This window comes from Corythoichthys intestinalis, chromosome 6, assembly GCF_030265065.1.
Source record: "Corythoichthys intestinalis isolate RoL2023-P3 chromosome 6, ASM3026506v1, whole genome shotgun sequence".
Classification (NCBI taxonomy): Eukaryota; Metazoa; Chordata; class Actinopteri; order Syngnathiformes; family Syngnathidae; genus Corythoichthys; species Corythoichthys intestinalis.
In genome coordinates, this window is record NC_080400.1 from 42,123,891 (window position 1) to 42,184,838 (window position 60,948).

A 60,948-nucleotide genomic window follows, 5' to 3' on the forward strand; every position below is an offset into this window, starting at 1 on the left:
AATTCATGAAGCATTGCAACTACACAGGACCATCCAATAATAATGATTTGAATAATGTATGATAATAAAAAAAGAAATTGAATATTTTTTTACATAAACGGAGTTGTCATTTTAATGAATTAATAACAACTTTCATAACAAATGTTTGCATTTAAATCCATGGCATTTTTAGTAAGCTTAAGAACGATAAACCGATACGACCGGATATCTGGTTTTATAGGTGAGAGATACAGCTGTATCGATAGTAAAGTTACCATTCGACAGTAATTAGCCATTAAATATTCAATGAACCGATAGTAGAGATAGAATTCGGCTATCGCGAGCACAAGAATCGGCTTTTAATGCCTCGTACAATGCATTGCTTAATATGATAATAATATAGCTTTTACTCCACATGCTGCGCTTGTGTCATTCACCATACAGCGCACTTAGATTGAGACCGCACGCATGATATAATATGGACAAGCACAACTCAACTTCCCATGCATTTCGGCAGAACCGCTACTAGTCGCCGTCATTATCCGATCGTCACGGGCGTCATAACAACGCGAGAGCTAACAAAACCACTGTAACGCACGCTCCGTAGCGTTTTCTTCACAGCCCAAAACGAAACTAGTAGTGGCAATGAAGCAACATGCTAAAACAATGGACAGTTTGAGCACCGACGCCAGCGACGTCCAGCGATTGATTTTCAATGCACCCAGGAAAACAAAAGCCGGACTTTGAAGTGAGGAAGGCAGCCAAGACAGAGCTAGTGTGAAAGGTGGAGCGGTACAGAGATCGTGAGAAACACAGGCATAAGTGAAAGACTTTGCTGTGTATAAGGTTAAAGTAATGATTATTGACCTGTCTGTCTAAAATGCCATATTTGTATTCCCCAATTATACCAGTGGTAAAGCATAATTTATTTATAATAACATTGCAGGTTTAGTAATTCTTTTTTTATAGAGCTGCTGCATATAATTAATATTTTTTGTTTGTAAGATGTTTACGTTGAAAGTTTGCACTTAAATTACTTACATCTTGTGTTCAAAACGCCAGGAAATACAGTAATTGCATTACTGCATTTTATTGTTGTCTGTCACTGGAGCTTTATTATCGATTCCATCCAACAAAATGACGGCCATATAGTAAGCCTTAATGTTTTTTTTCCTAAAAAAATAAAACATAACATTGGTATGAAATTTGTTGTTTAATTTTGCTATTAGAAATGTTCTTTTTTTATACAGTGCCTTGCAAAAGTATTCGGCCCCCTTGAACCTTGCAACCTTTCGCCACATTTCAGGCTTCAAACATAAAGATATAAAATTTTAATTTTTTGTCAAGAATCAACAACAAGTGGGACACAATCGTGAAGTGGAACAACATTTATTGGATAATTTAAACTTTTTTAACAAATAAAAAACTGAAAAGTGGGGCGTGCAATATTATTCGGCCCCCTTGCGTTAATACTTTGTAGCACCACCTTTTGCTCCAATTACAGCTGCAAGTCGCTTGGGGTATGTTTCTATCAGTTTTGCACATCGAGAGACTGACATTCTTGCCCATTCTTCCTTGCAAAACAGCTCGAGCTCAGTGAGGTTGGATGGAGAGTGTTTGTGAACAGCAGTCTTCAGCTCTTTCCACAGATTCTCGATTGGATTCAGGTCTGGACTTTGACTTGGCCATTCTAACACCTGGATACGTTTATTTTTGAACCATTCCATTGTAGATTTGGCTTTATGTTTTGGATCATTGTCCTGTTGGAAGACAAATCTCCGTCCCAGTCTCAGGTCTTGTGCAGATACCAACAGGTTTTCTTCCAGAATGTTTCTGTATTTGGCTGCATCCATCTTCCCGTCAATTTTAACCATCTTCCCTGTCCCTGCTGAAGAAAAGCAGGCCCAAACCATGATGCTGCCACCACCATGTTTGACAGTGGAGATGGTGTGTTCAGGGTGATGAGCTGTGTTGCTTTTACGCCAAACATATCGTTTTGCATTGTGGCCAAAAAGTTCAATTTTGGTTTCATCTGACCAGAGCACCTTCTTCCACATGTTTGGTGTGTCTCCCAGGTGGCTTGTGACAAACTTTAAACGAGACTTTTTATGGATATCTTTGAGAAATGGCTTTCTTCTTGCCACTCTTCCATAAAGGCCAGATTTGTGCAGTGTACGACTGATTGTTGTCCTATGGACAGACTCTCCCACCTCAGCTGTAGATCTCTGCAGTTCATCCAGAGTGATCATGGGCCTCTTGGCTGCATCTCTGATCAGTTTTCTCCTTGTTTGAGAAGAAAGTTTGGAAGGACGGCCGGGTCTTGGTAGATTTGCAGTGATCTGATGCTCCTTCCATTTCAATATGATGGCTTGCACAGTGCTCCTTGAGATGTTTAAAGCTTGGGAAATCTTTTTGTATCCAAATCCGGCTTTAAACTTCTCCACAACAGTGTCTCGGACCTGCCTGGTGTGTTCCTTGGTTTTCATAATGCTCTCTGCACTTTAAACAGAACCCTGAGACTATCACAGAGCAGGTGCATTTATACGGAGACTTGATTATACACAGGTGGATTCTATTTATCATCATCGGTCATTTAGGACAACATTGGATCATTCAGAGATCCTCACTGAACTTCTGGAGTGAGTTTGCTGCACTGAAAGTAAAGGGGCCGAATAATATTGCACGCCCAACTTTTCAGTTTTTTATTTGTTAAAAAAGTTTAAATTATCCAATAAATGTTGTTCCACTTTACGATTGTGTCCCACTTGTTGTTGATTCTTGACAAAAAAATTAAATTTCATATCTTTATGTTTGAAGCCTGAAATGTGGCGAAAGGTTGCAAGATTCAAGGGGGCCGAATACTTTTGCAAGGCACTGTATGTTTAAAATACTGTGCGAACACACAGAGCAAATGTTTACTATCGTATCGTTTTCACTCAGTATCGAACCGTATCGTTCTTAAACTGTATCGAATCGTACTGAATTGCTCGGCCATAAAAATGTATCGTTTTTGAATCGAATCGTAACCTGTGTATCTAGATACATATCGAATCGACTTCATGCCAGAGATTCCCAATCCTAATTTTTAGTCCCCCATACCATAGGACTATAAAATTATTAATTGCATATTTAATAGTGTATTTATTTACCATAGGACTATAAAATTATTAATTGCATATTTAATTGTGTATTTATTTAATTAACCTTGGCACTTTTTCCACTTTAACACAATGTAAAAGTGCTTCACATCACATGAAAATCAGCAAGACACAATTTTAGTGCCCCTTACACTTTGTCCAACTTTCTCTAAAATGGGAGAGGGACTAAATTTTACTAACACTAATCCACAACTGGCTGAATAAATGAAAATATTTTGATAACAGGCCTGACTAATAATACAGTATAATTTATCTTTAGCAGTATGTCATATAAGCTCTTTGTAAATAACCTCTGGCTTGCAATAGTGTACCGCATGTAACACGTCACCTTTGCTCATTAATATTCATGACGTTAGCAACTGTTGCTAAGGGGTCAAACTTGCGTTTGTCCCTCATGCTAGATCATGTAAATAGTGTATGAGCCAAACGTACCAATTCTGTCCGAAAATTATGTCCCTGGTGCCAAATTCACTGGTAAAGATTTGGAAAAACATACAAATGTTCAGTAAAAGAGATGACTTGAATGTCGAGGGCTAAAAAAGACGGGAAAAAGAGCCGACCCGATCCGGAGGTATCTTTTTAACCGACACCTTTTTCTTGTGTGCATTGCTTTACGCCACTGAAAATGACATTCTCCTGTTTCGACAATGCTTGGCCACCGTATGCCCTGTCTTTCTTAAACAGTATGTTATATCTTCTGGTTGTCTTACGTATCTTGTATTGCTATTTTTGTGTAGCAATCGCAAATGCTACTCAGTGACAGCCAACAAACCCTTTTAATTTTTTCATTAATAACAAATCTTAAATCTAATAATTTATTTACACTTCCCCCTTACTAAAGTTGTTTACACCAGAAAAGGTAACAACAGTGGCAGTCAGATACCATTTTAATTTTTTTCAGGTCATTCATTGCCAGACAGATGCAGCACGGCAAAATGCCACTCTAAAAAATAAGTAACACTATCAAAATGGCTTACCTCATTGGGGCAGGTTGTGGCAGGCAATAGATCAGCATGTCATCTGTCGGACCATGCCCCCAACAAAATGTTTACTGCATATGAAGGTGAATGGCTTCACCTTGCTGGCATTAAACTGGTCTTTTGGATGTCTGCACAAGTTAATCCATCGTCCACATTTTTTCCTCTTGAGTTTTTGGCTTCGGGAAATGTATGTACGTATGTAGTAATGTATAGAGTCGTTTCTGCAAGTTCCATAGCAGCAGTGTTTACTCTGCATGTTCTTTTTTTGAAAGATTATTGTCAGAAAACAAGCAGTACTTGCATGCGTTGTATGCGAGCGTGCTTTCTATGTTTACGATGGTTACGTCACGCAGCCTTGCAGTTTAAAAATAGCATTCGTGTGGTACGCAATTGCGGAGGCTAAAAATAACACCTTCAGGTAGCTCGCTGGTCTGCTGGGGGTTGAGTGAGATTAGAGACTGTGGTGAAATGACCGCATCACAGGAAACAGTGAAAGGCGCATTAGAAAAATGATTTCATTATTATTTAAAGATGTATTACTATATGTATTGTTTTTCTTTTGTTTTATTGTCTTATATATTTTTTTAACTACTGCTATCATCAAATTTTATTTGACCCTTTTTATTGTTGCCTTTTTGGACGCTTCAACGTTCCTAGCATTTGCCTACCTCGCCTTATGGAAATCTCCCATCTCACCCTCTCACACGCGTTGGATAAAGTCAATTCTAAACTGTGTTCACCTGGAGAAGATCCGGTGTACGCTTGGGGGCTGCAGAAACAAATTTTATGCAAAGTGGACCCCTTTCTTGACTTATGCTAGGGCCTTGAACTTTTCTCAGACTCCAGAATAACAAGTTTTTGTTTGATTGTTCTTTTCATACGGTATGTGGCCGCTCCTCCCACCGGACCGAAAAGCTCATATATACATTTTTGGGGAGCGCTGTGCTGGGCTATTTGGTGCTGCTTAACTGTGGAGACATTATAAAGTATTCTTTATGATGACGAGGTGCTGTTTGTGTGTGTATGTTTTATATTTTGTTCTCTTTTTTGTGGTTTTGCATATATGTTTAGCCATCAAGGTCACATCGTGTACAAGATGGACTCCATTGATGAGAAATGTATGTTAAAATTAACTTGTGACTAGTAAACAATAAAAATAATACATTAAAAAAAAAAAAATAATAATAATAATTACATTTAACATGGTTGCAAATCTTTTGCCAACTAATGTTACCCCCCCCCCCCCCCCCCCCATCAGAAATTGAAGCTAAATGTTTCTCTAGCTGTTACTGTTGACCAAGAGGACAAACTTGCAGCTGCACTACCTGCTGTGCAAATGTTTAGTGATGCGAGAATATGCCCAAAACAACTGAGCAAAAATGGACTTGAATTGTTAAGAGTCTTGAATTTCAATTTACTGTATCACTTACTGCTGGTAAATTTAAAAGTTTTTCCTTGATCTCTTTGACAGGATTGTGTTAGCAAGGCTTTTGTATTTCGGTACCTAATTCAGTTGAAAAAGTCATGCGTTCTTCTAAAAATTGGGATTCTTTTATTGTTCATTTTTTGAGATCTTATATCATATCAATCGCACTAGTGTTTAAAAAAATGTTAGCAGAACTTCACATTCTAAGTCAACCTATTACACCTGCATTTATTTTGATGGAAAAGTTGCGAGTTATGCTGAAAACCCAAAATTTTCAGTCTTCAGAACTTTTGATGAGCACAAGTTAACATTTCCAGTTAGCACAATTTACATTTTGGACTAAGCAGAATTTGAAATGTTGTTTTTTCCCCCAAAAACTAGATAAATTAGCACTTAAAAAAAAAAAAAAAAATCACATAAGTGTTGTTAAATTGATAAGTTATGAATACTGGTAGTCCCTGGGTTACGAATGAGTTACGTTCCTATGCTGGGGAGGTAACCCGAATTTCAGCGTAAATCGGAATTAACCTTTAAATTACCCCTAAAAAAACCCTAAATCTCAAAATAACTATCCAAAAACATGTATTATCCGTTATTTTTATAAAATTAAAACCATTCTCTGCTTACCATCAATGCTGTTGGGTGGTGAAAAAGGTACACTGAGTATGCCGGCTTGTTCATATTTGGAGACACGAGTTCTTGCTTCACGGATGTTTACTGTAGTTTTTCTTTTAAACCACAGACACACCGTAGAACACTGGCCTGCTAGTGATCAAACAGGTAAGTTGATGCGACTTATGAAGTTTATTTAGCGCTTGATTTCAGCAACTTAGACGAGGTCGACCTATATAGTCCTAAGAATTGTTCAATTACAACAAGAAAACAAAAACAAGGCATGCAAAAATAAAGTAAGTTGCACATCATGTAAATTTTCAATTCACCTTAGTGGGAGAACAGCTCTTCTTATTGGCAAAACAAATATTTTCAGGGAAACCTGACAGTTGTTGTAAAATACGGCACTCAAAGACACACTCTCCACTGTTACGCGACAAAAAACAAAACCCCTTGTAAAGTCCTAATTATGTACCGTATTTTTCGGACTATAAGTCGCACCTGAGTATAAGTCGCACCAGCCATAAAATGCCCAACGAAGATGAAAAAAACATATATAACTCGCACTGGAGTATAAGTCGCATTTTTGGGGGAAATTTACTTGATAAAATCAGACACATAGAACAGATATGTCATCTTGAAAGGCAATAAAAAATAAAAATGCAATAGATAACAACATGCTGAATAAGTGTACAGTACGATAATGTTACATATTGCATTGACAACCAAATGCGAATGTGGCCAGTATGTTAACGGAACATAGCTATTAAGAGTTATTCAGATAACTTTAGCATAAAGAACATGCTAACAAGTTTACCAAACCTTTGTGTCACTCCAAAACACCAAAATAACGTCAAATGATATAATAATGTGTCAATCATTTCACACATAAGTCGCTCCTGAATATAAGTCGCACCCCCAGCCAAACTATGAAAAAAACTGCAACTTATAGTCCGACATAATAAGTTACTGAGAAAAAGTTGAAAAGTCAAGTTGTGCTTAATTAAAATCTTTAATTAGCACAACTTTTTGCTTGTGATTGACATTCATGTGGCAGCCAGTTTGAGCCTTTTAAGAAAATAGAAGCCTTATCCAAAATGACAGCTGGATACTGCTGAACCTGATAGCAGTTGTTGCTCATAGAATATGTCCATAAAGGGGTACAAAAAAATTCTTTAATGCATTGTAAAAGTGAACTTAATTGTTTTAAATTTGTATAATACTGCTATAAGGTGAGGTCAGGGGTGCAAGTGGGCCAGAACAGTCAGGAACGCAATTCCAGTATAAGATTCAGAGCCAGAACGCAGTTCCGGTACAAGATTCAGGGCCAGAATGCTGTTCTGGTATAAGATTCAGGGCCGTAATGCTGTTCCGGTACACGGTGCTTTGATTCCGAAAATATGACTGCAAATGTCAAAACGCTATGTAAAAAAAAAAATGCTTAGCTGCCACACATACATTTCATCTCCAAAAAGAAATCAATCTACCAACATCAGATTTACATACACAAGTGTTAACAACAAGCATGATAAAGTGCTTATGTAGCGTAATCCGTTTCCACCAATATTTATTATTTATTTTATTCCACGGACGGCATGGACATTTTCCCAGCTGCTGCAGTTATCTGAGTCTGACGATGATGAGTCACGTCAATGTGCGAATGCATGCAGCAAAGCAAAACGCCTGGACTCATTGATCCGTTCAATTGGCTGACATACTGACATGTGATCAGCAAAGATAGTTAGCTCTGATTGGTTCAAATGTGCATGTTTTCTGGAACAGCAAAAAAAAAAAAAAAAAAAAATTGTTGAATTGATGCGACAACAAAAGGGCAATACAACATAAAAAGTGATCAAATCTTTAAGAGCAACGAAAGAGTCGAGGTGGCTTATTTATCATATTTAGTTTTATTTGCTCTGATGGGGAGTTTCAGAACATAGCTTTCAATGTGCACTTTGGACTTATATTTGTTCATTTATGTTAGGCTACTTATTCATTTCCTTATGATTTAAAAAAGTCAATGTTTGCGCGAACTTCAAACTATATTCCATTTCACTCTGCGTAATATAAGTCATTTGTACTTATTTTTCTGAATGTATGTTACTTATGTCTTTATTTAGAAAAAACAAAAACAAAAAGTAAATGTTTACATTAACTTAAATTTTAATATACATCGTACGTTCTTAAGTAGTTAAAATTGAGATTTGGCATTTAGTATGTGAGGTAATGATGGAAAATAAAATTTAGGAGACGGAGGTTGGGGTTATTGCTGTTTTTGTTAACTTTTATTTACAATTTTGAATGAAAATCAGTTTTAATATGTGTTATAAAAATAACTGTGCTAAAACTGTTTTCTTTGCATTTCAGTAGTTTCAGAAATGAAATGGAAAAAAAAAAAAAAAAAAAATCGGACTCCGTGGCGACCTTCACGTCGGGGAGTTCCGGCAAGTAATTCTAGCCACTTTCACCCCTGGGTGAGGTTTCATTAAATCAGAATTTATGACACAGTCATTTTTAACTAAATAGAGGTTCTCTGAATATTCCTAAGATTTACAACCATGCCAAATGGCATCATGATATGTTGAAACAAAAATAAAACAAAAAAAATGAACAAATTAGACCTTGCCTTTCAAGTAATTGCTACCACCTTGCCAACTGGCTCTCCTATAGTAGATATGCATAGCTCATTCAGCATTTGAGTATTAACATTCACTTTAACTTATTTCTTTGTGTGTGTGGAGGGGATGTCTTATGAAAATAAGCCACTGTTATCTTGCCCTGTTCCACAAGGCCAATGGGTTTTTGTTATCATGACAACCAGGGTGGAGCTAGGCCGTTGTGAAAATACGAGTGCCACTTGTTCTATGGTGAAAGTTATGTCACAGCGGGGCTTCCGAATGGCTCACTCACAGATGTATTTTGGAAACAGGCTGATAAAAGATTTTCATGGTTGGTTTTTCCACACTTCATGGGTGGTTCAGGCACTCCGGAGACCCAACTATTTGATTACATGCAATTAAAAACTCAAGGTTTCATCAAATGTTCTCTTTAATGAAACTTGGCAAACAAAGATGTGTTGATCAAGTGTGGGATAATTATTCGAACTTATTTTTGAACAACTAAGCTTACTTTGGTTTTAGAAAACGTGTCAGTCTGTAGAGTTAATGAAAAATCTTAGTTTTTATTAAGAAACAATGTATTGTGTTTGCTTAAGGGTCCCATGCCACATTTTTCTTGACTTCTTTTTTAAATCATATATTAGAAGGCATTTTATTAAGTTTCCAATAAGCCATTTTTAACGCTTAGATGTATGACAGAGTGGAACACATACTCTTCCAACTGGGTCAAAAATGAACTGCATGCATTTTCTATGGAATCCAATGGGAAACTTTGATCTTTATCATCTGTGACTGTCAGGAATAAATTACCTGGGGACCACACAGACTATACCATAAGTGTCTGCTAACGCGAGTGTAAAAAAGACTTAACATGCATTTCTAATTAACATTCGATATGTAAAGAGGATTTGTTTAAAGTTGATCGTTTTCCCTACAAATTTGATATGGAAAATATTTTCCTTCAAGTCATAGATAGGCGGTATTCCAGAATCTTTGTCAGCCATGGAAGTGATGGTGACAGTACCATATATTAAGGTGATAGGGACTTTATTATTTTATTTCCATGTACAGTATTTTAGAAATTTTGAAATTCAAAATTTTGAAAACCTACATATTATACTTTTCCCATTCTATTTCCTTTAACACATGGGCTTATTCTGCCCAAATTTGCATGCCTTTGATGTTGCCTTTATATTTAAAAACAAAAAAAAAAGTTCACAATGGCCTGGTTGGGTCCCTTTTTTCAGGACACCATAACCTTCATGTCCAAACTGTTGTTTTCTGGACCAAGGAAGACAAAAAAATATATACCCAATCTTTTTTGTCAAAATTTGCAATATTGACGGCCCATTCCCACCAAACATGCTCAACGAAACATTTTGAAGCTTGATAATATTTATTCAACTTGTCAGGTTAAACATTCAATAGCAAAAAAAGAGACTGAATAGTTTTATATTTGAAAATTCAACAGAAACAGCATGTAGAAGCCATATTCACTGTAACAATTTGCTGCTTCAGTTTGTTTATTTTGAAACTGTGTTATTGTTTTTGCCACCAGGGGGCACAACCAATGTCGTTAGGTACTTTATTATAAAGCAGGTACGGTCATCAGCGTTTTTTGTTCTTTTTACAATACTTACTATGATCAAAACAGGTTATGTACAGTAGACCAACAGTGTATAATGTTGAATATATATACTGTATACTTTATATACAGTACGCAGTAGAAGTATTTGCACCCTTTGGGATTTTGCAAGTTCACCCACATAGAAAATAGGTAACGCTCTGAAATTTCAATCAAAGATGCATGTCCACTTATAGAGATTAAAATAAATGAATAAATGATTTTTTTAAAAAAATCTGGAACTCAAATTGTATGATTTTTCAACAATTGATTTGTAAATTACTTGGGTTCATAAGTATTTGTACACCTGAGAAAATCAGTGCTAATATTTAGTGCAGAAGCCTTTCTTTGCAATACAGAGGTCAGACGCTTTCTGTTGTTCTTCACTAGGTTTTCAAATATGGAAACAGAGATTTTGGCCCATTACTCCACACACATCTTCTCTAGAACTGTCAGGTTTCGGGGCTGTCATTGAGAAACACGTTTCAACTCCATCCAAAGATTTTCTTTTGGATTGAGTTCTGGAGACTGGCTAGGCCACTCCAGAACCTTGATATGCTCTTTACGCTGCCACTCCTTGGCCAGCTTTGCTGTGTGCTTCAGATCATTGTCATGTTGGAAGATCCAGCCATGACTCATCTTCAAGTCTGAGGGAATGAGGTTGTGGCTCAAAATCTGACATTTCACCATTCATCCTCTGCTTTATACAGTACAGTCGTCCTGTCCCCCTTTGCCGAAAAGCAGCCCCAAAGCATGAGGTTTCCACCCACTTACTTCACAGTTGGGATGGTGTTCTGGGGATTGTACTCATCCTTCTTTTCTCTTCACACAAAGTTTGTATCAAAAAGTTGTGCTTTGGTATTATCTGACCACATGACTCTCTTCCATGACGCCTCTGCATCATTTAGAAGGTCCCTGGCAAACTTCAGATGAGCCTTCACATGTACTGGCTTCATCAGGAGAACCTTCTGAGCAATGCATGATTTTAAACCATTGCACGTTGTGTTCTACTGACAGTAGCCTTTGAAACTGCGCAACCAGCTCTCTTCAAGTCATTGACCAGCTCCTGCCGCATAGTTCTAGGCTGAGCCCACACTTTTTTCATCATGAGTGATGCTTCATGTGGAGAGATTTTACATGGAGCCCCTGTCCAAGGTAGATTATCAGTCATATTTAGCCTTTTCCATTTTCTAACAATTGCTGCAACTGTTGATTTATTCTCACTAAGCTGCTTTCCAGTTGTCCCATAGCCTTTCCCAGCTTTGTGGAGCTCAACAATTTTTTTCTCTGGTGTCTTTTGAAAGATCTCTGGTACTGCCCATGGTAGCATTTGAATTATGACTGACTGTAGGGTGCACAGGTGACAATTATGAGCTCAAACAGGTGGTGGGTGGGTGGTTACTCATGAGTTAAAGGTGGACTTTTATTAAGGTAGACTGACAACTCTTTGAGTGTCATAAATATTGCTGATTCTCAGGGATACAAATACTTATGAACCCCAGAAAATTACAAATAAATTATTGAAAAATCATACAATGTGAGTGCTGGATTTTTTTTAAAGATTATGTCTCTATAAGTGGAAATGCATCTACGACTGAAATTTCAGACCTCGACCTATTTTCAAAGTGGGTGAACTTGCAAAATCACAATGGGTGCAAATACTTCTGCTCCTCACTGTATATGTAAAAGGGTTTGGATGATATCTCCTTGTGAGATTAAGTATTGAAATCATCACCTGATCAAAAGTATATGTATATAATGAAATTTCTGGAACACACACATCTACAGTGATCCCTTGTTCTTCGTGGTTAATGGCCACCAGAACCCGCCGCGATGAGTAAAAAACTGTGAAGTACAACTGTGAAGATCTATCATTGGAAAAAGATACATATAAGAAATGTTTATTTCCCCCTTTTTTCCCCAGAGTATATATAAAAAAAACAAACAAACTTATATATACATATATACATTTTAATAAATGGATTTTAAGCAAATGTAATAATTATGATAATTCTTAAGCATGTTACTGTCCCACAGAATTATTTTTAAACAAGAAAAAAAGTAGATGCCCAATCCATTTCAAAAAAGTAAAAAAAAAAAAAAAAAAAAATGCTTGTCTTTATTAAATGCTTCATTGAGTGCCCACTCAAATCCGCTCCAGCTGCTCACTTACACACAATGAGTTGCCACAGTAACTGTTTAACAAGTTAAACGATGATTGACGCATGAGGCTCTTTGAAGGTCGAGTCTCTGGCAAGATCCGTCTGTCAATCATCATTTACTTTAATAAGAAACTCCAGTTCACTCTCTGACTAACAAAGAGCAGGGAGAGGGTGGGCGGGAGGAAGGGAGCGAGCGTGAGACTGCTTGATCGACTCTGGACAGCTCATCTGTATTTCTTTTTTTTTAATGGAAATAAAATCCACAATTGACTGAGGGCGCGAAGTTTGAAGCGCAAAGAAGCAAGGGATTAGTGTATATACAGTGCCTTGCAAAAGTATTCGGCCCCCTTGAATCTTGCAACCTTTCGCCACATTTCAAGCTTCAAACATAAAGATATGAAATGTAATTTTTTTTGTCAAGAATCAACAACAAGTGGGACACAATCGTGAAGTGGAACAACATTTACTGGATAATTTAAACTTTTTTAACAAATAAAAAACTGAAAAGTGGGGCGTGCAATATTATTCGGCCCCTTTACTTTCAGTGCAGCAAACTCACTCCAGAAGTTCAGTGAGGATCTCTGAATGATCCAATGTTGTCCTAAATGACCGATGATGATAAATAGAATCCACCTGTGTGTAATCAAGTCTCCGTATAAATGCACCTGCTCTGTGATAGTCTCAGTGTTCTGTTTAAAGTGCAGAGAGCATTGTGAAAACCAAGGAACACACCAGGCAGGTCCGAGATACTGTTGTGGAGAAGTTTAAAGCCGGATTTGGATACAAAAAGATTTCCCAAGCTTTAAACATCTCAAGGAGCACTGTGCAAGCCATCATATTGAAATGGAAGGAGCATCAGACCACTGCAAATCTACCAAGACCCGGCCGTCCTTCCAAACTTTCTTCTCAAACAAGGAGAAAAATGATCAAAGATGCAGCCAAGAGGCCCATGATCACTCTGGATGAACTGCAGAGATCTACAGCTGAGGTGGGAGAGTCTGTCCATAGGACAACAATCAGTCGTACACTGCACAAATCTGGCCTTTATGGAAGAGTGGCAAGAAGAAAGCCATTTCTCAAAGATATCCATAAAAAGTCTCGTTTAAAGTTTGCCACAAGCCACCTGGGAGACACACCAAAAATGTGGAAGAAGGTGCTCTGGTCAGATGAAACCAAAATTGAACTTTTTGGCCACAATGCAAAACGATATGTTTGGCGTAAAAGCAACACAGCTCATCACCCTGAACACACCATCCCCACTGTCAAACATGGTGGTGGCAGCATCATGGTTTGGCCCTGCTTTTCTTCAGCAGGGACAGGGAAGATGGTTAAAATTGACGGGAAGATGGATGCAGCCAAATACAGGAACATTCTGGAAGAAAACCTGTTGGTATCTGCACAAGACCTGAGACTGGGACGGAGATTTATCTTCCAACAGGACAATGATCCAAAACATAAAGCCAAATCTACAATGGAATGGTTCAAAAATAAACGTATCCAGGTGTTAGAATGGCCAAGTCAAAGTCCAGACCTGAATCCAATCGAGAATCTGTGGAAAGAGCTGAAGACTGCTGTTCACAAACACTCTCCATCCAACCTCACTGAGCTCGAGCTGTTTTGCAAGGAAGAATGGGCAAGAATGTCAGTCTCTCGATGTGCAAAACTGATAGAAACATACCCCAAGCGACTTGCAGCTGTAATTGGAGCAAAAGGTGGCGCTACAAAGTATTAACGCAAGGGGGCCGAATAATATTGCACGCCCCACTTTTCAGTTTTTTTATTTGTTAAAAATGTTTAAATTATCCAATAAATTTTGTTCCACTTCACGATTGTGTCCCACTTGTTGTTGATTCTTGACAAAAAATTAAAATTTTATATCTTTATGTTTGAAGCCTGAAATGTGGCGAAAGGTTGCAAGGTTCAAGGGGGCCGAATACTTTTGCAAGGCACTGTACATATTGAAAAGATTGATAGTGACAAAATAAAATATTACATTGAAAAAAAGTATTTTAAAAAATTAAAAAACTTGAACTTTTTAGGCATGCCACTCAGTTTCCCCTTAAACACGACAGAGGGATAGGTCACAAAGCCCACTCTTCCGCCGTTTGCGCACTGCTGTCACTTCTCAATGCAATCAACTTTCAGGGGCATACCCCCATCTAGTGCACAGGAATATGCAGCGCCCATACATTCACCCTTATGATCTATACATAAAATTAATGTCTTTCAAGAATTTAAAGTGTAGTTTAAACAGTCTTTGTCTCCCCTCATCCTAGATAAACACTTCAGTGATCATTATCACAAAAAAAAAAGAAAGAAAAATGTATATTCATTATTTAATCTATAACGTACATACATCTAAATATACGAAAATGGCGTCAGCTCACGCATTGGCAGTGGCAATCCGTCACGATCCAGTAGCCTGTCATGATCGGGTAGTGACAACCCCTGCATAGACATGTTGAACTTCCACCAAAATCGCCCTCTTCTGATTGGTTGAATCTTTCTTCTTCCGGGGTCAATTGTTGTTGGAAAGCCAACCAAATAATTACAAAGCAAAGTGGCGCAGTGTATGACCAGGCCGGGGGAATCCGAGCAGACGTGCCTGTCGGCGCTAAGTCGTGCGGCTACCTAAAGCCATTAGGCATCAGCTTCAGTAGTGTGTCTCCAAAACTACTGCAGTGTGTTTCATCTATTACATGTAAAAACTGTGGCAGCGCCTATCCCTTAGAGATGGATTATTTTATTGACGAAGGCAATGTCCTGGAGCTACGGCAGGTTTTGCCAACAAACTCAAATTTGTGGCCGGAAGAAAACAAAAGTAAAATGTTGACTTTCTTTGATAAATTGGTTAACAACCAGGGGAAAGCACCGGGCCAAAGTTAATATGATTGCAGGCTGCTCTGGCAACGCCAAACAGGTTTGCTAGACTGAGGCATCAAACCTTCCCTTGTGAATTAAAATACTAATCACATGATTCGCTTAGCAGGATATCAATCATTCTATCAGGAGGTATCATCAAAACACGACCCATAGCAAAGCAAAAATGAAGATGAGATCTTATTTATGTCTCATTTACATGTCTGACCAGTGAATCAGCAATAATCGAGACAGAGTGGTTTTCTCAGTTTTCTCAAATTTGTTTGTGAGAAGTAAGTCTCACAGTGAGCATTACTTGAGAAGGTCTTGGGAATACTTCTCCTAGCACGATTTCTCGAATAAGTCTCAAAGCTCTCTCCCTTCAAGATTTCACCAAGAGAAAACTATGAGATCTTGTGCTGACCTTAAATGCGTCTCAATTTGATCTCCTTACTTGGACTCACAATCTCAGTCATGTCTCAGTGAAGATATGGATAAGAAAAGTATGTTATTTCTTGGCTCACAGCTGCTTCATTCCTGATGTCGCCAAACAACCATATACAGTATTGTGCCAATCACAAATATTTCTCAGTTTGATCTCCTTCCAGTCTGCAGTTGCTCATTTGGGGTTCTCAAGATTCTTTTATTGTAAGAAAGAGTAATGTCTGCTCTGACATGTCCGATTACATCTTAATTCATCTTTGTGCCAAAATCTGAAAAAAATAGTATAATCGGTCAGATGAGGATCAGCGGCTGGGAAAATGAATGAATGAAATCATTAAAAAACATCTGGTTCATCTGATTCAACGTAAAAATTACAGATGTGATCAAAAATTTGGTGCCGTAAACTATTGGCCGCTACAAATGCATTATGGGTTTTTGGTTTTGAAGACTGAAGGTTTACCACCAAATAGTGTGCAGAACCTTTGTCCTCTTGTTTGATGCCGAGAAGCAACACGCTGGCTGACACTGTCTCGCTAAAACTACTAGCTCACAGGCAACGTTCGCGATTAGGAAGTTTTTTTGAACTCTCAAAGAAATATATCAATTATTAAATGAAGAGAAATAAAACAATTTTGCTTTATCGCTGCTATATGCTCATTCTGAACTTGCTTTTCATTGATATGTTGCGTCACATCGAGTACAGTGCATCTGAGCCCGTGCGTGGTTCAGTGGTAGAGTATTTGTTCCATAACCCAGAGGTTGTGAGTTTGAGTCTCTGTCCTGATGAACTCATTTAATATCCTTGAGCGAGACAATAAACTCCACGTTGCTGAGTCACCTGTAGGTAGATGAGGATATAGTGTCAAATTGCTTTGAGTGCCTGAAAGTTGCTATACAAGTGTAACTCTATTTTCAATTATGAGAATTCCTCTGCTCAAATTAATCTCCATTGTCTCAATTATGTCTTTGCTCATTTTGACTCATCACTCAGCACAAACTTAGAAACAAATAAGCAAAGAATAAGATAAAGTTGAGACGATCAAATTTGTCTCACTTGACAAGATTAAGCAACAGATGAGTAGCAAATTTTTACTATGGGGAGTTGTTTTGCAAAGGGCTCCGACTACACAGCAAAGCCTTGAGGTTTTGGCAACATACTCATTTGCACATTGTGACTTATAGATGATAATAAAACGTTTTTAACTTGGGTTAAAAAGATATAATGTGGGCTTTAAGTATTGTTGTAATACCCGCAGGCTTACAAGGACTTCTTTCCTTGCAGATACCTCCACTTTTGAAGATAACTATGGCAGGATTGGGCTTCCATAGATGATAACAGGAATCAAAATTAGGATGGTAAAAAAATTTTAGCCTAGGTTTTCACAGATAATTTTGCAAAATCTAAGGCTTCTGTCTTGCCACCCTACCTCACAGGCTCAAAGGATGGCAAATTGTTGTCAAATATAATACACAATAAGTACCTCTCAATTGTTAGAAGGCGCAAGCATTCCTGCTCAACCACATTACATGGCTTCATGATTTTCCCTGACCCCCTCTCAATGAATTCTATAAGATAAAGGTAACAAGTGGGTGTATACTTTTTTGTCCACTTTATGTGATTTCATTACTAGAAAGGAGAACGCTCAGTGGGTAAGTCTCTGCTGTCTAGACATAGCAGGAATAATAAAACCCAGAGCTGTTATCGCGTAGCAAGAGGAAGTCTTTTGGAAGAAACATTGCTTTTAAATATAAATAGCCTGTATAGGGCATGTGTACTGAGAGATTAAGCCATCTTTGAAGTCTGCCATACATCAGTTCAAAACTGCCTTGCCCTGTTCTTTAAGCTAATAAGCTTAAATCTTCCAGCTCAACTCTTTCAACAGCCAAGACCATGAAAAAAAGACAGAAGGGGAAAAAAAGTTTTAATCCCATCTTTGATGATATATTATGTGCTGCTGAAGAGAATGTTCAAAGTTGCCCCTAAAACTTTAACGACAAGGAGGCTATCAGGTTGTGTTTGATGGAGGAGCCGTCCGTATAACAATTGCACAGGCAACCGAATCGAGGCAATCCATATGGGATGCAAAGAGGGTACGAAGAAAATGTGCCTGTTGTCATATGATAATTGTATTTCAGCCAAGCCCTATTCCTCAGTTCTGACAGCAGCAAGCAATGTAAATACAAGCATAAACTCATAGTGACCCCGTGTTCTGCGTGTGCAGCACTCAGCAGCTCAGCAAGCACAGATTAAGCTATGAGACGCAAGGCGGCCAAGGGTGTAAGAAAAGGAAAAAATGAAAAAGAGTGTGTCAGAGGAAGAGGAAAAGAGGATCATAGATGGAGGCGACAAGAGCTGTAAGGATAGAAGAAATAAAGACAGGGTACAGAGTTCAGATATAACTGTCATTTTCCTGCAGGGGGGGAGTAAAACAGGGAAAACAGCAGTAGTAAGATCTGGTTACTATGGTTACTAGAGGATGTTATAGTTAAAACACTGTGCAAATTTAAGCAAGCAGAAAAAGGACAGCCACTCCAAGCCAGTCCAAACTCAAGTCGATCTAAAAGGACCAATGAAGTGAGGGCAACACATTAAAAAGTTACTGATTAATTTACATTGCAACACTGATCACTGATATTAAATTAATCTTACATCTTCTCCTTTACATGAATGATTATGAATTAAAATTCATAACTTATGGTTTCTCTCATTTCGGCTAATGTCCGGTGTGAAATGTTGCGAGGCAACCCATTCACTGTATAGATGGGGAGCAGTGTTGTTTTCGTCAACGATGACGATAATGAAAATATTTTGTCAACCAACAGTTTTTTCATGACGATGACGTCATGATGGTGCACCGAAAACATGTCTTGGGAGACTAAAACATAATGATATGGATTCCAGTTGTCGTCTGACGACACGAGAACGAGATGAAAATTTGCCATAGTTTCCATCATGAATTCACAATGTGTGATATTCTCTTAATGTATGTATAGTTACCACGCATTTAGCAGTGTTTTGTCGTGTCACTCATGTGATGTGAAGCCCCCCGCCCCACACACACGGTAAGCCTGTGCCCATTCCAGGCTTCTTTTGTGAAACATATGTATCAGGTGCTGCTTGGTAAGTTCTGCTTTCTTATCTTGGCTACACATTTAATGTTGCTTTATACTTTAAAGGTCTGTGCTGAGTGATCATCACACACTTTAGCATTAGCATTAGCTTTTAGCGTGGTGACTTGGTGTCTTCCTAAAGTCTTGGAAAACATTTTACATACAATTTGTGGCATCCAGGAGAGTTTAATTAATTGCAAATAATGTGCTGTTTTTCTGCTGAGTATGTATTATCATCATGAAAATGTTGTCCCATCACAGTACAGATTCAGAAAGGAAAATACTACACTTATGGCAGTACTTGACTTGACGGAAAAAGTCTACGATGCAATTGACAAAAGTGACTACGGAGTTGGCATTTTTTTGGACCTGTCCAAAGCATTTGACACCATTAAGACTGAAATACTCACCAATAAACTGCAGCATTATGGGATTAGAGGCCTAGCACTAGACTGGTTCCGTAGTTATCTGTCTGGAAGACATCAGTATGTCAACATGAATAATTGTGAATCATCATACAAACTCATCAACCAAGGAGTCCCCCAGGGCTCCATCTTAGGGCCACTCCTCTTCAACTTGTACATTAATGATTTTGTTAATTCCTCATCCGTTTTACATGAAGTAATATTTGCTGACGATACAAATGTGTTCTTTTCCCATAAAAATCCAACTGCACTAGAGCAAACTGTAAATAGTGAATTAGTGAAAATGGAATAAACTCTGTCTAAATATCAATGAAACAAATTACATTGTGTTTTGCTACCATAAAAAAAACAACAACAAGCCATTAAACAAGTCTGCCTAAACATAAACAGAGAAAACATTGATAGAGTCGGCTCTACAAAATTCCTGGTGGTCCATATTGATGAGTACCTTAATTTTAAAAAACATATTGATGATCTTACAAAAAAAAAAAAAAACTGTCTCAATATGCTGCTTTGTTTTTTAAACTAAGACATTATCTCCCACTCTCTGCACTTCTCATTCTGTATAAATCTTTAATTGAACCAAATCTACAATATTAGAAAATCATATGGTGCAACACATATCCAACTTACCTAAAAAAAATCTCAAAACTCATCACCTAGAAACGTGTGTATAATACTCTGATTCTTTGAATAACATTACTAAGGTGACTCATATCAAATCCAATGTATCCAGAATTTTGAATTTATCCATAGTTAATTGTATGTAGAATGGGGCAAATAAGTATTTAGTCAACCACCAATTGTGCAAGTTCTCCTACTTGAAAAGATGAGAGAGGCCTGTAATTGTCAACATGGGTAAACCTCAACTATGAGAGACAGAAAAAAAACCCTGAAAATCACATTGTTTGATTTTTAAAGAATTTATTTCCAAATTAGAGTGGAAAATAAGTATTTGGTCACCTACGAACAGGCAAGATTTCTGGCTGTCAAAGAGGTCTAACTTCTTCTAACGAGGTCTAACAAGGCTCCACTCGTTACCTGTATTAATGGCACCTGTTTTAACGCATTATCGGTATAAAAGACACTTGTCCACTATCTCAGTCAGTCACACTCCAAACTCCACTATGGCCAAGACCAAAGAGCTGTCGAAGGACACCAGAGACAAAATTGTAGACCTGCACCAGGCTGTGAAGACTGAATCTGCAATGAGTAAAATGCTTGGTGTAAAGAAATCAAATGTGGGAGCAATTATTAGAAAATGGAAGACATTCAAGACCACTAATAATTTCCCTCGATCTGGGGCTCCATGCAAGATCTCACCCCGTGGCGTCAAAATGATAACAAGAACAGTGAGCAAAAAATCCCAGAACCACACGGGGGACCTAGTGAATGACCTACAGAGAGCTGGGACCACAGTAACAAAGGTTACTATGAGTAACACAATGCGCCGCCAGGGACTCAAATCCTGCACTGCCAGACGTGTCCCCCTGCTGAAGAAAGTACACGTCCAGGCCTGTCTGCGGTTCGCTAGAGAGCATTTGGATAATCCAAAAGAGGACTGAGAGATTGTGTTATGGTCAGAAACCAAAATAGAACTTTTTGGTAGAAACACAGGTTCTCGTGTTTGGAGGAGAAAGAATACTGAATTGCATCCAAAGAACACCCTATCCACTATGAAGCATGGGGGTAGAAACATCATGTTTTGGGGCTGTTTTTCTGCAAAGCGACCAGGACGACTGATCTGTGTAAAGGAAAGAATGAATGGGGCCGTGTATCGAAAGAGTTTGAGTGAAAATCTTCTCTCAGCAAGGGCATTGTAGATGAGACGTGGCTGGGTCTTTCAGCATGACAATGATCCCAAACACACAGCCAGGGCAACAAAGGAGTGGCTTCGTCAGAAGCATTTCAAGGTCCTGGAGTGGCCTAGCCAGTCTCCAGATCTCAACCCCATAGAAAATCTCTGGAAGGAGTTGAAAGTCCGTGTTGCCCAACGACAGCCCCAAAACATCCCTGCTCTAGAGGAGGTCTGCATGGAGGAATGGGCCAAAATACCAGCAACACTGTGTGAAAAGCTTGTGAAGAGTTACAGAAAATGTTTCGCCTCCGTTATTGCCAACAAAGGGTACATAACAAAGTATCGAGATGAACTTTTGGTACTGACCAAATACTTATTTTCCACCATGATTTGCAAATAAATTCTTTAAAAATCAAACAATGTGATTTTCTGTTTGTCTTTTTTTCCACATTCTGTCTCTCATGGCTGAGGTTTACCCATGTTGATGATTACAGGCCTCTCTAATATTTTCAAGTGAGAGAACTTGCACAATTAGTGGATGACTAAATACTTATTTGCCCCACTGTATGTGTACGGGTGTGTTTGTATGTGTATGCTGTCCAACTGGGCAACTGCTAAAAGCTTTAAATACCTTCTTTGGAGGGTCTTTTTTGCACATTTTATCATATGAACTGCTTGAATATTGCCATGTACTGCACATTTTGATATGTGAATAAACTGAAACTGACTGACATAGTATGGATATGTAAACATTCCATTCAATGCTGCCTGATCACTAATCCTGGCACCGACAATCTCACTACTTGAGTGTGTCTAATTGCACCCAGTCACGCGTGAACCCACTCAGACGTGTGATAGTCCTGTAGAAAAGTGGAAATGCGGCGCAGGGGCCGCCGTTCTAAGATTCCCAAATATCCTTTTTAGGATATTTGAAAACTCTAAATTGTCCATGGATTTGAATGTAAGTGTGAACGATATTGGCAAGGTACCAGTCCAGGATTTGGCCCACTTCTTGCCCCAAGTCAGCCGGGAGTGAAGATATGGAGTAAAGATAATGTTATGGATGGACAACATTTTTTGTTAGTTTAAAAACAAACCAATGGCGAGATGAAAAGAACACAGAGGAACACATGAAGAAAGGAGGGAAAGAACAAAAATTTGCTGAGTGGGTCTAACCTGTGAAAAGATAGAACAAATAACTTTAGATCATTAGAGGTTATCATCGTCATCAAATAACAAAAAAAACGACAAAAAATCAGAATTAATATAATTTGAATAAATTCGTAATCTTTTAATAAAATGAATAACATTGTTTAATGTATTGCTATTTACTTATATTTCCCATTTGTTATTTCCAATTAATTAAGCAATTGACACATTTAATGATAAAATACCACCCTGTTTAACAAATTTTGGTGAACCTTATATCAGGGGGAAAATGTCTAAAGTGAGACAAATATTACAGGACTCCTGACAATGTAAATGCTCTATGGCCCGGGTTAAAGTAGGGAGCAGGCTTTATGTGGCCCATTGGCCATACTTTGCCTGCCTCTGATTTAATGACTCCAAACTCCATTTCTCTCCATTCCTCTAGGGACAGTTTAGGGGCTTGCAATTAGCAGTTGTCACATGTTCTTTCAGGTCCAACAAGCTCGATCAGCAGATTTTTGAGGTGGGCACCCGTAGAAAACTCAAATCAAAGGCTAATAAAAATTTTTAAGTCCTACTCAGAATTCGATTTCGGTTCTTTCAGCAACTTCACTGACCTTGAAAAGGTTAGGGTTAGTGACTTCAATACGTTTTATGTTTGTCTTCTACAAGATTAATTTCCAGTACAATATTTTTTTATGATAAAAAGTTAAACTATGAAATAAACAAACACATGGTTCCATTAGATCGACTGTATTTTTCAATTATGGACATTAATTTTATTTTCCGGAAGAAAGAGGAATTCGGGGCATATATTAGCAAAGCTACGGTACTTGTATATAAAAACACATTAGTTTAAAAAAAAAAGTTTTGGATCTTGTTTTTTTTTTTTTAAATTCACATCGTACAATAGAATAGACACATTTAACTGGAATACAGAACTAAAGATCCAACCTAATAGAGCATTAAAAAAATATGAACTCAGCTGTAAAACAAAATCTACTAATTTAAGTACCATAATTTTCGCACTATAAGGCGCACCTAACTATAGACCCTACTCACCAACGTCACAGAATGACGTGTCGCTGTATCCGGCCGCCATATTGTCCGTCAGTGTTTATCCGTATTCTCAGTGGTTTCAATTTGTCGTGCAATTTATAGGGCAATTCATGGAAGCCCCGGTGCTTTCAGATGCTGTAAACTCATTGGATGTGTTGCATAAAAGGCGTTATGTGGAAAAGCTTCAGTCTATCCATTCCATCCATATTTGATGCCTAAATCGATATTTTTCGACCCGCTATCTTCGCCCGCTCTGCCTGACATCTGCTACCCTGATATCTACAACTATCTTGTCCACACAAAATCAGCCTATTCTTACGAAAGTTTGAAAAACTTTAAGAGCAGCACTCTAAGCAACATTACCCCGTGTGACCTTTTACTTCCAATTTTCTAAAATGGCGACAATCAATAAAAAAAAAAGTTGACTGCGATGGCCGACGCTTCAAGGATAGGTGGATATTGGACTATTTCTTCAATAAAACACGCAACAACTGTGTCTGCCTCATTTGCAAAGAGACAGTCGCTGTTTTCAAAGAGTTCGATGTGGCGCGATATTAGCAAACAAGACACGCTGTTATGTACAACAACATTACAAGGAAGATACGCAGCGAGAAATTATAGCAACTTGAAGCTAGTTTAATTTCACAGCAGCAGTATTTCGCAAGAGCCCGAGTGTCGAAAGAGAACACCACAAAGACGAGATTGTTGAAATTATGAATTAAAAAAATTATAAAGCAAATGTGACACACAGAAGGGTTTGCTAAAATTTGTTTAAATATATTGTTCTATGTAAATCAGCCAAGGTAGCCCCCCGCATTTTTACCACACCAAATCTGGCCCCCTTTGCAGAAGGTTTGGACACACCTGTTTAAATTCTTTCACTTGGTACCAGCTAAATATTATTCAAAAAATAATGATGGTGGAAGAAATAAGCATCTTGAATTTGAAACTGTATGTTGTCGGCGATTAGCCTCGCAATGATCTTAATTGTGGTTGTCAGCCCAAAACCCTCTAAATATATATGAAATGCATCTTACCAGATATAAAATGACTACTACATAATATGTAGTGATCGTTTGGTGCCCAGTTTTCTCGTCGAACTGCAGCAGTCCATCTCGCTCTCCTCTCCGGGTCTCTCGGAATACGGTAGAACTTCAAGTCTCTCTGTCTATCTTCTCTGTTATTGCAACCAACTGCCACACACGCCTTCACCATTTTGATTATTAATGTCAACGAGCAGAAAAACACACCATAACAGGAGGAATTTACGTAGCGGTAATGCTTAAACCCGACGAGCTGACGGACAATATAGCGCGGAGGCGTGGTTGTGACGTCATGTGAGTAGGGTCTATAAGCTGCTACCCACCAAATTTGGCATGAAAAAGGCATTTGTTCATAGATAAGCCGCACTGGACTATAAACCACAGCTGTCCTCACTGTAATATGGGATATTTACACGAAAACATATTAACCGGTAAGACCTTATTTGACAGCGGCATCATATGACTGTCATAAGACCAAATGAACCAACGTGAAGCTTTGAACCAATTGGCTACAAAGCTTCATTGCTTCAAGAAGCTTAATTTGGCCATCACTGCTCCCTTGGAGGAGACCTCTGCTGCCACCTGCTGTCAAAACTGTTGTCGTCAAACATGCCTCTTAGCATGCATTGCAGCGCTACAGATGTAAATAACAATCAAAATTAATGTTCTGTGCTAATTATTTCTTCAGTTACTCATCCAGTTTTTTCATTATAGTTATGGTATTTGGTAACACTTTATTTGACAGTGGCGCCATATGACTGTCATTAGACAATCATAATTATGACATGACACTGTCATAAGATTTAATACATGCTTATAATAGATGTCATTTGGAGTCATCTGGCAAATTATCTCCCTTTTGAATGGATGTAAAAGATCCGAGCTGGACATAAATGGAGTTCATAACATAATTTGCTGGATGACACTTAATGACATAAGCATTCAGTAATGCCCATGATAGTGTCATGTAATAATTATGACGATCTTATGACAGTGTTATGACGCCGCTGTCAAATAAAGTATTACCTATCAACCCAAATAAATCAACAAATAAGGCGCACTGGACTATAAGCCACAGAATTCAAAATGAAGGAAAAAAAGTAGCAGCCTATAGTCCGAAAATTACGGTACACAAAAAAAATTTCCAGTTTTAATGCCACCCAACAGTTGCAAGTTGTCTGTTTTTTTTTTTTTTTTTTTTTTTTTTTTTTTTTTTTTTTTTTTAAATTACAGAGCATATTTACCACACAAGAGATCATATTAAGTAATTGGCGAGCAAATTATGCCTATAAATCCTTGCATTACTTCCGGAGGTAATACCAAGGGTGTGAGTAAAATGTGGCCGAGAGAAGTAGTCATTTCGAAGCATGCTTTTGGTATGCCTTGGCATAGAGATGGGAGTGTGATGTGCCGAAAATGTTGCCTAGAGAGAGAGGATTCTCCCTGGCATGGGGTCGCTAAACCCCGCTGGCGTGGAGTGAGGCGTGTCGAAAACGTAAGCAAGAGATGGTTCTTCAAGCACACGCGCTCAAAAAGCCTCGCTAGCATGGAAGAGTATGAAGAAGAAAAAAGTTGGTTTTCTCTTTTCAAAGGTTTTTTTATTCTCTTAATATATAGGTTTCCTGAGCAAAACATGGGCGGTGCCATCTTTGATCATTTCTGCTCCGAACTTTCGGTTCAGACAGAACAACATGAAGTGCGGTTGAAGTAAGCAGTGTGTTGACAAAGTTAAAACTGCAAAATCAAACCAGAGGAACCCAGGGAATCTCCAAAAAGGGATTCAGTACGGCGTAGATGAGACTCAGAGACTTTCTATGCTGTGCGTAAACTCCTGGAAGTGCCTATATACAGTGGGGAGAACAAGTATTTGATACAAATTCTTGTTCTCCCCACTGTATGTGGTTGGACGTGGAATGTTTTGAACAGAGTCCAGCTTCAAAGTGCCAGTATAGCTCTACATCACCATATGCCTTAAATCGAAAGCAACTGCAGACAATAAGTTAAGGATGTGCGTTAAACGGAAGGATCTCCTTATAAGATTGTATGTTTGTTCTTATCACTTCGTTGATCATTCGTGGACAAAATTATAACAACCTGTGCAGCCTGCGTCGATGTGAGGTGTAGATTGATCGATAGCCACTTTAGTGACCAAAATGAGGTTAAATTACAAATAACATTACAGTTGCCAAATGACACAGATTTTGTTATTACAAGGAAATGCTACAGGAATGTGCATCCATCCATCCATCCATCCATCCATCCATCCATCCATCCATCCATCCATCCATCCATCCATCCATCCATCCATCCATCCATCCATCCATCCATCCATCCATCCATCCATCCATCCATCCATCCATCCATCCATCCATCCATCCATCCATCCATCCATCCATCCATCCATCACCTGCTGCTTATTCCAGGGTCGGGTTGCCGGGGCAGCAGCTTTAGCAGGAAAGCTTAAACTTCCTTCCCCCCAGCCACTTCATCAGGCTCCTCTGCGTTCCCAGGCCAGCTGAGAGACATGGTCTCTCCAGTGTGTCCTGGATCAACCAACTGGCGACAATTCAGATCCCAAATGACGTTCGCTTACTTTACTAGCAAAGCCCTGTGTGAAAGGCGCTAGTTAGCCCCTCCGCAGTTAGAGCTACCTCGAGTAACTGCGTTCTACAAGGTGGTGAAATACCGAGGACTATCTGAAGTCAGTTATCAAGAAATTAAGCGAATACTTGTGTTATTGACACCATTACAAGCGCAGGAATTGATCGAACGACACGATTGAATGATTTATGAAGACTATTATAGGCCATCACTCAAACTTTTAGCTTTAAGAAGTTTAATTTTTTTTACATTAATCCCTTACCTTGCCACAATTTCCAACAGGTCCGCTGTTCGGCCATTTCTTACTGCGGCGAAACGTCCTACATAATGCTCAGTGCGCTTGCGCAACCATCCGCACGCATGCGCACATCAGTTAGAAGTGGCGAGTGCTCACTATTTTTGTTTTTATTTCTGTTTTTTTACATCCTTTTCATTGCCGCAAAGATACTTTTTGATTGTATTACCCTCTAATACTTTTAACCATTGTGTTTTTTGGTGTTAGCTTTGAAGCAGTTGACCACACTAGTGACGTACGTATTTAAACCGTCCTTATTTGATATAACTACATTTATGTATTTTCCTAAGGCATTTTTCTATCTGGATCTCTGGAGCAATGCTGACAGCACTTCTGTAACGAGTCACATGACATTTTGGAGGGAAAATGAAAGCAGTACTCAATTTGGACATTTGGGGATGTACGTAGTTTCTTAGGGGTGTACTCACTTTTGTTGCCAAGGGTTTATATATTAGTGGCTATATTTTGAGTTATTTATCCTCCTTTGAGAAAATAAATTAACTGTATTATATAAGCTGCACACGGACTACTTTTCATTGTGTCAAAGTGTCATTTTGTCAGTGTTGTCCCATGAAAAGATATTCTTAAATATCTGCAGAAATGCGAGGGGTGTACTCACTTTTGTGATACACTGTACGTTCCTTGTCGCCTGTCTTACTACCTCTTTCACTGAGCCCCATCCTCAGATGGCTTCTGGCCTACATTTGCCTGCATGCCGAGCTCTCGAGTGCATGTGTGTGCGTGTTTGTGGGTGCCAAAGCTCGACATGGATTTACAGCCAGAGCAGTCAGGCAATGGATGGATAGAGACAGCGAGAGACAGCAAAGGAGGATGAACAATGACAACAAGCCTATTTCATGCTGTATACTTTACAGATTTTTGTTCAAAATGGCAGGAGGCATAATTTGAGAGAGGACTGTATAATACATTTGTATACTGTACCAGTCAATTATGGTTTGCTCATATTTTGTACAGGATTTTCAATATTTTTAACAGATATGGCATCCAGTAAAAAATCTACTTCACAGACCTGATGTAAACTTTTTTTCAGATTCAACAAATGCAATGGTATGATTTTTTTGTTTTCAAAATGATTTTTTGGTAGTAAAAAGAGACATTAAATTTCGTAGATATCTATGAAATTAAATGAAACTTTATTTCACATTACTTCTAATTGTACTAATATTGTGTTAAAATTTAATGGAAAATAAATAATTCATGTTATAATTTATTAATTGTAATTAACACATCCCGCTCCCCATGTTTTTTTCCCCCTCAAAATCAATAAAGACCAAAGAACTTAACCATGCCAATTTGTGGATTATTGTCCCAGTGTTGACAATTAAGTGACTTTTTTGCTATATTTAGTGACTTTTCTGACCCCTCTTTTTTTTTTTTTAAAGTGACTCGTGACAATTATAGATCTTACAAACACCTACCCTGGCTATGAGCATACTTAAATAAAGCATTGAAATGAAATGAATGATTTTTTTAAGGAATCTTGTAAGCACGCCAAGACAATTCAAAGCACATATAAATAGACCTGAATAATATATAAATAACTCAAACAGCTCATCTCCGCAGGAAAAATATTTGAGCTACTATCAACATTAACAGGGGAACAAATGGAAGAATTTGAAGGGTGACTCTAGTGAAAGTCAACATTAATAAATTTGTTACTTTTAAAGAAAATATGGGTTTTGACAAGTCTTCCTAATTTGAATAAATAAAACATTTGATTACTGCAATAAATAAGGTTTCAAAATAAGCTGAGTCATCAGGTCTCAGACAGCTGGCCGGCGGCAAGCAGCATTCCAGGAGGCCCACAGGCAAGAGGAAGCTCATGTAGGAGTTGCTCTCATTAAATACGAACAATCGACTACAATTCACTTAAAATTTAGTGTGCCTCTAAAGGAACTTTAGCTGGCCAGCACCAAAGGAATGACATCCCGGCCACAGGGAACCCACCGTGTTGCTTGAGTACGACCGTCCGCTACAGTGTGCATTATCACAAACCGCTCACATTAGATTAAAAACATATGAACCTGACGAAAGATGTATTATGGTGACCTAGGCGCTAATTTTGTTCGCTCCCGGGCCCGAAAGTAATGCTAGAAACTAGGTAGACCCAGGGGTGAAAGTAGGCCAGAACAGTCAGGAACGCAGTTCTGGTATAAGATTCAAGGCCAGAACGCAGTTCCAGTATAAGATTCAGGGCTGGAATTCTATTCCGGTATAACATTCAGGGCCGGAATGCTGTTCCGGTACATGGTGCTCTGATTCCGAAAATATGACGGCAACTGTCAAAACGCGATGCTGCTACACATGCATTTCATCTCCAAGAAGAAAACAATCTACCAACATCAGAACAAGTGTTAACAAAAAGCATAATAAAGGGCTTGTGTAGCATCATCACCAATATTTATGATTTGTTTTATTCCACGGACGGCATGGAGGTTTCCCCAGCTGCTGCAGTTATCAGAGTCCGACGATGATAGGTCGCGTCAATGCCCGGACACCATTATCCGTTCAATTGGCTGACATACTGACATGTGATCAGCAGAGATAGTTAGCTCTGATTGGTTGAAATGTGCACGTTTTCTGGAACAGCAAAAAAAAAAAAAAAAAAAAAAAATTGTATTGTATTTTGTATTTTATATTGTATTTGTATTAATGCGACAAAATTGGGGTACTCAAACTTAAAATGGATCAAATCTTCAGGAGCAACGAAAGAGTTGAGGAGACTTATTTATCATGTTTAGTTTTATTTGCTCTGATGGGGAGGTTCAGAACATCTTAGCTGTCAATGTGCACTTTGGACTTATATTTGCTCATTTATGTTAGGCTACTTATTTATTTCCTTATGATTTAAAAAAGTCTATTTGCACGATCTTCAAAATATATTCCATTTCACTCTGCATAATAGTCTTTTGTACTTAGTTTTCTGAATGTACTGGACTGTCTCAGAAAATTAGAATACACAATATTCAAATTTTTTGAGACAGTCCTGTGTATATGTACAGGACTGTCTCAGGAAATTAGAATACACAATATTCTAATTTCCTGACTGTCTCAGGAAATTAGAATATTGTGTATTCTAATTTCCTGAGACACAATATTCTAATTTCCTGACTGTCTCAGGAAATTAGAATATTGTGTATTCTAATTTCCTGAGACAGTCCTGTATATATACACAGGACTGTCTCAAAAAATTAGAATATTGTGTATTCTAATTTTCTGAGACAGTCCAGTATGTCACTTATATCTTTATTATTTGAAAAAAAAAGGTAAATGTTTACATTAACTTCAATTCTATTATACGTCTTATGTTCTTAAGTAGTTAAAATTGAGATTTGGCATTTAGTATGTGAGGAAATGAGGGAAAATAAAAATTAGGAGATGGAGGCTGGGGTTATTGCTGTTTTTGTTAACTTTTATTTTGTTAACTTTTATTTTGCAAATCATTTAAAAAATTCATTTTTGAATGAAAATCAGTTTTTGTATGCATTATAGAAACAACTGTGCTAAAACAGTTTTCTTTGCATTTCAGTAGTTTAAGAGGTTTAACCCACCCCCCAAAATGAAAGAAAATAAATAAATAAATAAATAAATAAATAAAATTTCTGGCTCCGTGGGGACCTTCACGTCGGAGAGTTCCAGCAAGAAATTCTAGCCACTTTAACCCCTGGGTAGACATTTGGCAGAACTGTAGCCAACTACAATGGACCCCATTTTGGCTGCTACTGCACAAGAACCAAGCTGCATTGTTGCACACATTTGTCTTACTTAGACAAAGTCGAGATAATAAAAACGCATTTACATGCAAGAGATGATGTATTTGGGGGATCTGTGGCTGTAACTTTGTGGCACAGCTTTGATGGCAAAGTTAATGGGAAAGCTATACTTGTGCCAGGCCAGAATACAGCCAGTAATGGCACACTTAGTCTTACAGTAATTAGTTGTAGGGATGGGCCTGAAAGAATTCTAGGTGTTCTGCCAGACCCTTTTAGGCCCGCCAAAAAAATAATAATAATAATACTGGGAGATGAGCATACATAAAAGAGTTTCTTACTATAATGTTTTCAGTACTGATCTAAACAAATCATTAAAAGCACTGGAGTGTCCCTTTTAATTTGACCCCTTATAAAACAGGAAAACATGACAGTGTTCAGAACTAACAGGTGTGCTCTGATTTATTTATTTCCCCAAATTATCATGAATGATACATTTTCTGATCATAATCAATAATTTTTGAGATGGTTTGTCACTGAGCATTGACACAGAACACTGTGGAATACAAGCAGCAAAGTAACAAATGGAAAAACTTATTGGATCTTTGTAATACAGTATTAGCTTCTTTAGAAAATAAGGATTTGATTGAACCAACCATCACGATTACAATATTTAGTTTTTAATTGTAAATAATGTGCTTCAAATTATTATGTAAACATTAAAAAAATGAATAATTTGACCTCAAAAATGCTTGCCAAGAGAAATGTTAATATAGGAAACCCTCTGCTTAACAACTCTTATCTTCTCATATCATCAATTTCATGAAGATACGATATCAATTATTTTCAGCTGTCTGCCATGATTCGATTTTGACTTGCTTAGGGAACATCTATCAATTTTTAGCGTACCTTCTTTGGTCAACTGAAAAAAATGTACTGCATATGGTTCCTGGAGCAATATGCTACAGTTAGACAAATATTGGGTGTATATATGGTGATATTTATGTCCAGTCACATACTGCATTTGCCAAGATCCAGCCAATGGGTAATTTTCATGTACACCACCATTTTAGGAATGAATGTGACATCAAATCTTTGACTGGGCTCCCTTCGCAACCACCAGTTCCTAGTGAGTGATATGCCAGGTCGTTGTTATTGTCATCTTTTCCGTTACCAAAACAACATTCTTGATTAACAGGTATAAGCACCCAAAAGAAGTATTTATACTTGCTTTTTTATTAGTTATTGAGACATGCATACCAGTGTTGTTTTTGGCAGCCCTTTTTAATTTTTGTCTTAGACGAAAATAGTATTTAGTTATTTCAAAAGTTGTTCGTCTTCATCTAGTTTTAGTGAACGAAAATTCAAACTTCAAATGTTTTAGTCCATGAATAAATAAATATATAACGTTTCGAACAATTTTGAATGAACATTGACAGAAGAGCACATAGCTGTCCACAAGGACATTAACATCTTCATGATGATAATACACACTCAGCAGAAAAACAAACATTATTTGCAATTAATTAAACTCACCTGGACGACACGCAACTGTATTTAAAATGTTTCCCAAGAGTAGGGTGACCATATTTTGATTTCCAAAAAAGAGGACACTCGGCGCGGCCTCGAGACACTTGAATTTTACTCTAAGATCACTCAAAGATGCGTATATCTCCCACTTTTTTTTTTTACTCAACAGGCTTTATTCTTCCTAAAAAAAAAAAAAAAATCAAACAATTAAAAAAATAAATAAATAAATAAAAAAAGAAGAATTATTACAAAAAAAATAATATAATGCAGACTCATGGAAATGTAGTCCAGTTAATACACACACACACAGTTGGCTATGTGCCAACTCAACATTTTTTAAAATTAAGATCACGACAATTGTCGTTGACAAAATGTTATTCCCACTCAATTTTTATTCTCATACAATGTTCTAAATTGTACGCTAACAATAACTGAAATAAACTGACAAGCGATTCAACCAGCATGTTTCCAAACGCAGCAGTTCAAATTAAAAACTACATTGCCCATAATGCCTAGCGCAGCTGAGCTCACTGATTGCTTCCCTATAGACCCTACCCACGTGACGTCACAACTCCGCTCTCCTGAATGGTACCGCCCAATTGTCCGTCAAAACATAGTGTTAACCTGTTACGGCTACGTACATTCCTCCTATTTACGGCGTGTTTTTCTGCTCCTTAACATTAATAATCAAAATGGTGAAGGCGTGTGTGGCTGTTGGTTGCACTAACAGAGAAGATGGAAGGAGAGACTTGAAGTTTTACCGTATTCCGAGGGATCCAAAGAGGAGAGCGAAATGGACGGCTGCAATTCGACGTGAAAACTGGGCACCAAAAAATCACCACAGACTATGTAGTAGTCATTTTATATCCGGTAAGATGCATTTAAGATATACTTAGAGGGTTTTGGGCTGACAAATAACCACAATTAAGATCATTGCTAGGCTAATCGCCGACAACATACACGTATGTCTGTAGTGAGAGTGCTATCGCTAAACCATATAAACATTAAAAGCCTTAACTCCATTGACAAACGACATGAAATACATTAGACTTGACAGTGGATGTTAGCAATAACAAAAGATTTTGAATTGAAAATTTCGTAACTCACCTTTCCAAGCACAAGATAGATTCCTGCCGAATTTTCGTGGACGAGGACCTGTTTCACCCAACCAGCAACGAAGTATTTATAAGCCTCCAAGCTCTTGAAGTTTTTCAAATTTTCGTGAGAATAGGCTGATTTTGTGTGGACAAGATAATTGTAAATATCAGCGTAGCAGATGTCAGGCAGACAGGGCGAAGACAGTGGGTCGAAAAACATCGATTTGGGCATCAAATATGGATCTGGCGACTGTATAGAACGAAGCTTTTCCACATAACGCCTTTTATGCAACACATCCAGTGAGTTTACGGCATCAGAAAGCACAGGGTCTTCCATGAAATGCATTTTAAATTCCTCGATCAATTGAAACCAATGCTAATACAGAGACAAAATGACGGACAAGTGGGCGGAACCATACAGCGAGCACGTGGTTTGTGACGTCGGTGGGTAGGGTCTATTAGCGAATACGGAGCCGAGGCAAAATCAGACTTTGCTATAAAAGTTTACACCATCGGCAGCGCAAAGATGCGACAACAAACGGGATTTTACAGATTACACCAGTACAAATCTCCGACAGAAGTCAACACTTGCCATTATATACGTATTTATCGTAAAAAAAAACTCATAAGCAACACAGCTATTTAGCTATACTAGCATTCAACCACCAACTAACGCAGAACAATTACAAGACTCATACAACATACTGCATCTCTGTGTACACATATAATCCTATGTACAGCAGAAGACACGTGATCGACATTAACAGGAGAAACTTACAGAAAGGTGTATGGAGCCACGTCTTTTAGAACTTCTTATTGAACTCCTTACTGTAGTCTGAGCTCTCGCCAAACCGTCAGTAGATGGTGGTAATTCCCCATGAAACAAAGGGTGAACTGCCAACAAAAAAGAAGAAGAAGATCTACTCCTTCTCCCGCCCCTACCAGTAGGAGCAACGTCAACGCAGGCAAGCGCTGCCCCCTAGCGGCCGGAAGAATTCTCTTCAAGTTGGTCCTGTAAAAGAAATCATAAAAAACTGGACATTTTTATGAATTTATAAAACCCGCCCGGACAACGAGGATACTGCGTGAAAGTAGGACTTGTCCGGGCAAAAGAGGACATTTGGTCACCCTACCCAAGAGTCACCGCGCTAAATGCTAATGCTAACACTATGCTAACGCGAACGTCACATGATTGACAATACCAAACAGATAAGATGTGTGTTAACTATTCATACGATAAGAAAATATCATACATTATGAACTCATGACGGAAACTATGGTGAATTTTCATCTGGTTCCTGTCTTGTCAGACAACAACTGATATCCATCTCGTTATGCTTTAGTCTCCCAAGACACGTGTTTAGCACCTCCGTGAAGTTGGCCCCCCATCAGACGCAAATTTATATAAAAGTTATGTCAATCGTTTGTGCTATGATTGTGCTTGTTTGTGCTGCAAAAAGTTTCGTTTGTGCCATAATCGTTTTGCAGTTATTAAACATTGTTTTTTAGGTCATCCAGAGTTCACCCAGCCCCCCATCTGCGGCGGAATGGAACCCCAGTGGTGTCATTTGATTCTGCCTCGTTAGTGCTGGATTGTGCTGCAAAAAGTTTGTGTGTATTGTGACGTCATCATCATGAAAAAAAATGTTCATTGACAAATTGTTTTTGTTATTGTCGTCATTGACGAAAACAACACTGATCCATGCCAATGGCACTTTGGACGGCAGATTTGCGTTACGAATCTGCCCCTTGATAACCAAACATGGCATGGGAAGTTTTATTCCTTCCTTTCAAAGATCTCTTAGAATTTGATTTTGATCATTGCGTGACTGTTGACCAAATATGGCATGGGAAATGTTCTTCTTTCTTTAAAATGTTAATTTTGGTCATTTTTACTGTGTTATTAGCTTGGGGTGAGACAAGTTAAATGCAACAAGGTACATAAAAAATTAGTAAGTGGTTGGATGCGCAGCATGCACTGTAATTAAAAATACAATTTCTATGACTGACACTTTGCCTTCTCTGTGGTCCCTTTATAAAAACATTTTTAAATTTTGTTTTGGCGGGCAATTAAAAAGGAAATAAAAATAAAGTAATTAAGAAAAGAAAAAGGGGGAGAAAATGGATGAGTGATTTTAGACATTAAATTTAAGATTCCAATCAACATTTTCAAATACTATACTGATGTTGTCCTTCAAATGAAGGCCAGAGCAGTTCCAATCTTAATATAATATTTCTTTGTAGAGCCAGGGTTTTTCACATCACGGCACTTACTTAGCACACTTATTAAATGATTCATCTCCATATTTTTTTTCACCTTAGCCTTCTGATCGGTTTGTCTGTGAAAATAGTAATTTCCTCCAACACAATTAAATAAAATTCAACCAAATGAGAAAGACAACGCCGACACTAAAGCATTTGACCTTTTTTTTTTTTCTATTTTCTTGGTATGAATACAAAAGCAAAGGAATGTTTACGTGACTATATTTTATTTGCCAGCATACTGCTGGAGACTTTCATCAGTGTGCAGGACAGCGTACAAGGAGGTGAGTGTTTTGCTTGTAAGCCATTATCGCAGTGCTTACACCCCCATCCCATCCAGGAAGGAGAAAACGTTTAGTGACCAACTTCACCCCCCTTCCACTCGCCAATTTAATGCGTACCCCGTGATTTCGACTTTACGACACCGGAGTCTCGTCTGCCATTTTGTCTCCAGTCGTTTCTTGTTTTGTTTTTAATCATGTAACAGTGGCTCGTCCGCCATTTTGTCGCCAGTTGCGATCATATTTATTTTACTTAATTTTATTAAAATGATGTGTAATACATGTTTTTGTATAGTTATTTTGAAATTTAGGGGGTGTTTAGGGGTACTTAAAGGGTTCAATTCGACTTGGGATTTGGGTTACGTTGCCACCATAGGAACGGAACTCGTTTGTAACCCGGGAACTACCTATAATAATTATTAATGATAAAATTGTCATTAGTACACCTCTGTATATCATTGTATCCTTCTTACCATATAAAATAACACATGAAGAAACACAGTTCAACGACAATAATAATGATAATAATAAAAATTACTTTAATAACAATGTTAATCAGTAATAGAAAGGATTTAAAGTTCATCCGTTTTCCTGAAATTAAAGAAATACATACAGTGTGGCAAATAAGTATTTAGTCAACCACCAATTGTGCAAGTTCTCCTACATGAAAAGATTACAGAGGCCTGTAACTGTCAACATGGATAAACCTCAATCATGAGAGAAAGAATGTGGAGAAAGGAAAAAAAATCAGAAAATCACATTGTTTGATTTTTAAAGAATTTATTTCCAAATTAGAGAGGAAAATAAGTATTTGGTCATCTACAAACAAGCAAGATTTCTGGCTGTCGAACTTCTTCTAATGAGGTCTAATGAGGCTCCACTCGTTACCTGTATTAATGGATCCTGTTTTAACTCATTATCGGTATAAAAGACACCTGTCCACAACCTCAGTCAGTCACAATCCAAACTCCACTATGGCCAAGACCAAAGAGCTGTCGAACGACACCAGAGACAAAATTGTAGACCTGCACCAGGCTGGGAAGACTGAATCTGCAATAGGTAAAACTCTTGATGTAAAGAAATCAACTGTGGGAGCAATTATTAGAAAATGGAACACATACAAGACCACTGATGATCTCCCTCGATCTGGGGCTCCATGTAAGATCTCACCCCGTGGCATCAAAATGATAACATGAACAGTGAGCAAAAATCCCAGAACCACATGGGGGGACCTAGTGAATGACCTACAGAGAGCTGGGACCACAGTAACAAAGGCTACTGTCAATAACACAATGCACTGCCAAGGACTCAAATCCTGCACTGCCAGACGTGTCCCTCTGCTGAAGAAAGTACACGTCCAGGCCCGTCTGCGGTTCACTAGAGAGCATTTGGATGATCCAGAAGAGGACTGGGAGAATGTGTTATAGTCAGAGGAAACCAAAATAAAACTTTTTGGTAAAAACACAGGTTCTATTTTTTGGAGGAGAAAGATAACTGAATTTCATCCGAATAACCCCATACCCACAAAGCATAGGGGTGGAAACATCATGCTTTGGGGCCAGTGACGTGCGGTCAGGGGAGGCAGAGCCTCACCTGTCATCATGACAAAAAATAATTATAACATCAAATTTATATTAATATTTGTCCACTGATCTTTATGTATGACTAATTTTGAACATTTTTTATAATCAAAATCGCTGAATTTGCCAATTTCCTGTTCAAATAAAGAAATGAAACGAGGTGTGGCAGCAACGAGTAAAGCCTCACCTCTGAATGAGCAATCCATCACAAACTGGGTTGATACATGCAATTGGAGCGTGCGGATTGCCGTATATCTGCATGTCGCCGTTATAATGTTTACAGATATGCTTATTTGACCTGATTTTCCACAGTCTGGCTAATGTGTTTAACCCTTAAACTTTAATGTTTGTTAGAGACGTATTTAGTTTTGCTGATGGGGAAAAAAACCGCAATGAAAAGGATCAGGTTGAGGCAGATAGTACTCTGCCGCACTGAAGGGGGGCGTATGTGAGCCAACGGGTACTTGGCGCCAGGCGAGTCAAGTGCACTGCTGCGAGCCGTATTGTATTTTGCTATGTCGGACTCCCAAAATGGAAGAGGATTATATATCTAAGCTTAAAAATTTCTCATAACTGGACTTTCAGTCAAAAGTGGACGTGATTAACACAGGTAAAACCAACGCCGGAGCTAAAAGGCTTGCTTCAAACTACGGGACAGAAGATAACTCGCTCTTTTCAAACGGAGTGGTACACCCGAAAAGACTGGCTATGTGGCTATCCTTCGAAAAATCGTCTTAACTGCTTTCCCTGCCTTTTGTTCTCAACTTGTGCCAATGTCTGGACTAACATGGGATATTGTGACATGAAAAATTTGCCTCAGCAAACATGAGAGATCGACCACACACGTTAGCATCCACAATGCTAAGGTAAAGGAAAACCAAACAATTTTGAAAGACCTCATTAATGCAACCTGCTTCCTAGCTAAACAGGAGTTAGCATTTCGTGGTAATGATGAGAGGGCAAGCTCTTCTAATTGTGACAATTATGTGGAACTATTGCATGCTTTTGCTGAGAAAGATGAAAGATTAGCGAGACTTTTGGACACATCCACTGTTTTCTGGCTTGTCAAATAGAATACAGAACGATCTAATTGAAGCAATCGTCTCCATTGTGTCGGAGAGACTTTTAAAACTAAAGGAAAATGAAGACTTTTACAACAAAGTAAAGAGGTTTTTGTGGCAAAGGGCAGGCACATGGACTTCATCTACAAATAAAGGTAGGACCACAAACAATTTTCATTTCAATCTTTTAATAAAGAGATTAGACTAAGCAAAATACAATAGACTATTTAAAAACAAAATTTTGATCTTATATAAAATATTCTTTGTTCTTCTTTTCATGGTTTTTGAAGAGCAATCTGTTTTAAATTGATTAAAGTATCAGAAAAGTTTCAAAAACAACTGAATATTTAACTAAAGGTCAAAATTGAAATCTGTGGTTTTGTACACCACTCTTTACTCTCATTTATGTTGCATGAATTTTAGAATTGCGACGGCCAACACACTGAAGGTGTCGAGCAAATACATATTATTTTCTTACTTTTACGTATCTAATATCTACCGTGTGTTCGTGTATTGTGAAGAATGCTGATGAGATATTAAATAACCAGTGGCCAATTGAATAAGCTACCCTTTGTGGTTTATATATTTGTAAATCTGACACTAAAGGAGTCAGTGCCTTACCAACCATGAACCTCACTGCACGTCACTGTTTGGGGCTGTTTTTCTGCAAAGGGACCAGGATGACTGATCTGTGTAAAGGAAAGAATGAATGGGCCATGTATCGAGAGATTTTGAGGGAAAATCTCCTTCCATCAGCAAGGGCATTGAAGATGAGACGTGGCTGGGTCTTTCAGCATAACAATAATCCCAAACACACAGCCAGGGCAACAAAGGAGTGGCTTCGAAAGAAGCATGTCAAGGTCCTGGAGTGGCTTAGCCAGTCTCCAGATCTCAACCCCATAGAAAATCTGAGAAGGGATTTGAAAGTCCGTGTTGCCCAACACAGCCCCAAAACATCACTGCTCTAGAGGAGATCTGGATGGAGGAATGGGCCAAAATACCAGCAACAGTGTGTAAAAGGCTTGTGAAGAGTTACAAAAAAACGGTTGGCCTCCGTTATTGCCAACAAAGGGTACATAACAAAGTATCGAGATGAACTTTTGGTATTGACCAAATACTTATTTTCCACAATGATTTGCAAATAAATTATTTAAAAATCAAACAATGTGATTTTCTGGGTTTTTTTCACATTGTCTCTCATGGTTGAGGTTTACCCATGTTGACAATTACAGGCCTCTCTAATATTTTCAAGTGGGAGAACTTGCACAATTAGTGGTTGACTAAATACTTATTTTCCCCAGTGTACATATCAGTGGCGATTGCTCAAAGAATGCAAGGGAAGCTCAGCTTAAGGCTGCTTGAATAATTGATTTTGAACCAAAACCGACTTTTCTGGTTAAATATATGTTAAAAACGTTCATATCGGTACGTTCGAACCCGACCATTTTTTAATCTATGCCAACGTAGTTTCCCCTGCATTTCCGCTCTCTTGTCTATTAACCAACAAGAACAACAACCATGGCTACTGGCAATTCTGCAACTTTTGCCCAGCCAACTTTGGACACAAATTGCATAACGCCATGATTAAGTGTATTGTCTCATGATGTACTTAAAGTTTTGTTGCATACCTATTCCTTCTCAAAAAATTAGCATGTTGTGATAAAGTTCATTATTTTCTGTAATGTACTGATAAACATTAGACTTTCATATATTTTACGTTCATTACACACAACTGAAGTAGTTCAAGCCTTCAATTGTTTTAGTATTGAAGATTTTGGCAAAAAAGTCCAGAAAAACAAAAAATCCCTATCTCAAAAAATTAGCATATACCAATACCAAAAAGAGTTTTTAATACAAAAAAGTCAACCTTCAATTAATTATATCAGCTATGCACTCAATACTTGGTCGGGAATCCTTTTGCAGAAATGACTGCTTCACTGCGGCGTGGCATGGAGTCAATCAGTCTGTGGCACTGCTGAGGTGTTATGGAGGCCCAGGATGCTTCGATAGCGGCCTTAGGCTCAACCACAGTGTTGGGTCTGGTGTCTCTCAACTTCCTCTTCACAATATCCCGCAGATTCCCTATGGCAGGGGTCCCCATCTGCCGGGCCACGAAACAGTACCGGTCCGTGGCGCATTTGCTACCAGGCCACACAGAAATAATAATTTAATAACGACCGCATTCTGGCCGAATTAACCCTGTGCCCCTGCTTAACACACCAATATCCCTGTCTACTCTAGATATAATACTATGGGATAGATTAGAAAGGTTGTCATAGAAATCCATTAATTGGACTGCTAGCAGTACATCTAGTTTGTGTATAATATATCTGTGTGCGCTTGTCCTCGATCATAACGTATTACCAGGCCGCGGCCGCAGCACATTTGTTCCCGAAAATAATTAGCCCCCACACGAGCAAAGATGACTGGAAAACAGATGTCTTTGGAGATATTTTTACGGCGAAAAGGGCACCTGACGAGCCTACAACCTCGAAGACCCACGAACTGCGAAGGAGTGGATTTGTGACCCGTTTGTCAATAAACCGAGTTATTCGAGCATGTCTGTGCAACAGGAGGATCAACTTGTAGAAATCGCAAATGACGGCGACCTTATTAAACGTACATTTGAGACAACAACTCTACCGAGGTTCTGGATTAAAGTCATTCCGGAATATCCTGACATCTCTACGAGAGCACTGAAAACCTTGGTACAATTTCCAACATTGTATCTTTGTGAAGCAGGTTTCTTAATTAATGCTTAACAACAAGGCGAAGTCGTTATGGTGAGATCGGTGTGCAGTTGTTGTGTGCAGCTAACATGGCAGGATGTATCTGTGGAGAACTTTTCTACACGTCCTTCCATGATCAAACGTAAGTTAATATTCCTTTCTTTCAAGAAAGTTTGTAGTGTTTACTTTGGAACCGCAGCATTTGCGCATTTTGCGGCTATGTTTAACGTGACGCGAATGCACAGAACCGCATCGTTGCAATTTTTGATGGGTTGCAAAATTTGTCAGAACACCGGTCCGTGAAAAAAAGACCCAAATAACACCAATCCGTGGTGCAAAAAAGGTTGGGGGCCCCTGCTCTATGGGGTTCAGGTCAGGAGAGTTGGCAGGCCAATTGAGCACAGTAATTCCATGGTCAGTAAACCATTTACCAGTGGTTTGGGCACTGTTAGCAGGTGCCAGGTCGTGCTGAAAAATGAAATCTTCATGTCCATCAAGCTTTTTAGCAGTTGGAAGCATGAAGTGCTCCAAAATCTGCTGATCGCTAGCTGCATTGACCCTGCTCTTGATAAAAACACAGTAGACCAACACCAGCAGCTGACATGGCACCCCAGACCATCACTGACTGTGGGTACTTGACACTGGACTTCAGGCATTTTAGCATTTCCTTCTCCCCAGTCTTCCTCCAAACTCTGGCACCTTGATTTTCAAATTACATGCAAAATTTGCTTTCGTCTGAAAAAAGTACTCTGACCACTGAGCAACAGTCCAGTGCTGCTTCTCTTTAGCCCAGGTCAGGCGCTTCTGCCATTTCCAGCACACGCCTGTGGAAGGTGGCTCTGGATGTTTCTACTCCAGACTCAGTCCACTGTTTCTGCAGTTCCCCTAAGGTCTGGAATCGGCCCTTCTCCACAATCTTTCTCAGCGTGCGGTCCCCTCTTCTGATTGTGCAGCGTTTCCTGACACACTTTTTCCTTCCCACAGACTTCCCACTGAGGTGCCTTGATACAGCACTATGGGAACAGCCTATTCGCTTAGCCTCAGCCAGGCTGGGAGTTTTTAAAAGCTTCAGGAATCTTTCGCAGGGGTTTTGAGTTAATTCGTTGATTCAGATGATTAGGTTAATAGCTTCTTTAGAGTACCTTTTCATGATATGCTATTTTTTGGAGATACAGATTTTTGGTTTTTCTTGATTTTTTTGCCAAAATCATCAATATTAAAACAATAAAAGGCTTGAACTACTTCAGTTGTGTGTAATGAATCTAAATTATATGAAAGTTTAATGTTTATCAGTACATTACAGAAAACAATGAACATTATCACAATATGCTATTTTTTTTAGAAGGAGTAGTATGTAGAAGGATTGCAGTGGATTGTCAAATAAAACATGCACTTCCTCAATTACCTCGTCTGTACACTTTCATGTCCAATACAAAGACGGAGAGTAATATAGCGCAACATCTGGCTGAGTGTTTATTGCACTATAGAATAGAATAGAATAGAATAGAATAGAATAGAATAGAATAGAATAGAATAGAATAGAATAGAATAGAATAACCCTTTATTTCATTATACGGTTGTACAATGAAATTGTGGAGCATCTCCCTTTACAGTGAAGGACAAGTAAAAAAAAATCTTGAAAGTGGCTTGCAAAAATAAAGTATAAAATCTAAATAAATCTAAGAGGTAGTCCTATGTTCAGGCAGTGCAAATAATTGAAGTAGCAGCAGTTGACAGTGAAGGCATTGAATATTGCACAAGTAAAAATCTCAACAGTGACTTGCAAGAATAATAGTATAAAATCTAAATAGTATAGAATATGTATGAGGTAGTCCTATGTTCAGGCAGTGCAAAAAATTGAAGTAGCAGCAGTTGACGGTGAAGGCATTCAATATTGCATAAATATAATTTTTTAAAGTGGCTTGCAAGAGTTAAAGTATAAAATCACTGTATTAATCGTCAAAGGCAAATGCTACATACGCTTAGTCATATTTCCTCGTCTTAACTCGTCATATCTCCAGTGCTCTTTGCTGTGTGCTCTTGTTTTGTTCAAAAATACTGTGCACACTTTGAAAATAATACATTATTGTAGTATGGCAAAAAAATATGTTCCCCAAGGTCACATACGCCACCCCTGGCATTGCTCTGCGCCCCCCTAGGGGGGCCCGCCCCACTATTTGAGAAGTACTGGATTAGTCCAACCACTTTGGTGTCATCAGCAAACTTGATGATGGTGTTGTTGACGATGGTCTCCTGTGGATTGGATTGCAGTCGTAGGTGTAGAGGCAGTGCAGGAGGGGGCTCAGCAATTAGCCCTGTGGTGAGCCGGTGCTCAGTGTGCGGGTGGAAGAATGGTGGGGGCCAAGTCTCACAATCTGGGGTCTGTTGGACAGGAAGTCCTTGATTCAGTAGCATGTGAGGGGCAGAAGGCCCAGGATGTCCAGCTTGTGATGAGAATGTCCGGGATGATGGTGTTTAATGCAGAACTATAATCCACAAAGAGCTCCCTGTCATAGTTCTGCGGCTGTCCCAGGTGACTCAGCACCGCGTGTAGAGCTGTGGCGATGGCATCCTCTGTGGATCTGTTTGCTCGGTATGTGAACTAGTGAAGGTTGAGTGTGGGGGGGAGACTGTCCTTGATGTACCGGAGAACCAGCCTCTTGATGCACTTTATAATTAATGGGGTGAGGGCAACAGGGCGTTAGTCGTTTGGGCCAGTTACTGGTGTCTTCTTGGGAACCGGGATGATGGTAGCAGATTTCAGGCAGGTTTGGATGACTGCTTGGGACAGGGAGAGGTTGAAGATCCTGCAGAACACGTGGGACAGCTGGTTTGCACATTCTCTGAGTACTTTACCTGGTACGCCGTTCAGCACCGCAGCCTTCCTGGGGTTTACTGACTGTAAGACGTTCCTCACATGAGGCTCCTCTATGGTGATTGGGGGGTGCTGCGTCCTGAGAGGGGTGTGGGCGGGGCTGGAGTGGGTGAGTGTCGCTGTGGTGGTTCAAACCGGGCGAAGAAGGAGTTCAGCTTGTCTGCCAGCGACTTGCTCAGGTCTCCTGGCGTGATGTCCGAGCCCCGGAAGTTGGTAATGTCCTGCAGGCCCCTCCACCCCTCCCGTAGCCTGTTGCTGTTGAAGTGGGACTCTATTTTCCTCCTGTAGTCCACTTTGGCCCTTTTAATTCCCTTATTCAAGTCAGCGCGGGCCATGCTGTAGAAAGCACAGTCTCCTGACCTGAAGGCAGCATCGCAGGCTTTGAAGAGGGGGCAGACCTGGCTGGTCATCCAGGGCTTCTGGTTTGGGAAGACCTTGAAGGTTGGGCATTTAACATGCTGGTAGAACTTTGGGAGTACTGCTGCCCGAGTGGAGCCACGTCTCCGTAATGATATACTTATATAGCTATACTCATATAGCGCTTTTCCACCTTTCAAGGCGCTCAAGGCGTTTTACACTACATCGCCATCTACCCACTGGTGACACAACACCAGGAGCAATGTGGGGTTCAGTGTCTTGCTCAAGGATACTTAGGCGAGTTCATCAGGGCAGAGAATTGAACCCACAACCTCTGGGTTGGGAGACAACTACTCTACCACTGAGCCACGCCATCCGCCAGTGATGACAGCGCAGCAATCGTGGACATAGCGGTTTCCAGTAAGTTGTAGTTTCAAATCCTCCGTTTTGTGAGGGAGGGATCTGACGTTGGTGAGGTACAGGCTTTGCAGGGGTGGCTTGTGCGGATGGTCTCATATCCTTTGCCGAATGCCAGACCTTCGGCAGCGCTTCTCCTTCCTCTTCCTCCTTCGCCGCTTCTCAGACCCGACAACAATCCAAGGAGAGTTCGGGGCTCTTGCTGCTTCGTCAGGGATGTTATGGGAGTAGTAAAAGTCCCTCGTGATGGCTGTCTTGTGAGGGTAACCGATGTCAACGAGGTCCTGGCTGGTGTATTGAAGTAGTGCTTAGGTGAGTGTATGAAAAAAACACAAACTTACAAAAATAAAATGCAAAAACAAGCACTGAATGGGCGAGCCGTGAGACACTGCGTGCTTCCGCGCTGCCATCTTGGACATCACAAGTATGAAAGTATATGTGTTTGCGTGTCTGTCACTCTGTCTCCTTTGCCTGTCAAGATTGCTGCCTCTAGATTACAGTAACTAAAAACACGACTTGTTGTTTTGTGTTTTAATAGATAGGTTTCCTGAATGAAACATGGGCGGGGCCACCTTTGAGATTTTCTGATTCGGACTTCTGGTTTAGACAGAACAATATGAAGTGCGGTTGAAGTAAGCAGTGAGTAGACAAAGTTAAAACAGCAAAATCAAACCAGAGGAATCCACGGAATCTGTAAAAATGGATTCAGCACGACGTAGATGAGGCTCAAGGATTTTCTGTGCTGCGTGTGAACTCTTGGAAGCGCCTATATATACGGAATGTGTGATTTTGTTTACATTCTCCGAAGCCGGGGAAGGGAAATGACATAAGCTCGATTTAGGTGGCATAAAATATCGTTCGGGAGGTGAGACAGTAAAGGTGAAGTCGACAGTTTTGACCATTATGGAGTAATTTTGCCATGTCGTCTTGAATAAATGCATTTTTATTATTTCATATTGCATGTAGCACAAGACTGTTATTTGTCGTGCCCATGCCATTTATTTAGCTATTGGGGAAAAATACTTGGATAAAAAGAGTATCCTGTAAAAATATTGGAGTCGAGAGACTGAAACAATGACATTTTGCGACTCTCTTCGTCACGTTTTCCTTGTTGTGAATAATTCCCCCTCAATGGGCTGCATACTAAATCAGATGAAATCGTGACTCCGCTGACGTCATCCACCTGTTGGGGACGCTAGAGCCCTATAATGGTAGGCGTGGCTAACCGGCAGATTAAAAGACTAATTTCTCATCATCTGCGCTTTGCTAAATTGTTGTATATAGTCGACTTGTCTCAAAATACTATTCTAATTCACATAATAATCCTATTTAACACTTTTTTTCTCCTGTTGTACGCACTTTAAATCGAAATCAAAAGCAGAATATAAGGACGTGCTTTAAACCTAAAGGATCCACCTAAAAGATTGTATGTTTGTTCTTATCACTTTGTTGATCGTGGACATAATTCTAACAATCGGTGCAGCCTGTGTTAACATGAGGTATAGATTGATACGTTGGCCACTTAAGTGAAAAAATGACAAATCATATTACAGTTGCCGATGGCAGAAAGGCTGACAAAGATTTTGTTGTTACAAAGAAACACTACAAGATATTTTTCATCTGGTTAGATTATAGTTATGGCATTATGAGCTCATCACACATGTACAGTACATATAAATACAAATAGTATGTCACTCATTTTTTTGCAGATATTGATTGCAATAAAACTTTTGGACAACATGATTCCATTTCTTGTTTATTTAAAACAATTGGTGCATTTGCAAAACAGGTCAATAAATCGCAATTTATTAAAATGATTAGAAAAATGTTAACAAATGTGGAGCATGAATCGAGCCTTCCATCATCAAGTTAGAATGCACGTAGTCTCGATATATGTCCATCAACATACTGTAAGTGTACATCATACTTTAAGTTGTCTTCCCTTGCCTAACAGCGTTTTCCAACTGTAAACGAACAAACAAAAAACATTTACCACTTGCATTTATGCATTTAGGGTTAAAAGCCCGTGTATGACTTGTAGTAAGTGAGTGTTTATTTTTTGTTTCTTTATTGTTGTATAGCTACAATTAGCAAAGCTAATGAAGTCTCAGCTGTGACGCAACACACAGAATTGTAATCAAATTGAACATAATTGTACCTGTTATTGCTTTGTGGTGGCACTGTCTATGTTCCAAATCTAACTTCATGAACGCAAAATTCCCATATTCATGCATTAGGACACATTCAACTTTGTTGATGTGCAGGAATAGGTACTGGATGCCTCGGTGTTTTTTAGGTTTCTGATTGCGTTTCCATCCACTGCCATTTAATTTGTTTGTAAATTTGGTTGTGGTGACTTTTAGCCATTTCTTCATGTTGTCCTCCCATGCAATGATGATGGCAGATCGATGCGGTATTTCCAAATTTTTGAGGATTCTTACGAGTGATGGCACTCTAGCTCCATTGTTTTTTTGGTTAGAGAACATGCAAAACTGAAGTCGCTAGCAGAAATGCAGAAGTAAAGCAGAAGTACGTTGGAAACTTGTCTATACAATAACATATTTTGGCAAAAAGCATAGGTGTACATTTGAAAATTAAATCTATATGCACATTGTTCATTGGCCCATTAATGTTTTTGACCAGACGTCTTTTGTAAAGATGAGGTGTTCATAAACCTAAGGGATGATTCTGTTTGTTAACTTCACTGGGGTGCATATTTGTGTTTGTTTAGACAAGGTGATTGCCACCTTGCATATTGTTACTACTGAGTGACAGTTTGGCACGATTATTAATTTATGTAAGTAAGACCAGAGAGACGGCACATCACCTATGCCTGGCTAGCTTGTTGGCAGACTGACTTGGTGACAGACTCTTTGGTTTACAGACTGACTGAATTTCTCATGTTTTCTCATCTTTTCTCATGTTTGATTTGGTTTCAAATGCTATATGCGCTCTCTTTCATTATCGCTTTAATTAAGAAAGGAGCTGGAATCTGTTGTATAAATAAAATGCTCTTAATACCAAAGGATTGTGTTGTGTGTACTAACACAGTTAAATTCACTGGCACTTTCAATTCTAATTTAGAAAAAATAAGTTTAAATAGAAGACTTTCCGAATGCTTTATTTGTCATTAATATTATTTTGCCAAAAAATTGGAATCGATATCAGAAAACTGGGTTTGAGATAAAATAATCGGGATTTTCTTGCTGGGCAAAATCGAACAGCTCCTTATCATCCTAGTGCAGAGGGTGGGTAGTAACGCGTTGCGTGTACTTTGTTACATTTACTTGAGTAACTTGCTGAGAATTATGTACTTCTAAGAGTAGTTTTACTAAACTATACATTTTACTTTTACTTGAGTAGATTTGTGACGAAAAACGCTCCTCTTACTCTGCTACTTTGGGCTACACAAGAGTCATTACATTTTTCCTCTTTATTCTACATACTATATTTATTAATTGTATTTTTTTGCCAGGGATGCCAAGAGTAGCTCTACCAATTTCACCAATGAGACGTCGCAACAATAATCATGCCTCCATTACACCAATCAAATGCAAGCTTGCCGTTCTAGATTCACGCCAGCCTGTTCAATCACGTGTTGTCTTTAAGGCACTGTAAAAAATTAAGTATTTGACACAGAGCGCTGCCCTCAACATGACTCGAAAGCGCAGATTTTAACCTCCCTCCCAGTTCTTCTTTGGCACCGAGTGACCACGGAAAACCGGAGATATGATCCTTTTAGTTTCTTAATAGTATCTATGAAGGAACTACAATATTCACTATTCAAACTAGGAATTATTTTCTTCCCTAGAGGGCACTCATCCTCTTTTGATGAATATTTTTCTCTCGTGGGAATTCAATGATTTTTTTAAATTTTTTTTTTGTATTTCTTTGGCTTGATGTTATTATGTAATGGGTAGTATCATTATAACACCGATTAATATAGATAGGTTTGTGCTGAGAGAAAAAAAATACCATTGTTAAAAAAAAATCAAACAAAAATAAGCAGTTACAAATTTACACATTACTTGAGTATTCTTTTCAATAGATACTTTTTTACTTGTAGTTGAGTGCATATTTTGGATGGCTACTTTTACTTGAGTAATATTCATAAGCGGATTTTAATGGGGGGCCAGGCCCCCTTGTGGGCGAAAAGTGTAATTGCATGAAATTGACTTTCCTATATACGTATATGAAAGTTGTAAAGCAATAAAACTGCAACAACATGTTGCAGAATGTGACTAGCACCATAGACGGTCATTTGCTTTGCATATGACCCCCCCCCCCAAAAAAAAAAAAAAAAAAATAGGGGAGGGCAATTTTAACCCTAACCCTAACCTTTTCAAATGATTTTTTTTCTTTTTTTTTTTTTTTTTTTTTTTTTTTAATGAAGCAACTTTTTGGGGGGATTGAATGATTTAGACACAAATGTCCTACCCATAATCTGGCCCAAACACAAAAAGGATTGCCTCAATGAAAGAAAACTGTTCACATGCATATTTTTCAATCTCAAATATTTTTTTGCATTCAAAAACGTTTTCTATGATAGAATTTTTTCTTTGTTTGATTGAAGTGATTTTTCCTTTTGAAAATATATATATATTTGTTTGAAGCAACTTATTTTTTGATTGAATAATAAAGACAAAAACATCCTAGCCAAAATGTGGCCCAAACACATATCAACATTACTTCAATTTAAAAAAGTTGCTTTAATCAAAAAAATAAATAAATAATTAAAATAAAGGAAAAATACCTTTCACATGCATTCTTTTTTGAATTTCAAATTTATTTTTGCAAACACAATTTTTTTTTTTTGGATTTAAGCGACTTTTTTGATTGAAAATGTATATTTTGATTGAAGCAACTTTTTTAAAATTGTATAATAAAGATACAAATCTACCTCCATATGCTCCGCTCAGGGGATACAATTTTTGACTGGGGTATTTACATTGGCACGACACCGGCGGGCGTACCATATGCAATGGATGACGATCCTGGCGAAAAGTATTCCCTAAGCAGCCTGATTTAGAATTCCCCTCAAGAATGATGGGAAACAACAAAAAAACGCTCATTGTCAACCTATTATTATAAATATTCTTGTAAGTTAATTTTATTGCTGACACTGCGTTTCGGGGTCATCAATATGTTGTGCCCCCGTGACCCAAAAGTGAAACTCCCCCTCTGGTAATATTATTGGCTACTCTACCCACCTCTGTACTCGCGACACATTCTTTGTTAAAAATAACTAGCGAAAAATCAAGTTTCTATTTCTGGCGTTATCTTTTTATTTATTTATTTATTTTAATTTTTTGTAGCTGATTGTGGTTGGATACTGACTTCGGTCATCCTGCAGTTTCTGTCCCTACCGAGCAGCGGGTACCGCTGAGCCCCTCCACTGTCACAAAGCACTCACAGGTGGACACTCTTTGAACTTCTCCTTGAAAGACCAGCGTCCACCACTGATACGTATATACTGTATCCCATTTAAGCTATAAGCTGATTACGACACACCCTTTGTCATATTACCTCTTAACGTTCAGGTAACTTTCTTGTATCTCATTATCTCTTTCTCTTGTATTTCTTTCTTTTCATCCTGCGTAAAAAGTTCTCTCATGAGGGTTTTTTTGACTCTCTTCGTGTCTTTTGCTTGGTGCAAAAAAAGTGAGACTGGAAAAAGCTAGATTTTAAATGATAAAAGCATGAGGAATCAAATTTGAATTGAAGCACCCCAGCAGTTTTCTCAATTATGTAGACTATGCATAAAATCATTATTTTGTCTTCATGTGCCTAAAGACCTTAGATTTATTTAATAGAAAACTCTTTTTTTCCCACAGGCTAACAACGACACAACCCTACAATAAGACAGTCCTACATTAAAAATATAACCTTTGAATACTTAACAGTTAGGATTGGAGTGAAAATGTTTATACATTGTTTCTACGGAAATATTTTTTTCAAGCTCAATTTGCTCCACTTGGATTAACTCTGATACACACTGATTCATGCCAGATACCTTCTTGTTTCATTAATTTCATTCATGGGTAGAAAATCTAGCTCCCACTTGTCTCGTGATTTGGGCAAGGGGAGTGGTAGCATTATTGTTAATGACTGCAACACAAAAGGAGGTTAACTGTTGGTTTTAAAGAGTATTACAACACCTGGGGAAATGCTAATATTCCATCATTTATCCATAAACGCATGCCTTTTGGATTCATATCATGCCACTTCATGTAATTTCACACATCGCAACACCAAGAAAATGATAGAAATTTGGATCGATTGTCAAGCTAAAATGACCGGCGCCCGAGATCCCGGAAATCTAGCATATTGTGTGCGTGACGTCACAACAAGGAAACAACCGGCTCAGTGCTTGGTACTGAATAGCGGCGGTGATGGCGGACAATTTTGTTTCTAGTTGCAGTGACGAATCCAACGTAACAAACGTTCTTCTAATAGTGACGAGGAAAGTTATGAACCTTTCTTTGGTGTTTCGGGTTATCAATTTGAGCCCAAACGAAAGCCAATGCAGCCTAATGAAACAATCATTGAGGGGAGCAATCACACTGATGAAACATCGGCAACAGATCGTGTGGGAAACACCGAATGGTTTGTTTTGCATTTCTTTTTGTGAAGCTGATACACCGTGACCGCAAAATAAAATAATGTATAGAATAAGTATCATTTATCGAGCTATCATAGGTTTTCGCTCTGCCAACAGACACAAATATGAATGGGATTAAAGGATTTGTTGTATATATTTTACGAGCGATAATTTATACATGTCTCCAGTCCTATATCTAATGCGTGATATGTTTTTTATTATAAAAGAGTACTCACTCTGGCCATTTCGAGCTTGGCTGCTCCCCTCCTTTGCTTTGCCTGGTGTGGTGGGGTGGTCTCATCAGTGCCAGTCATCGTCCTCTTTCTTGATATTTTGGGACATTTAGGTGGCTGCGCGTGTATGGTGAGCACCGCATCCGCTTTCAGCAGCAATTTCTTAGCAAAACCTGATTTCATTTGTCCATAGTTCGAATAGCTTTCAGGTGTAAAATGCGCACCACACAAAACCGTGCCGGAGGCTGGGTCTGCAAAATTAGCCCTCTTTGCACGGACGAACTTTACTCATTGTCCGCGTAGTCCAGCTGTTTTTCTCTCGTTCGGGAACTCATGGGTACTACATTGCGACAAATGGCTATTTGTACACCACATAGCACGACAGGTTTGAACCATTTTAGCGATTTTTTGATAAAACACGAACGCAACTCTGTCGTCAATAAACAACGATGGCACCTGCCTCGACCTTTTGTTTCCTGGCTGTGACGTCACAGCCCCATTCGGCTGTTTCCGGGCTACATTCGGAAATGTTCGTAATTTTCTATCTATTTTCGATAATTGCTCATGAATGTGATTTATTTTTTTGTTAACTTTATTAATATTTGTTATCTTGCCACATAACAGTTCTATTGATATCTCACAGCCCCTTAGTATTATCATTCTTTTTAACTACCATGAACTGCCACAACTAGCAAAGCTTTCTTGGACTTGTAGTTGGCCATTCCAGAATTGGGGGGACATTTTTATCCCAAATTTCAAATTTTGAATACTCCACGTAGAAAATACTAAAACATGCAGTTTCTGGGTAAATTTACCTGTCCTGAGACAAAATCGAAAAAATTAAAATGACAAAATCGAATCTCAAATAAAACAGTTGAAATGTTTTTTTTTTTTGTTTTTTTTAATTCATTTAATTGATGTCTCGTGGTAACATTTTTTTAAAAATAAACATAGTATTTTAATTACATTATTATTTGTTGAACATGTGTTGCACAACATGCATGCAACCCTGTTATGATATCCCGTTTTGCATGGTAGAAGCTGTTAATTACATGATATGCTAAAAGAATAGGTTGAGCAAATTTATGTCCTCACTTCTTTATTTAATTGTTTTTAAATAATATAATTAGACAGAGAAATTCAATCAAAGCTATCTCATGCAAACCTGATCAGAATAAGACTTTTTTTTTTTCTTGACCTTTTTATAACAGCTCGCAAAACGGCAATCTTCTAGTCCTGAGAAAAAAGCTATTATAGGTGATTATGCCAAATTTTGTAAATGCTAAAAAATAGATAAATGAATGTAATCAAATTTTTACCACTGATCTTCAAACTGAGCTAATAAAATCGTTGATTGTTTATTACTTATTATTGATAATTATATAGCAGAACATCAGAAAAGTGAGGGCTTATTTTTCAAGAATTTTGGAGCCCAAATGTCCTCTAATTGTGGAATGACCCTAGTACTCATGGTACATGCACAATATACAGCCAACTGACCTCTAATTTGACACATCATGCAGGCCAACTATAATTACACTTGGGGCCAAACTTGGCCCGCGAGTCTGACTTTGACAAACGAAAAATAAAAAATGAGTATGTGTAATTATTCTAAATGGAATGGTAAGATGTTGAGGCTTAAGGCTTCCTACCTAGCATACACTGGCATGAAAAGAAGCCACCATGCCATCTTGCTGCTCCTCCCAATGTGCACAGGACTGATGAACGGGAGAACTGCTTGATTCACACACGCAAAGCTGGTGCGCCAACGTTTACAGCCATGTTGTCAAAAGTGAAAGAACAGAGACTGCTTTTTCCCTTCATACATAGCCTCTTCCTTTCTGCAAGGGAGACAAAGCTCTGAGCACAAAAGGGTGTGGCAGAAAAAAGAAAGAAACTGCAGTACGGTGAGTGCAAACTTGACACAAAACGGTACAGTGCACAAAGATTCCCAGCCAGCAGTCACTGCATTCCACATTGTTCCTCCAATCAATTATTCAAGTGTTCACATGTAATCTAACAGAATCATTACACTGAACAGATTCTCAAGACAGTATGGGTTTAACAGCAGCGGTTTACTACATAACGGTCCATAGACTCCACTCTTATACCTGCAGTTCATGCCTGCATGCTAACGGCACCCTTGGACACGTGCTTCACTAAAAGATGCACCCTAACATCAATCATGTACTGCATGAGGAAGCAGTTGGGTGGCATTGGAAAAGTATGTGATCATCACCATGTACACCTACAGTATAATAATGGCATGAACCCATCATAAAATACAATTCACAATGGCACATGATCTGTGCTTCATTTAAATGATTTTGCAGCCATTTATAGGGCATCCCTACATCCCGATAAATATTTTTTAAATCTGTTATTATTCAAGTCAATATGGTCTTACACACTCAAATATTCTTCAAAAGTTGCGCAAACCAACGTGATGAAAGAAATCTAGTCAATATAACTGATATATGGCGGAAAACACAGACACGGCTAAAAAAGCATTTTCTGCTCTTGCACCCCTCTTGAAAATAAACTGCGGTATTTTAAGCAAAAAGAACTGTTGTGTTTGATAGAACAATATGCTGCCATAGCAGTTTCATGGCACATTAAGCCCCCGAACTATTTTTAATTTGTCCGTTCATAATTCAAAATGTCTATCATTTTTAGCTTAGAATTATTAATTGATGTCCAATATTTAGGTTAAAAAAAAAAACGACTTTATAAAATTATTCACTCGTATATTTTAAACTTTAAAACAAATTGCGTCACAATACAAAAATACTGTTGGTAAATAGTTCCCGGATATCTACCTCATAACAATCGCTTAATCGTATTTATTTTGTTACTGTTGCATTTCCCCTGGTATTTTAGATGATAAATAATCGATTCAAATAAAGAAAAATTGAAAAAAAAAGTTTAAAAGGGTAAATATTTTTTTTAAAAATCTCAACCACTCCTTGGTGTCTGCGATGTTTGCATTGTGACCCTTGTTATATTACCGTGTTTCACCCATAAAATCCAGCTGTGGCCATTCTTGACACTCGGTGAGACATGCTACACAGAGTTTTTGGATCGAAACCAGGTAAGTACGTGATAATATCTCATTAAAATCATGGTGTCTTTAATTATTCTCACTAATGCTCTCACCTCAAGTTAAGGTTTAGTGGTTTAATTTTTTTTTTTTAAATGCCCTCCTGTTTAAAAAAAAAAAAAAAAATCTTCCCACAGAAAATTGAGATTTTAAGCTTTCCAATGATGCATCACACATGTATATAGGACAATTTTCAAGTTTGGCCAAATTGGAGGTAACCTGAGTGTTTTCCGCCAAATGCATAATTCAATTAACTCAATATATAATTGACTGTTTCAGAAATGTTGCAGTCCGCGGTTGATTACAAAACGAAAGATTTCCTCCACCCAAAAATGATACGCATAGAAATTTGGAATGCATTCATACCGAGGTGATCTGAACTGCCTTAAAAGACAAACGGTTTTCATCTACGTTTGAACCTAATCTGTCTGAAATGCAGGATCAAATCATAAAATCAGCTTCCCAAGGTGCATTCAGAATTATTTCCATCCATTCAGAAGTAGATGACACGCTTGTATCTCTTTTGCAAAAAATTCAATCAAGGATAACGTCAGGTTGATAAAGCAGCTTATTGTGGCGGGTATAAGCCCACTACTCCCTCAGTCAGTCTGCCTCACACTGCCATGGGGACACAGTGTACAGACAGCGAGTGTGAAGGAGCAGAACAATAGAGAAGCAAGCCTGAAACCACTCCAGGCTTATCTGCGACACCCCAAGTCGCTCAGGTGTTTTTTTTTTTTTTTCTACAAAGCTGCACAAATAACATTTGGAAGCAGAAGGTTGGTGGCAAAAGGAGAGGCGAGGCTTACAAAAGCATTACGTAAGAGAATTGCTAAAGCAGCAGATTAGCAGCACAGTGGGGGTTGAAGTTAAAATCCATATTTGTTAATTAACATGACAGAAATCCCTCTCGGAATCCACTTTCAAGTATGATCACATTGGCACGTCGTATCAAAAACATTAGGGACATCTGCAATGATAAGATGTTGGATTTGGGAGCTGTACAAATGATAAAATATTCTTTGCGTTGGTATGCATGCAAACTACAACTTCAGTGATAAACACATTATGAAACATCACTCACAGAGTCATTCAAAATCAAACCAGGCAGCTCTTCTATCGGCTCTTTTTAGATTACATTATTGTCTGTTGAGTATACTTTAAAAGCAAAAAAAACAACGCAGAAAAGGCCTAAAGGAATTTCCAGAAGAACTGAAACAGACTACAATCTAAAATATCGTGCAGAATGCATTACAGGAATTCACTCATGTCAAAACTTAAATAGTGAATGTTCATATAATTTGAAGCCACTCATGCAAATACAAAAACTGAAAGGTCATGCATTCACATTGAGCACTAATTTAAAGTTATGCAATAATCAATGAGATAAAAAAAAAAAAACTACTGTATTATCATTTAGACCAGTATTAAACATCAGTCATTTATGAAGGTTGAAGAAAATATTGCAAAGCTCTCTAGACGCCTTTATAGTGTTATAGTATGAAAAAGAGGATGCTACAAAAGCAGGGATGTGTGTCAGTTCATTTTAGTCATCTTGAATGGCGCTGAAGGGTCGCTGAGGTCAAGCACATAATGTACAGAGCTGTCGTGGTCACGCTCTTGACATTACGCTGTGCTGCTCTCAAGTCATACAGGTGAACGCACACACAGGCCTGCGGCACAAATCTGGGATACAAAACGATAGCAAATTCGACTTATACTGACTACCAGCCAGTAATAATTGGCTTATTCGCATTCAAAAAGCTGTTCTTGCTAACCAGCAGATAACTAAATCTTTTTCTTTTTTAATCAGTATTCTTTAGCCACTTTTATTGCAAAGGGATAACATTGCCTGTTTCAAATTCCTCTTCTTTTGTAATAGTCAAATGATTATGACTGCAAACCGCTTTCAAGTAACTACCCGAATGAAGTGTTATTGTCATCATTATTACAGTGTTATAACTATTTTAAAATGCTGTCACTTGTCACGTTTACTAAAATATTTTGTACATCTGAATTGGCTGACAAACGTTACTTGTTGATACTATGCTAGTCTAAAACTATTTTCAGGAGTAGAACCCTTGTTTCAAAACCTTATTCCTTTCGACGTGTATACGTGGCATCTCCCAATGTTAAAGCACCTCCAACGGCCTGCACATGCAAACGCTAGTATAGCTAACTAAATTGCTCACTACTCCATGTAAGTCGGTGCAAGGTGCAGCAGCCTGATAAGAGGAAAAGCCAAGGTGACACGCAGTTTGCACGAGGAGCTGAACTGGGAAGCTGTAGGAAAGGAGTGCCACGACATTGTTCGACGAGAGGCGGGGATGTGTAGGTGACGGCGGCGACCGCGAACCCCTCTCAGATCCCGAGAGCCTAACCCGTGGACATGAAAGCACAACGTCACAAGTTAGGGTCTCAGGGACAGAGAAAGACACATCTCCACATGGACTACACATATCCTTTAGCCTTTTCGCATCGCCGCTCTCCTCCTACTCTTTGTTAGGAAACTTGTTGAAAAGTCAAATGAGGACAGAGCAGCTTAGCAATGCTGAATCTCGCATGCGCATTTTCTTTGCCAGCAAAAGGACTGCGGTCTTGCCAATCCCACTGGCACATATGTTTCTTAATTATGAACCCTAGCGATTGCCAACTTCGCTGCCCCTGTATACATTGAACATCGCAAGTGCAAGCGCCTGCCAGACACAACATTGGCCTGAATACACCCCCCTATTTCTAACACTTTCACTCTCTGTCCCTCCCCCTGCCCCTCCTCGCCTGAACAATACAGCACTTTAAAAAAGCCTCCTTGCATCAGGTACCATTCTGCGGCTGCCTTACAACAAAACAAAGATCTCCAATTGAATTTGTGCAAAGGATGCTAAGTCAGTGTTCTCAAGATGCGGATGAAAAAGGTGATTCCAGAATATGAGAACTCAAACTCAGACTGCACAATCGCTATAATACAGTACTATAGCATGTCTGACACCACTGCTAAAGCTTTCAACACATGCGCCATCAGAGATTCTTAATTAAGCGAGGTTCTAGGGCAGCACTAAGCTCAGGCAAACCAAATCACAGAGCTCTGTGGTTTCATCATGCTACCACGGTGGTCTAAAGCACAGGAATCAGATAGGAAGCTGAGATGGAAGTGGGGAGGAATAGTATTCCGCATGAAAGTCACTCACCTCCTTTTCAGACTAGGAGACTCCCGCTTGTTTGTCTCCTCGCTCACTCGCCTGCTCAGAAGAGGAAGAAGAAAAACAGGCAGAGAGAGAAAGCTCAGATTTGAAGTTACAGCAGCACAGCAAGAAGATTCCAGGTAGCATCAACAGTTTGTTTTGGTTTAAATAATCATGACTTCACCCAAAGAAGAATCATGGTTTTAAGCCCACAGCTCACAATTGGACAGAATAAAAGGAAGGAGAGTGATGGCAGAGGCAAGAGAGGCATAAGATGGGTGGTAGACCGAGCCGGAATGAACCATGTGTACACACTCTCTCTCTCTCTCTCTCTCTCTCTCTCTCTCTCTCTAGAGTAAGCGATGTAATTCCTCTCTCTGGAAAATAGGTGGAAGTGATACGCAAGCGTCAGATGTTAAAAAAGGGGGCGTCAAAGTGAACGACCATCAAGCAACAGCATGAGCGCTTGAAGCCGGGTGCCCAGTGCCAGTGAAGCATTCCAGTATGCAACCTCACTAACTGAGCGGTAAGAAGAGGTGGAAGTGGGGGGAGTGGGGACTTTTCTTTTACCTTCAATGCACCCGCGTCTACACCAATTTTGTGTTTGAACTTGAGGGTTTAAAGAGCAGGTTGGACACAGACGCACACATACACTTGTCAATACATACAAGGAACAGGACTAAACCAATTTATTTTCTGCTTTTTCTATTCAAAGCGGAAAGGAGAGGCGATTTTCTTTTGGCAAGAGAGGAAACATGAAACAAACAGAGAAAGGGAGGAGAAATATCATCCATGAATTTGTCCCACAGCTGTAATCAGTTACAGCTTGAGGCTCGCTCTTACTTCCATATCAGATGAGTGAGCGAGAGAGGTAAACTGAGAGGGAGGAGTAGAAAGGGGTGGACCTTTGCTTGTTTTTTTTCCACCTTGCCATTGTCAGTTTTGCGCCCTTGAAGGAAATCCTCTGCTCCCTTCTGCAAACTCGATATGTTTCCTTTTTCTTTCTCCCCTACGTTCTTTCTGTTCTCCTGTGGGCCGACATCAATCCCGTTATCCCTTCAGAGACTGAAGGAGAAGCCGACAGCGTGCAAGTGAGATGGGGCCGAAGAAACATTGCTACATGATGTGCTTTGGCTTATAGAGGCTACATATAATCTCCATTGGCTCCCCCAGGCTTTGGTGCGGAGAGAGGGAGACAGAGAGAAGGGAGAAATGAAGAGAAAAGGGGGAGAAAGAGGAGAGATGATGGGGGAGGGACAGATGGAGCAGAAAGGGAGAGTGGTGACATACAACCAACTGTAGCCTCAAATCAGCGACGGAGGCAAACAGAGACTTGGGAGGGGGTGAGGGGCGAGTGAGGAACGCAAGTGTTTGAGATCACACTGCCCTTTTCTATTCTTCTTGTCCTCCCGACCTGGCTGCCTGACCGACTGGGTGTGTCTGCATCCTAGCTTATCTGGAAGCCTCTTTGGCCAGGTTCCACATTGGGCGCTGTCTTCTTCATGCAGCTGCATTTAAGTACAGAAAATCGCATCTGGAATGATGGAACGCCCCCTACACTCTGGTGCTCAAAAATCACTGACGTTACCAGTTTTTAAATTACCCTTGCTGTTGACACATATTTGTGTGCGATTGCTCCCACGTAGACACAAATAGACGCACACACATAAAAAGCTATAGCACGGGTGAGAGAGGACAGCTACACTCATTTATCACTTGCTTTGTGTCCAAATAGAGCATGTCTTGGGTGACATGCTAATATTAGCTGCTTTGATGGTAAGAGCTTGCAGCAAGCAGACAAAGCTTCTCACACACGCGCACCCAAACACCCCTACATGCACGTACACACATCTTGCATTGCTGTCTGTCCACAAGGCAACTCCAGTGCAATAACCAGAATTGCAATCGGTCCAGGCCACTTTCTTCATATACTGATATTGATCAATATGTAGGCCTCTCACCCTAACTATTTCTTAGGAAGAAATATTACCCAGAAACTATCGCGATGAACAACTGTATCATAGATATTTTTTCTCGAGCTGACATATAAGCAAGCAAAAATATTGTTACCCATTATGATTTTGCAAGTTGACCCACTTAGAAAATAAGTACAGGTCTGAAATTTCAATCATAGATGCATTTCCACTTATAGAGACATATTCTAAATAAAAATCCAGAAATCACATTGTATGATTTTTTAAAAATCATTATTTGTAATTTACTGGGGTTCATAAGTATGTGTAACCCTGAGAATCAGCAATAAATATGACACTCAAAGAGATGTCAGTCTACCTTTAAAAAAAAGTCCACTTTTACCCCATGAGTAACCCCGCCCACAAACCACCTGTTTGAGGTCAATATTGTCCCTGTGCACACTCCAGTCAGTCATAATCTAACTGCTACCATGAGATGGACCAGAGAGCTTTTGAAAGACACCAGAGAAAATATTGTTGAGCTCCACAAAGCTGGAAAAGGCTATGGGACAATTGGAAAGCAGCTTGGTGAGAATAAGTCAACAGTGTCAGCAATTGTTAGAAAATGGAAAAGGCTAAACATGACTGATAAGATA

The 60,948-nt window shown here is 38.8% G+C and overlaps 1 long non-coding RNA gene across 1 annotated transcript; it reads right to left on the minus strand.

Moving 5' to 3' along the window:
• Nucleotides 1–14,431: 14,431 nt before the first annotated feature.
• On the minus strand, nucleotides 14,432–60,455 carry LOC130917037 (uncharacterized). Its single transcript, XR_009063407.1, has 3 exons — nucleotides 58,386–60,455; nucleotides 34,480–34,713; nucleotides 14,432–19,445 (listed from the first exon to the last, which is right to left on the minus strand). It is a non-coding gene; the product is annotated as an uncharacterized LOC130917037 (long non-coding RNA).
• Nucleotides 60,456–60,948: the final 493 nt, after the last annotated feature.